The sequence below is a fragment of the Oncorhynchus kisutch genome, linkage group LG16, assembly GCF_002021735.2.
Source record: "Oncorhynchus kisutch isolate 150728-3 linkage group LG16, Okis_V2, whole genome shotgun sequence".
In the NCBI taxonomy this organism is placed as follows: domain Eukaryota; kingdom Metazoa; phylum Chordata; class Actinopteri; order Salmoniformes; family Salmonidae; genus Oncorhynchus; species Oncorhynchus kisutch.
Window position 1 is genome coordinate 48,471,515 of NC_034189.2, and position 72,089 is coordinate 48,543,603.

Here is a 72,089-nt window from a genome sequence, read left to right on the forward strand (position 1 = left end):
TAACCCCAGACTTCTACACAGTCAAAGTTGTGGAAACATGCTGTGGAATGTGGTTAAACTAACCCCAGACTTCTACACAGTCAAAGTTGTGGAAACATGCTGTGGAATGTGGTTAAACTAACCCCAGACTTCTACACAGTCAAAGTTGTGGAAACATGCTGTGGAATGTGGTTAAACTAACCCCAGACTTCTACACAGTCAAAGTTGTGGAAACATGCTGTGGAATGTGGTTAAACTAACCCCAGACTTCTACACAGTCAAAGTTGTGGAAACATGCTGTGGAATGTGGTTAAACTAACCCCAGACTTCTACACAGTCAAAGTTGTGGAAACATGCTGTGGAATGTGGTTAAACTAACCCCAGACTTCTACACAGTCAAAGTTGTGGAAACATGCTGTGGAATGTGGTTAAACTAACCCCAGACTTCTACACAGTCAAAGTTGTGGAAACATGCTGTGGAATGTGGTTAAACTAACCCCAGACTTCTAAACAGTCAAAGTTGTGGAAACATGCTGTGGAATGTGGTTAAACTAACCCCAGACTTCTACACAGTCAAAGTTGTGGAAACATGTCGTGGAATGTGGTTAAACTAACCCCAGACTTCTACACAGTCAAAGTTGTGGAAACATGCTGTGGAATGTGGTTAAACTAACCCCAGACTTCTACACAGTCAAAGTTGTGGAAACATGCTGTGGAATGTGGTTAAACTAACCCCAGACTTCTACACAGTCAAAGTTGTGGAAACATGCTGTGGAATGTGGTTAAACTAACCCCAGACTTCTACACAGTCAAAGTTGTGGAAACATGCTGTGGAATGTGGTTAAACTAACCCCAGACTTCTACACAGTCAAAGTTGTGGAAACATGCTGTGGAATGTGGTTAAACTAACCCCAGACTTCTACACAGTCAAAGTTGTGGAAACATGCTGTGGAATGTGGTTAAACTAACCCCAGACTTCTAAACAGTCAAAGTTGTGGAAACATGCTGTGGAATGTGGTTAAACTAACCCCAGACTTCTACACAGTCAAAGTTGTGGAAACATGCTGTGGAATGTGGTTAAACTAACCCCAGACTTCTAAACAGTCAAAGTTGTGGAAACATGCTGTGGAATGTGGTTAAACTAACCCCAGACTTCTAAACAGTCAAAGTTGTGGAAACATGCTGTGGAATGTGGTTAAACTAACCCCAGACTTCTACACAGTCAAAGTTGTGGAAACATGCTGTGGAATGTGGTTAAACTAACCCCAGACTTCTAAACAGTCAAAGTTGTGGAAACATGCTGTGGAATGTGGTTAAACTAACCCCAGACTTCTACACAGTCAAAGTTGTGGAAACATGCTGTGGAATGTGGTTAAACTAACCCCAGACTTCTAAACAGTCAAAGTTGTGGAAACATGCTGTGGAATGTGGTTAAACTAACCCCAGACTTCTACACAGTCAAAGTTGTGGAAACATGCTGTGGAATGTGGTTAAACTAACCCCAGACTTCTACACAGTCAAAGTTGTGGAAACATGCTGTGGAATGTGGTTAAACTAACCCCAGACTTCTACACAGTCAAAGTTGTGGAAACATGCTGTGGAATGTGGTTAAACTAACCCCAGACTTCTACACAGTCAAAGTTGTGGAAACATGCTGTGGAATGTGGTTAAACTAACCCCAGACTTCTACACAGTCAAAGTTGTGGAAACATGCTGTGGAATGTGGTTAAACTAACCCCAGACTTCTACACAGTCAAAGTTGTGGAAACATGCTGTGGAATGTGGTTAAACTAACCCCAGACTTCTACACAGTCAAAGTTGTGGAAACATGCTGTGGAATGTGGTTAAACTAACCCCAGACTTCTACACAGTCAAAGTTGTGGAAACATGCTGTGGAATGTGGTTAAACTAACCCCAGACTTCTACACAGTCAAAGTTGTGGAAACATGCTGTGGAATGTGGTTAAACTAACCCCAGACTTCTACACAGTCAAAGTTGTGGAAACATGCTGTGGAATGTGGTTAAACTAACCCCAGACTTCTACACAGTCAAAGTTGTGGAAACATGCTGTGGAATGTGGTTAAACTAACCCCAGACTTCTACACAGTCAAAGTTGTGGAAACATGCTGTGGAATGTGGTTAAACTAACCCCAGACTTCTACACAGTCAAAGTTGTGGAAACATGCTGTGGAATGTGGTTAAACTAACCCCAGACTTCTAAACAGTCAAAAGGGGAAGAGTCATGTTACTGATGTTTCTCCACTACCTGCCTGTTGGCCTGTTTTCTTGTTTGGTGGTTTCGGAGTCACTGTTAGTTAGCTGATTATAATCCTTGTTTTCTGGATGCTCTTCTTTCACTCATTTTACCTTCATGTTGCAAAAGATCAAGAACACGCCATAAACTGATGGCTGTGTTTACACAGGCAGCCCAATTCTGATCTCCCCCCCCCCCCCCAACACTAATCTGTCTTTTGACCAATCAGATCAGCTATGAAAAAGATCTGATGTGATTGGTCAAAAGACCAATTAGTGGGGGGGAAAAAGATCAGAATTGGGCTGCCTGTGTAAACAGCCTATATGGCATTGAACCCTATTTGAATTAAAACTATTTGAGAGTGGTGGGCTATTAGTGACAATGAGGACTAGGCCAGCAGCAAAGTAGTGCTTACTCCCACACCAATCCCATACTGCTGTTTAACCAGGTGCTCCTGTGCTGGTTTACACACACACGCTCCCTACAGACCAGACCATAGCGTCTATCTTGGGTCTTTTCAGGACACCGGTTACCCACTGGGCTATTTCTGACCTCAGGCACACCAGGACACTGTGGGCTGAGGGGGATGAATACACACAGGACTTATTTTCCTGCAATACCACCATTAACTCATTTTCTTGTATTATGCAAATAGTCTGACAACAGGAACATGCTTGGGCTAATACTGTAACATTCATTTGCACCTTTTTTGACTCTACCACAGAAAATAGTACCAATTCAGGCAGTACTATTCCATTTAGATAAGGGGGTTTCTATGTATTCTATATCTAGGTTAGGTAGAGTGTAGCGTAGGTGGCAGCCTGAAACCACAGGCAAAGATGGACAGTTTCTGTTAATGTATTTGAAATACTTATTTGAATTCAGAGTATTTTGTAATTTGACTTACACTGGGCTGAACTACAATCCAATGTATTTTGTCATTTGACTTACACTGGGCTGAACTACAATCCAATGTATTTTGTATTTTCAAAATACTGTAATTTGGATTGTCAAAATACAAAATACTTTTCTATACCATTTTTTGCTAGCGGTTCACATTTTGTGGCCCTTCCTTCACCCTGCATTGGTATCAGAAGTCTGATAGCACTATGGTGTGATAAAATTGCTAAATTAATGAATGTGTGTTTCTCATCGGCAAGGACTTGGGAGTTTTATTTGGGATTAAAAGAAAGAGAATAGAGCTAAGCACAGGCATAGTCCTAAAGGAAAACCCGGTTGTCTGCTTTTCAACAGACACAGACAAATCCACCTTTCAGCAGGACAATAGCCTAAAACGCAAGGCCAAATATACACTGGAGTTACTTATCAAGACGATATTGAATGTTTGAGTGGCCTAGTTACAGTTTTGACTTAAAAATCGACTTGAAAATGGCTTTTTAGCAATGATCAACAACCAACTTGACAGAGCTTGAAGAATTTTTGAAAGAATAAATGGGCAAATATTATACAATCCAGGTTTGCAAAGCTCTTCGAGACTTACCCAGAAAGCTATAATTGCTTCCAAAGGTAATTCTAACATGTATTGACTCAGGGGGTTGAATACTTATCTAATGAAGATATTAGTGTTTTATTTTCCATTTCATTTGTTGTAAATTTCTTTCCACTTTGAAATGAGTATGTAGTGTAAATCGTTGACAAAAAATGACAATTACATCTATTTTAAACCCAATTTGTAACAACAAAATCTTGAAAAAGTAAAGCGGTGTGAATACTTTAAGGCACTGTACCATAAGAAATTTAACATTACATACTAGATTTACGTTTCCTATGTTACGTCTACCCCTGAATCCATGGAGGACCACCAAGGTTGGACATTTTTGTTCTAGGCCAGCTCAAGCACACCTGATTCACTGGGCTTGAACTTTTGGGGTGGCGTAGGAAACACAAGTTAAGAAACACTTCTTTAGATGTCACATTAGATACATTTAGATATTACATATAAACTATATTGTGTATGTCACAGGTTGATATCCCCTCCTACAGAGAGAAGTAGATGAAGAGGAACACCCCCACAGAGCAGACCAGCACCAGGCCCATGTTGAGGATGAGTCTGGTTCTGGGGGTCTCCTGGAGCATCTCCTGCAAAAGTCTCTCTTCCTCCTCGGCTGATCTGGGCCGGGTCTTAGCCGGCTCCTCCTTAAACCCACAGAACCACTCTATAACCCTCACACACCTCCCCTTCTCCCCTCCTACTCCTCCACAGCAGACCACCCAAGGCTTTTCTTGGTTTACCGCCATTCTAGTGCTTGAAAAGGTCGGGTGGCCGCCATTTTGGAGATTAGATGGAGACTCCATATAGAATAAAGCCTCCACCCCATTATGGAGGTCTTTGGTCGTCTCCTTGTCTATGCAGCCATTCCCATTGACATGGGTCTTAGTTTGGGGGTTCAGCTTGCTCATCTCCTCCTCGTCTCTCTCTATGTTTAGGGTTGTGTTTCTTTGGCGTAGCCCCCAGAAGGTAGTGGTGCGGACCTGCTCTATGCTCGGTGGAGGGGTGCAGAGGCTAACCACCACAGCCACCAGGCCTGAGATCCAGAACAGCCCAGCTGCCACGTACATGAAATGAACGTCCTTGACAAAAGACGGCCGCTCATCCGGCTCGTCGCAGTGGGGCTCTCTGTAGATGAACGCAAGCACCAGTCTCGTGGCGCCCAACGCGAACCCCACTATGCCACCCCAGAACGCACCAGTCTCATTGCAGCGCCGCCATAGGACGCCCAGCAGGAATAGGGCAGCGATGGGTGGGGTCAGGTAGTCAGACACTTCCTGGATGTAGTAGAACATCTGGCCTCCCTGCATCTCGATGATGACAGGAACCCAGGCGATGCTGATAACCACCATGAACACCACGAACACACGTCCAACCACCATCAGCTCCCACGACGACGCCCGCTCCCGTGCCATTTTGTAAATGTCCAAGGTGAAGATGGTGCTGGCGGAGTTGAAGATTGAGTCCAGGTCGCTCATGAGCGCTGCGATCATCACCGCCATCATCAGGCCACGCAGACCCACCGGCATGACGGACATCACCAGGAAGGGGTAGGCGATGTTAGAGCACCCGGCCCTGGATCCACACACCTCCATGCAGTGTTCTGGGCTGATACATGCCAGCTCATCTGCAAACAGTATGCGGGAGATCATCCCGGGAATGACGATGATGAACATGGGCAGGATCTTGAGGAAGCCGGCCATCAGTGTGGAGCCTTTAGCGTGGGAGATGCTCCGTGCGGCTAGCACCCGCTGGACGATGACCTGGTCGGCACACCAGTACCAGATGGAGGCCGGGGTCTGGCCAAGGAGGAAGCCCGGCCAGGGGAGATCCTTGTCCAGCGGGCCCCTTAGGATGCGCAGGGAGTCGAGCTTGGGCTCCACATGGCAGGAGGGGATATAGGTGAAGTTGGAGGATGCTAATATCGCTGTGATGTTCGGTCTGGCTTCCATGTACTTGGTCCGCACCCCTTCCAGGCCACCCACTTTTACCAGGCTAATGGCGGTTAGGCATAGCGCGCCGCCAATCATCAGGAACGCCTGGAGGGTGTCGGTGTAGATGACCGCAACCAGGCCCCCTGTGACGGTCAGCAGCGCGGTCACGGTGATGAGAAGGATGATGGACAGATAGAGATTCCAGCCCAGTGACTCCTGGATGAAGAGCGCTCCGGAGTACAGGTCCACAGAGAGCTTGGTGAAAATGTAGAGCAGCAGAGAGAGAGCAGCGAAGTAGACCTTGAGCCGTCGGCCGCCGAAGCGCTTGGCCAGGTACTCTGGCATTGTGTAGACCCCAGAGTGGATGTAAACCGGGATAAACACCCAGCCCAGGAGCTGGAGGAGCAGGAGGGCATTGAACTCCCATGCGGCGACTCCGAACCCGCTGGCCGCCCCGGACCCTGCAAGGCCAATGAAATGCTCGCTGCCAATGTTGCTGACGAACAGAGAGGCACCAATCATAGCCCAGTTCATTGATCGGCCGGCCAGGAAGTAACCGCTCACAGTGCTCCGATTGGCTTTCATCATGGCGAAGAAGCCAATGGCAAGGACCAGGATGAAGTACAGCACCACAACAACGATGTCCGCCTCCTCCATGGTGGTGGGAGCCATCTTGGATAATACTTCTAAAGACAGTTATTGAGGAGTTAGGTGATATGGTTGCTTTAGTGATCAGTACCCTTTCAATGTAAGTACCAGTCTTTCAGTTGATTATGAGAGATTCTCAGACACAATGCTTGGATGCTGCAGGCGAGTCTGGTCCAGTTCAGGTCTTGGTGAGGTATTCCCACAGAAAGGCACCCTAAGGGTTGACGGGGAATACTGTAGGTTGGAGGTAGCAGCTCATCTGTATCGACACTCCTACAACAGAGCACAAAAACACACAACAGATCAGGGTTGGAAAAACCTTTTTTAAATAAATGGAGGTTGAATAAATAAGAAGATATACAGTACATCTAAAACTGTGTTTCCACAAAGAAATAGCGGGTCAAGATGAACTGGTTTTGAGTTGTGGCAAAAGTCTTTTAATTAAGTCGTGGCTGGGTCCTGGCCAGGAACATTGGTTTCGCTGACTTGGTTGGCCACTAAAAAACCTCAAAAGCTATAAAAGGGTCAGAGTGAAAAAGGCATTTGTGAACCACTGATCTATAACACATAGCTAACAGTATAGTAGTACTAGTCTTGTATGAGTATTGCACAGTTCAATGGGTGCATGCATACTTACCCCTACCAGTCCCACCCTCACGCTTTATTTCTCAGTTTAACTGACGACTACTCCCCTTATAGCTGTGTAAACAGTCATCCAATTTTAACATGCAGTAGCTGGATCTTCGTGTGTCAGATGGGTGTACATATTTGTGGTCGTCAGGTTTGACTCAGATTTATGACAAATAGTTCCATAGGGTGTCGTTTGTTCATCTGGGTTATTTTGTCATAAATGGATGGATGTGTCTGAGTTATTGTATGCCCAAATGTGTGCTCCTTCCAGAATCAATAGCTCTGGTGTGTGTGATTCTAACACAGTGTTTATGTGACAGTCAAAGCCTCACAGGGCTATGGACATAGGGATGTGTCTGTTACTGACATTCATTCTAAATGTGTCCAGGCAAAGCCTCGCAGGGCTACCACACCACATTAAAATTGGAGGATAACCCCAAGCGAAAGACTTGACAGACAGTAATGATGAATAAGTTAAGGACATTTTTGAACGATCACTAATTCTGATCCAAACTTTACAAAAGTGTCATTAAGGTTCTATCTTTCTCTCTGGCTTTATCTGGTGATTCCAGAATTATAGATAGACAGAATATATGATTGATTAGCAGTGTTGAGGAGTAGTAAACTACACGTAGTCCTACTAGGTAATTGAACTACATTTACTATATAGTAATTTAACTACATTTTGCAGGAGCGTAGTGGTAGTTGAACTTAATTCAAATGCTGGTAGGGTTTTCAGTAGTTAATGACTTTTGTGCCATGTAACGGTGTAGCTAACTACTGAAACTACACTACTTTTTAAAATGGGTGAAGTAGGCAAGAATTTCCTTTCTTTTTCTGCATCAGACCTGCCTAATTCTACCTTGAAACATAGTTTTAAGTGTTTAATAGTGATGGATTCTGGGTTCTGACTCCTAATCTTGGAATAGTGCTATAGTCTAGGTTCTACACCAGAAGTTAATTGTTATCTGAAGGAGAAATGTATATGGTGGAGGCAATTAAGCTTGGAATGTACTGAGTAAGGGAAGGGCAATCACATGTGGCAGGCACTGATAAGGGTGGTGAGATGTGGATTAGTGACGAAGGGGGCCGAGGTCAGCTCAGATCACATTAAGGGAGATGGAACAGTTTATTGCCCACATCACTTCATTTCCTGCCTAGCAATAAAGATGTAATGTTTAGAGAGAAGGAGGACGTCACCCAAATTGGGGTTTATATACTACCACTGGTGGAAGCATGTCTTTGTCTTATGCAGCTGTATTGACCCAGTGGGTGAATAAACTTGGTTTACTTTTTACTAATCGTCCGTGAGTTTTACTAGGTAGATTTAGAACCTAACAATAGGCTAAATTACACATTCCGTAAACATCGGACTCCAGAAAAAATACATTGCTTTCAAAAAAATAAGCAAACATGTTTGGTGTTCGCCAAAAGGCCTGTGAGAGACTCCGCAAACATATGGAAGAAGGTGCTCTGGCCATCAAGGAAAACACTATGTCTTGTGCAAACCCAACACCTCTCAACACCCCGAGAACACCATTCCCACAGTGAAGCATGGTGGTGGCAGCATCATGCTGTGGGGATGTTTTTCATAGACAGGGACTGGGAAACTGCGTATAGCTATGCACGCTCAAGTTCTCAATTGTTTTGTCTTATTTCTGGTTTATTTCACCACAAAAAATATTTTGCATGGTATGTGGTATGCATGTTATGTAAATCAAATGATACAAACCCCAAAAAATAATTCATTTTAATTCCAGGTTGTAAGGCAACAAAATAGGAAAACAATTGGAACCATTTTCCTGTTTGACCGCTAGGTTTTATGTGTTGTATGACACCTCCACTGTGGGGTTCTATAGTGAAACCAAATTGAGAATGTGCCGGAACTGAGAATTTGCTGAAACTGATTGAAAACCTTGCCTTACCATGTTTAATTGCAGGATAACCATAAGTGTCAGACAGTAAAGATGAATAAGTAAGGAAATGTTTGAACAATCAATTCTGATCCAAACTTTGCACAAGTGTCAATAAGGCTCATCTTTCTCTCTTGCTTTATCTGGTGACTCCAACATTATGATACAGTATTCATAATGTTTCTCTAAAAACTGGAGAGTAACCTAATGTATGATTGAAGCGCACCAAGGTCCCTAGACACTGGAACACTCCATTAGAACGGTGGAAATTCCATGCATCAAATGAGGTGCACTAGCGCACAATCGAGAAGTGGTCCCTAGACTAACAGGTTTAAGGTGAACTAACAGGTTTCAACTCATTTTTCAGGTGAATGTGTCACTTTCCACCTTGTGACATTTGGTGTAGCATCAGCTGGGTCCGGGCCACCGAGTGGGCAGTTGTGGAGCAGGGACCATTTTAGTTTCATGGTCTAGTGTTTCTTTGTGCCCTCCTAGGTTTTGCGGTCTCTCCCATGGGTGGTTCTGAGCGCAGGTGAGGAAGCCAGTCTCACCCCTTCTGGTCCGAGAGACACTAACTGGCCTGGGGCATGTCAAGGTGCCTTGTGGGTGAAGGCTAAATGGAACTGGTTGGAGGTGTGTGGCCTGGTGATCTGAGGGCAATGTGCCAGCAATAGGGCAGGTCAACACCGCTATGGGAGCCCTGGCTGCCTCAGGACACCATGTGGTAGAGTTGCTAGCAGGTATTGGAGGTCTATTTTTCCGTGGGGACTTTGTTGTATAGTTCGAGTTTCAGGGAGTTTATCTTTGAGTGCAATTTGTGTGTTCTAACCGGTTTTTAAAACCTATTATTGCACATGTACTTTTGCAGAGTTTCAATATTAAGTGCAAGGAAACGCTCATTTTAAGTGGGTGAGAATGTCACCTGTGACTTATTGGCATGTTTAATCTGAGTAGCATTTTCTTTTGGTTAATTGCCTGGTCATGAGCTAAATGATAGTATTTAAAACTCTTTTTTTCCAGGCAGCTGCCCACAGGAAGTGACGCTGTCCCGAGGCATGGTGGATCATTGTTCGCTGAAAGCTTATTATGACAGGCTGATATGTTTGGTGAGAGTACAAATGGAGACTGCTGCGAGGTTTGCTACACTGACTAAATCTAGATGATGGACACCTACCTGATGGGTTTGCTGTGCCCCTTTGTTTGCGTCTGATTTTAAAGTAACGGTAACGACATCGAAATTAACATAACAGAATTGTGAAAACAAATTGAGAATGCGCCGGTACTGAGAATGTGCTGAAACTGATAGAAAAGCATGCCTTACAAAATAATTGTTAGTCATTTTTGTCTGCCTCTTACTTCACGCTGCCTGCTCAACTAAGACCTAGAACCTGTCACTTTCCACGTGACAAACGCACCACTGTTTAGGATGTTACTTCAGCCTGACTCCATACATTTAATCATGACGTTTGTAACGCTTGTACTTACCATTTCCAGCAGCCCTTCTCTGACTAATCTCTCCAACACCGGACTCGCGGCATCAATCACGCTCCTTCCTAGGCAGGTAGATTAGGTGCAACTTTTTTCACAGGTTGCGTTCCAATTTTGGTTTGACAGCATAGTGCCATTTCTATGAACACGCCCCCCATCTTTGCCTATGGCGTAGATGCACGCTCTAGCCTCAAGTTTGAGCATAATTGGTGACGAAATTATTAGTCGGTTTCCATCCAATTGGTATTTCCCCCATCAAATGTTTCCATCAAAATTACATTGGTGCGGCTGGCTTCCAGGTTGGATGCGCGCTGTGTTAAGAAGCGGCTTGTGTTTCGGGTCTCTCCCGAGCCGGTACGGGAGTTGTAGCGATGATACAAGACGGGGGGGGGGGGATTTTAAAATAATTTAAAGAAATTAAAAAATTCCCATTTCATAAAAAAAAAACAATTTAATTAGGTTTCCATTGATTTTTCAACTCTACTGATGGTCTTGCAACCGATTGTGTATTGGGACGTGCGCGCTAGCCACCAGCTCATTCCGATATTTCTTGATTCCTTTTCAGGTATATGTAGATAATTTACTGCAAGGTCAGGATTTAACATAGCATTTTGCTGCACCCGCTATAACATATTCTAAACCGTTTACTTGACTTAACGTTGATTTGATGAAAAGTTCTGCAAGCACTTCCTTATACGTCTATATGACTTGGAAGTGTGTTTGTGTTCTGGAGGTCATGTGCACACTCCAGGGGTACCTTTGGAAAATGTAACGGATGTGAAATGGCTAGCTAGTTAGCGGTGTTCGCGCTAAATAGCGTTTCAATCGGTGACGTCACTTGCTCTGAGACCTTGAAGTAGTAGTTCCCCTTGCTCTGCAAGGGCCGCGGCTTTTGTGGAGCGATGGGTAACGATGCTTGGGTAACGATGTAACGGGTATGGGCGAGGGACGGTCTAAAGTCATACTGTTACACCAAGATGCATGAAATGAAAACACTTTCAGGGGTAGGCTACATCATTCTCCAGTTAGTCCTGTACATTACATCCTACTTGATGTTTCATAGCCAGCGATGACAAACCAGCCCATGTTGTTGCTCTATTAGTTAAAAGTTCCCGTGAAACACCCTCATTCCCCCAAAGGGCTTAATCCTTTTAATGACGTTTTAGTCATTTAGCCGGCACTCTTATCCCAGAACGACTTATAGGATCAATTAGGGTTAAGTGCCATGCTCAAAGGCACATCAACAGATTCTTCACCAAGTTGGCTCAGGATTTTGAACCATGACAGTTTCAGTTGCTGGCCCAAAGCTCTTATCCGCTAGGCTACCCGCAGCCCAAATTGTCTGAATAACACACTGAGGACTGGACACTTATAATGGCGTGGACTGTCACCGATGAAACCCCAGAAGCACTCACTCCCTGAGTGACAGGCATGTAAATATATTATTAGGCTGCCCATTACCCTGATGTGGACCAGGGATGTGGCAGTCGTCTTCTGCAAAGACACCATGAATGTGCATTTTTCATCCCTTAAATCACTGCTAGCAGAAGCTCTTATTCAGAGCAATTACAGTTAAGTGCCTTGCTCAAGGGCACATCAACATATTTGTCACCTGGTCATCTCAAATCAAATTTATTTATATAGCCCTTCGTACATCAGCTGATATCTCAAAGTGCTGTACAGAAACCCAGCCTAAAACCCCAAACAGCAAGCAATGCAGGTGTAGAAGCACGGTGGCTAGGAAAAACTCCCTAGAAAGACCAAAACCTAGGAAGAAACAGGCTATGTGGGGTGGCCAGTCCTTTTCTGGCTGTGCCGGGTGGAGATTATAACAGAACATGGCCAAGATGTTCATAAATGACCAGCATGGTCCAATAATATCTCAGGGATTTGAACCAGTAACCTTTCAGTTACTGGTCCACCACTCTTAACCACTAGGCTATCCCTACCTGCCAGATACTGGGTGACTTTCACGTGAGTCATTTTCCATTAAGGTATCTTTACTTTTACTCAAGTATGACAATTTGGTACTTTTCCTCCCTGCTATCTGGGATCCTTGAGACGCTAAACCCAAACCTTAACCTACCCTTACCGTAACCCTTAACCATTTCAAATGTAAACTCCAACAGGGTAGGGCCGTTCCATGGATCCCGATAGCACAGACCCCATTGCTGGCTTTGACCAAGACAGCCATTTTCCCATGGAGCTGTGTGTGTACATCACAGAGATCCATGCAATAAACTGAATTTGATCAAACTGTCATTCATGGAATTGATGTGTGTGAGTTTACCTCATCAAAATAATTCACTTTTGCTTCAATATTAATAGCAGCTACAAAGTACGAGCCAATTTTGTTGTGTGTCCTCTGCCAAGTGGTCTGGACCTTTATTGCGCTGGAAGCAGAGTCCCGTGGGCTACCTGCAGGGTCGCTGGTTCAATCAAATCCCACTTTGGCAGTTGTACTGTGTAAAGACAGGCTTTACATTGCACCCAAGGGCATTATAATCTGCAAATGCATTGACAAATAAAACCCGGATGATCTCTTTGGAAATCTTCTTTCTTTGAGCTTTCTGTCCGTCAAGCATTGTATTTGCTTTATCTTACAGTTTTCTCACCAGTCTTGTTGATTTTGCAACATTCTATTCTAAATTGCAGATAGATTAACTCATAACCAGGTTTAGGGTTGCTATGTAATGAAGGTCTGATGTAGTGTCTAGATAGACACTTGGTGGCAATGTTGCATTTCTAACAGTATAAAATACCAATGTCAAACCTTGAATGTCAAACCTTAAATCACTATGAAATGAGAACACTTTGAATGGGGCAGACAAGAAGCACAAACCACAAACAGGAAGATACTATTTTTAACTTAACAAGGTTATTCGGTTTAGGAAGCTAAATGTCTGTGGAATCGATAGAGATCTGTCTCTAAGGTGAAGAATAGGAGCCAGGTGTTAAAGGTTGCTCGAGTCCATAGAATTAGAATACTAGAATGTACATCAACCTTCTTATGATGGTCCAAAGGTCAGCCATGTTGGTGAGGGAGTTGGTCAACCATGGTTTGCCAGTGCTGTGATAAGATATTGTGTAAAATAATTAATTTGAATAAGTTATCTGCACTGTATGTTTATTAGCTAGCTAGTCAGCCAATTTTAGAGGAATGATTCCATAAATACTTCAAATCAACTGCCAATATGCCAACAGTCCATTCAAACAATACAGTCAATCCACAGACATACACTGTCTCAAATCAGTTGATGATAGAACTTAGAAAAGTTGTAAATGCAACAAGTACTAATATTGCATCATAAAATAGAACTCACAGCTTTCCAAAAAAACATACCTGTTTAGATATATTTTTTATTTATAGAGAAAATGTGTATAAAACCCCTATAAAATAAATGTCTAATTATATATTTTAGGTTGACAATTCTGTTACACAATTTCTGATATCACATGCCTTACTTTTATTTTCCTGCATAAGTCAAATCAGGATTATGCCTCTACTGCCATTCAATCCAATTGGACTGGTTTGTTTTTCTCCCTGACCAATATGGCTGCAATTTTAACCCCATTCTGTAACTTTTATGACATAGCCCGTCTAGTAATTTAATAGGATCTCTATGCTCCAGTCACTCTCCAGCCCGAACAACTGATTCCAGATCAGAGCTGTTCATTTCAAGGCTATTGTCAAGGTAACAGGTCACGTCTCCACTGCAGACAATAGAAATAGAATACCTATGATCTTCTAGAATGGTAGATGATTATAGCTAGAATAGTGATTCTAATTGCTACATATGTTTTCCAAACTCTGACAGGCAAAGAAAAAGATCAACCAAAAGGTCTGTCACAGAGCTCTAAAATGCCCTGTTGTAACCATGGAGATACGAATATTTACATTCTTCCCCAACCTTTGCCCTCAATGGCAGGAAGAGGAACGAGGAGGCCTATGGGAAAAGGGAAGTAAGAGAAGGAAAGAAAGAACAGAAAAGTTGATTCAACATGGGCTATATTGATTCTCAGTCTGGGAGAGGAAGAGAAAGGCTTTTGACCTGAATGAAGCCAGTCCAGAAGTCATTTCCTACACCGTTAGGAATCTTCTTTAGCCTCGTTTGTGTCACAGACTAGTTGATTCTGATAACTGATTGATTTTTAAAAGACACACAGCCTACAGTACAGTACTGTATTCTTAAGGACAAAGTTCTAAAATGTACAATTAGCTGGGCATTTTAGCTATTCATTTGACTTGTGTTAGCCAGAGGGACTTAACACAAGTTTATTTAAATAAGGAGCCTGAAACCCATACTCAATAGTAACATCCTAAATCCCTCTTCACAATGGCAGCGCTAGACTATAAGATTCTCCAGGATAAGCATTCCTAATGCATGCATGTGGTGAAACAGGAGACTGATGAGGTTGGAAAGAACTTTGTCCTCCCTCATTCTGTTCCTTAAGCCAGGCAGAGTAGTTCTACAAATGGTGGGGGGGATTGAGTCAGGCAGAGTAGCTGTGTGTGTGTAACAGAGGCGGGACTGAGGGCGTCTTATTGTCTGGAGACATCTGATCTGTTCACTGACCTAAGGAACATAAAGCTTAGACTCAGCTGTTTTAACAGAGAGAAAGAGACTGCCGTAACCAGAGAGAAATCGAGGGATAGAGAGAGAGAGAGAGAATGGGACAAAGAGGGAGGGAGAAGGAGATTACATGAGTTACATATATATCCTGATGGAAGTTCTTTACCCTTTAGGTCAACAAACAAAAACAGCCATTAGATTGCAGCACTGAATTATTGAAAGAACATTCCTGGTAGGCATCCATCCACCACATTGCTTTCAATCACCCTGTGTTTTCAGACCAGGACACGAGGGAGAGCAGAGGAAACGAGAGGAAGCCACTTTAGGCTATTGAGATGCAGCCTTTAGGCTCTCGTCGGTCACAGCATCAGATGAGTGGTTGTTGAGGAAAGGAGAAAAGCCAAGGTATCTATGACAGTGGAATGGAATATGACCACAGAGGCCCTGCTGTGTGTGTAGGATGTATGGGTATGGGGTTAATTCAATATTCGGCCATTCTTCACTGAGCCATCCTGAGCATCTAGGAGATGCAACACTACAATGCCAGCAGCTGTATGGCAATGCGAGGGGACCTGACCTAAATAGCCCCATGGGCCTAGCATGCATAACAATGGACTAGATCAGGGTTACCCAAACTCGGTTCTGCCCCCCCCTGGGTGCACGTTTAGTTTTTTGACGTAGCACTACACAGCTGAATCAAATAACCAACTCATCAAGCTGGGAGGCCCCAGGACCGAGTTTTGGATTCCCTAGATTAGATGACCGCAGGCAGGGCCTTAATGTAGGCTGATTGAAGGCTAATAAAGTCTGCTCCTCATTGGCAGAAGTCTCTGTGGCTCCGTCCTGTGTTTATTATAGTGTCTGTATGGCTGTGCTAAATCAACATGAGCAGAGCTAATAGGCATTACAATGTTAGTCACTCAGAAAGATGGCTGTGCCAGCATGGATGGACAAACAGGGTGATGCAGTCAGAGCTGATGGGATGTGTTCTTTATTAAGGGTTAGAGGTCAGGGGTCAGGGCTACTTAGTGATTAGAAGCATATTGGTGGTTAGAAAGGGTCAGGTTTCAGTCCCTTCTAGAATGATACAACAGACAGAATAACTAAAGGGCTTCAATGTATCTTCCCGCAGGCTGTGAGCATTCATAGAGCATACATAACAGCCGTATGAACGGATCTATAAACAGCCTTAGAAGCACACCAGCAGCCGTAGTGGCAGAGGTTAAATAACTGCAATCAGTGAAGATGTATATGGATTATGGGAGGGAGATATTGAACAAAATGGCCATTGTGACTGAAATCCAATAAAATTTCACATCCATGGGTGGTGTTTGTTTCATTGATTTCATTTCTATGAGCCAGGGCCTCCTGAGTGCTGCGACAGTGATGGGTGAGGACAGAGGAAGTTGGCACAGGGGGACGGTCGCCCTGAAGAACACACACATCCTTACAAGGAATGCTCCAACCAACTCCCAGAGTATGACACTACTGGAGGTGTGTGTATAGCATTCTGTGTGTATAGTATTGACAGAATATAACTGTGGATAGGGGGAAACTAAACATAGATGTAGGTTACGTGTGTGTGTGTGTGAAAGAGCGTTTGCAGGTGGTGGAGGCAGATCAGATATCACACCCCCAACTTGTTCTTTCCTCTCTCTCCTCCATCTCCCCCCCCAACCACACACCCTCCGACTGTAGACAGTTGCCATGGCGAGGTGTTGACGAGTCATCGCCACATTCTGGAGCATGGCTCTCCCCCCTGGACACTCCCCGCCTCTCAAGTTTCATATTTACTCTATGCGGTGTACTGTTGTGTGTACTCATGCAGTCCCCTCCCTACAGTTGCCTCCTGCTGCTGCGGAGCTAGAACAACCAACATACCGGAATCATTAACCTGCCTGTGTCACGGGTGTCAAACTCATTCCATGGAGGGCCTAGTGTCTGCAGGTTTAGTTTTTTTCCTTCTAATTAAGCCAGATAAGGTAAGGGTAGTTCCTTACTAATTAGTGACCTTATTTTCATCAATCAGGTACATTGGAGGAGAAAATAACCCGCAGACACTCAGTCCCTCCGTGGAATGAATGAGTTTGACAAAGGATGTACATGGTTTCAGAAGCAGGATTGGATTTGACTTAAGCATATCACACAACTGACCATATTGATTCATTCTAGACGATGCATTCAGACCTACAGGAGTGTTAACTAAGTTAGCCGAGGGGCTAAGAGTCCATTTGGAGGACAGATGTGAAACAAAAGGCCACCCAGGTCTAGAGTTGTTGTAAACTGTTGTTCTGAGCCGTCAGGCCCAACCAACAGATCCCAGAGATGATATGTCTAATACAGGAACCACCATTGAGGATCAAACAAGGCCTTAAACGATCTGTGTCCAGACGAAACACACATCACCAGAAGGGGTATGGAGGATACAGCACCAACATCTGGGTCAATTTTTTTGGAGGAGAGCGAGCGATTAAGAAAAAACAGGAGTGAAAAAGATAGAGGGGAAGAACAGAGAGAACGTGAGAGAGAAGGTGAGGAAAATAACTCACTGGAGGCTGACAGTTCTAAACATAACACTCATCTGCATTTGTAATTGAAGAGGAGAGAGCGAGAGAGCGAGAACACAGAAGCTGTTCCCTGAAGGACGACAAGAGATGGAGGGAAGGAAGGAGGGATACAAACCAGCTTCAGTCGTGGTACTGTTATAAAACATTTATTCTGGCAGAAATATTTGAAGTTTTTCAGAGGCCTGGAAGCAGAGGCGAATCATAAAAAACCCTGATTGATCGTTACCCAGAAAATGTTGGCACAGAATAAGATATTCATGTCAGATAAAAATCCATATTGGGCTTTACAATCATTTACAAAGACTTAGAAATCTATTTCAAATTACAAAAAATAAAATGACAGTAAGGATTTTTAAAAAGAACTTGCAGTGTTTTGTGTTGGCGGTTGTCCTATCGGTCTGTGGTTCTAGACTTTAGGGAGGTTCTTCGAATAGATCTCAGATCAGCTTCCCCAAGTCCAAACCTGAACTAAATACTTACAAGGTTGCACACAGAACAGACCTTGGGTCAGTGCTTAGGGACACCTTTCACCCACACAGTGGGACAGCTCGAGGCCTGATACCAATACTATAAATTGCATCTCTTTCCTTCAATTACATGTCTGATCTCATACAGATGTATGGCAGCTGATAGCCAGGGTTCCACTACACATCTTTCACCAATCCAGTCATGTCAGATAAGGAAGGATGCAATTTCTAAGTATTTTAACAGGGCCCTGGTTTATTGATTGGCACACAGCAGCTCTTCTCCCATTGGGGGCACTAGTGAGTTAAACCAGGTCAGATCCCAGAGCCAAAGCCCCAGTTGGTACCTGGCCAGAACCTAGATACACCTGGTGCCTCTCACAAGATGTGCATTCACTCAGGGTTACATTGGCAGTGTGTATACAGGACAGTGTGTATACAGGGTTGTGTGTGCGTGTGCACGAGGAGTGTGATTTTATTTGTAGATGTTGGGGTACATGGCAATGGATAAGAGGAGTGTGTGTTTAACTGTTGGTGTGGATGTCAGTATGTTGAGTGTTGACAGCATATAGAGTGTGTGTGTGTGTACAGACAGGGTAGCATTTCAGTATGTTGAGTGTTGACAGCATATAGAGTGTGTGTGTGTGTGTGTGTGTGTGTGTGTGTGTACAGACAGGGTAGCATTTCAGTATGTTGAGTGTTGACAGCATATAGAGTGTGTGTGTGTGTACAGACAGGGTAGCATTTCAGTATGTTGAGTGTTGACAGCATATAGAGTGTGTGTGTGTGTACAGACAGGGTAGCATTTCAGTATGTTGAGTGTTGACAGCATATAGAGTGTGTGTGTGTGTGTGTGTACAGACAGGGTAGCATTTCAGTATGTTGAGTGTTGACAGCATATAGAGTGTGTGTGTGTGTACAGACAGGGTAGCATTTCAGGGGTGGTAGTTGACATCAGGTACAGGACCATTCTAAAAGGGCCTTCTGGGTCTAAGTTGGGGTAATTAGTAGAGGGTAAGGCTGGTCTTTGTCGCTGGGCAGAATACTGCTGGGCCAACCACTAACCCCAGGAACACACACAACAGCCCTGAGAGCCCCAGCCCCATACAAACACAGCATAGTCCTTTCTATGGACACAGCTATTGTACTGTACCAGAGACCGGGGAAGAAGACTCCCTAAGGGACTGGGCCCTACTAAACTGGGAGGTGACATGGAGGTTGCTTTCAGGAATGGGTTTATTGACAGTTCTATCTCAAATCCTTCTCCATTGCATTCCACGGGTGTATCTCCATGCTCTGGCTTCCTCATCCCGTCTTCTTCGCTTCATCTGCACTGATGTGAATGAAACGGGTAGGCTTCAACCATTATATTGCTTAGATCCATCCTGTGTTTATTGATCAGTGCAGATGAAGCAGAGGAGACGAGGAAGCCACGTTGGGACTTCTTCAGCTAGAGCCAGGCATTGGCTGGGAGAGTGTGTGGAGGACTGCAGGTTCCACGCATTAATCCAGTATGCTACCTATATAAACAATGTCTCCCTCTGACTGTGTCAGTCCATATCATACCACCCCTCTCAGTCACCACCACTAGTCCACTCTCTTATTGGCCAGCTTGCTCCTCAACCTGCCCCATATAAACCCTAGGTCCAACATATAACATCAATGTCCTTCACAGTGGGGGTAGCACCAGTGTCAGTGTAAGGGGTAACAGCAGGTGAGCTCTGGGTCCTTAAGTGTCTTTCACTCGCTCTAGAGGAGAGCCTCTGAGGTCATCAACATGCACCAAGGAACCTGGCTAGTTGCTGTCGAGTCACTGAATTGTCATCACACCAGGATGACATCACACCAGGAACAGGGCTGGACAAAACGGGTAAAGTGGCTCTCTTTCCCAGCCTCAGGTGTGGCAAACAGCACAAATATGGTACACACACATCTCCATTTAAAAGCACTCTCATTTCAAAAACGAGTGATGAGGACAAACGTAGACAAAGTCCACTAAGGTAGGAATACTCCAGGGCTGTTTTGTGCAATACCTAACATCAATACGTTCACATAGGCAGACTAGATATCCTGCACTCTTCTTTAGCAGTTGATTCAGTTCAGTGTTTTTTCCCCCTCTACAGCTCCACAGTAAATGTCCTATTGTCTCTCCTCCTCCTCCTCTCCCGTTGGTGCGCTTAAAAGCTCCACGGAGTGCACCCGAAGGGCTGTGATTGGTCAAATGTCTGCCGTTGCCGTGGTAATGTGCCAGCGCGGTAACGTGCTCGTAGTTCATCAGCTGGAGAAGCGGTGGTCGCTCCAGCGGGCCTGTGCTAGTCAATCCATCTCCAGGTCCATGAGTTTGTTGCGTGAGCGGGGGGTGTGTGTGGTGTTGCGGCAGCAGCAGTGGGCACAGATGAAACCCAGGAGGAGAGAGAAGAGCCCCACGGACACAGAGGCTACAGAACCGTACAGCAGAGGCAGCTTCAGAGAGTCCCACACTGGAGGGAGACAGAGAGACAGACCGAGAGAGAGAGAAAGTGTTAGTTACTGTACACACACACACACACACACACACAACACACAGTGCCCCCCATCCTTACTCACTGGGGAATCGTACAGTGAGGAACACCCTGGTAGAGGTGAGTTCTGCCCCGTGTGTCCAGGCCCCTGTGGAGGCAGACAGGTACCAGGGCGTGGCCTGGCAGTGATACTCTCCGCTGTCGCTGTCCTGGGTGGCGTGGATGTTCAGGGCGTAGGTGTGTGTGTCTGTTCGCTCCAGGGACACGTCACTGCTGGCGTTGCGCGCCTCCTTCTTGACCAGACCGAAGCGGTCCACGCTTGCCAGTAGGGTGCCTTTGTTCCCCCCTCTCAGCCGCGTGAGGTACCAACGTACCTCGTAGGACAGGTCATCTGAGGGAGGAAGAGGAGAGAATTCTATTAAAACCACTTCATTGGGTTTATTTAATATAGCTAACATCAGCAGATTGAAACTGGATGTAGGGACAGGAAGAGGGGAGACAGAGCGACAGGGAGAGGGGGGGGGGGGGGGGCTGGCCAGAGCGACAGGGAGAGACATGGAGGGGTGACTGGCCAGAGCGACAGGGAGAGACATGGAGGGGTGACTGGCCAGAGCGACAGGGAGAGACATGGAGGGGTGACTGGCCAGAGCGACAGGGAGAGACATGGAGGGGTGACTGGCCAGAGCGACAGGGAGAGACATGGAGGGGTGACTGGCCAGAGCGACAGGGAGAGACATGGAGGGGTGACTGGCCAGAGCGACAGGGAGAGACATGGAGGGGAGACTGGCTAGAGAGAGAAGAGAGGGGGAGGGGACTGGATGGAGACACAGAAGTGGAAGGGGGAGGAGAAAATGTAAAGTATTTTATAGAAATTCTTCCCATGTGGTTGAGGCCAAAGGTTTTATCAGTCTATCGCTGAACCTACAGTTAGTTTCGAGTGTTGCCACCGTCTCAATGTTGATCTGTGATGGGAATTCATGGATCTGAAGAAATCTCTACATGTAGACATGCTATCACTGAGAGAACATAGAACACAGTACACATCTTCCATATGGATACATCTGTTTCTCTGTCCATGTATTCATACATCTGTGTTTCTGTGCTAGGGGCTCTTAGCAAAGGTCTAAAGAGGAGCAGCTTTAACCGGTCATTAATGTGTCTAAAAGGCACTATCATTACTGTCCCACCCACACACAGATTACACATCAATACTATGTGTGTGTCTCTACAGCCACCTTTAGAGAACATCTCACAGAAAGAGGAACAAGAGGAAAATAAAGAATAAGATGTTCTAGAGAAGAGGAAGAAAAAAAGAGAACAAGAAAAGGAGGGGTAGAGAGAGAGAGAGGGAGCCATGAGAGGGCTAGAGAGAGAGAGGGAGCCATGAGAGGGCTAGAGAGAGAGAGGGAGCCATGAGAGGGCTAGAGAGAGAGAGGGAGCCATGAGAGGGCTAGAGAGAGAGAGGGAGCCATGAGAGGGCTAGAGAGAGAGAGGGAGCCATGAGAGGGCTAGAGAGAGAGAGGGAGCCATGAGAGGGCTAGAGAGAGAGAGGGAGCCATGAGAGGGCTAGAGAGAGAGAGGGAGCCATGAGAGGGCTAGAGAGAGAGGGAGCCATGAGAGGGCTAGAGAGAGAGGGAGCCATGAGAGGGCTAGAGAGAGAGGGAGCCATGAGAGGGCTAGAGAGAGAGGGAGCCATGAGAGGGCTAGAGAGAGAGGGAGCCATGAGAGGGGTAGAGAGAGAGGGAGCCATGAGAGGGGTAGAGAGAGAGGGAGCCATGAGAGGGGTAGAGAGAGAGGGAGCCATGAGAGGGCTAGAGAGAGGGAGCCATGAGAGGGCTAGAGAGAGAGGGAGCCATGAGAGGGCTAGAGAGAGAGGGAGCCATGAGAGGGCTAGAGAGAGAGGGAGCCATGAGAGGGCTAGAGAGAGAGGGAGCCATGAGAGGGGTAGAGAGAGGGAGCAATGAGAGGGAGCAATGAGAGGGGTAGAGAGAGAGGGAGCAATGAGAGGGGTAGAGAGAGAGGGAGCCATGAGAGGGGTAGAGAGAGAGGGAGCAATGAGAGGGGTAGAGAGAGAGGGAGCAATGAGAGGGGTAGAGAGAGGGAGCAATGAGAGGGGTAGAGAGAGAGGGAGCCATGAGAGGGGTAGAGAGAGAGGGAGCCATGAGAGGGGTAGAGAGAGAGGGAGCCATGAGAGGGGGAGAGAGAGGGAGCCATGAGAGGGGGAGAGAGAGGGAGCCATGAGAGGGGGAGAGAGAGGGAGCAACGAGAGCAACGAGGGAGCGAGACGCAACAAGAGCAACGAGAGAGCGAGAAAACGAGAGCGAGGGCAGTGCCAGTGACCCAGAATGTGGTATGACTTCTTCAGTCAGATTTGATATCCTGTCCAGCAGCCTCTAATTACTGGACATCTTAACCACCAATACAGAGTAAAAAGTAAAAATAAATAATTAGGTACTATGGGGTGAATCCTAACTTAGGGTAACATTTTCACTTCATATTCAATTGACAATGTGTGACTAACTGAAGATTTGTCCATTAAAAATGCTAATACAAGGCCTACTTTGTGAAAAATATAAAGATGCTGATGGTAATGATGATGATGAATAAGATGGGGAAAGGCAGGAAGGGACACAACTATATTTATAGAGATGGAATGGAGGGCACAGCGACCCCTCGTTTCCACAACCTCGGTGTCCGGAGTCAAGAGGTGACTGGATGTGACACGAGCCTAAACGTAGAGGACCGCTGGACTAACGGACCAATCAGGCCGATTCCTGCAGACTTAATTGAGGACTGGTCAGTGGACGTTAGTCTTAAAAGGATAGTTTGGTAGCTGGGCTGTTGTCAGTCGTAACCCTTTTCACTCCTAGAATTTGGACTAGATGGATAGGGCCAAATTGAATTTTTTTTGACAGAACAAATATGAAAAATTTAAAAAGGTTTTGAGAATGACAAATATTAATTTCCACAAGGTTTGTTGCTTCAGTGTCTTTATATATTTTTGTCAGATGTTACTATGGAATACTGAAGTATAATTACAAGCATTTCATTATTGTCAAAGGCTTTTATTGACAATTACATGAAGTTGATGCAAAGAGACAATATTTGCAGCGTTGACCCTTCTTTTTCAAGACCTCTGCAATCCGCCCTGGCATGCTGTCAATTAACTTCTGGGCCACATCCTGACTGGCAGCCCATTCTTGCATAATCAAGGCTTGGAGTTTGTCAGAATATGTGGGTTTTTGTTTGTCCACCAGCCTCTTGAGGATTGACCACAAGTTCTCAATGGGATTAACGTCTGGGGAGTTCTGGCCATGGACCTAAATTATCAATGTTTTGTTCCCGAACCACGTAGTTTTTTTTGCCTTATGGCAAGGTGCTCCATCATGCTGGAAAAGGCCACAGTGTTCCTGGATGGTTGGGAGAAGTTGCTCTCGGAGGATGTGTTGGTACCATTCTTTATTCAAGGCTGTGTTCTTAGGCAAAATTGTGAGTGAGCCCACTCCCTTGGCTGAGAAGCAACCCCACACATGAATGGTCTCAGGATGCTTTACTGTTGGCATGACACAGGACTGATGGTAGCGCTCACCTTGTCTTCTCCGGACAAGCTTTTTTCCAGATGCCCCAAACAATCGGAAAGGGATTCATCAGAGAAAATTACTTTACCCCAGTCCTCAGCAGTCCAATCCCTGTACCTTTTGCAGAATATCAGTCTGTCCCTGATGTTTTTCCTGGAGAGAAGTGGATCTTTGCTGCCCTTCTTGACACCAGGCCATCCTCCAAAAGTCTTCGCCTCACTGTACGTGCAGATGCACTCACACCTGCCTGCTGCCATTCCTGAGCAAGCTCTGTACTGGTGGTGCCCCGATCCCGCAGCTGAATCAACTTTAGGAGACGTCCTGGCGCTTGCTGGACATTCTTGGGCGCCCTGAAGCCTTCTTCACAGTAATTGAACCGCTCTCCTTGAAGTTCTTGATGATCCTATAAAATGGTTGATTTAGGTGCAATCTTACCGGCAGCAATATTCTTGCCTGTGAAGCCCTTTTTGTGCAAAGCAATGATAACGGCACGTGTTTGACAGAGGAAGAACAGTGATTCCAAGCACCACCCTCCTTTTGAAGCTTCCAGTCTGTTATTCGAACTCAATCAGCATGACAGACTGATCTCCAGCCGTGTCCTCGTCAACACTCACACCCGTCTTAACGAGAGAATCACTGACATGATGTCAGCTGGTCCTTTTGTGGCAGGGCTGAAATGCAATGGAAATGTTTTTTGGGGATTCAGTTCATTTGCATGGCAAAGAGGGACTTTGCAATTCATCTGATCACTCTTCATAACATTCTGGAGTATATGCAAATTGCCATCATACAAACTGAGGCAGCAGACTATGTGAAAACTAATATTTGTGTCATTCTCAAAACTTTTGGCCTCGACTGTACACTTCATTTTTATGTGCATTTTACATTTACAGTACTTTTTGCAGCATTTCTCATAACGAAAATCTAAAAATACTCTGGATACATTCAGTGACATAGAAAATGGTTGCTTAAATGGGAAGAGGTCCATGATAAGGCGTTGCTCTGCCTTCTTGACATCTCAGTCGAGGGAAAGTGTCAGTAACATGCATGTCAATCAAAAAAACGGCCCATTATAAATCAACGTGGTTCAGGTGTGCATCGTTTGACAGCCCGTTCTACTGTCAACATTACTAGTTATAAAATACAGTCCTACATTAAATACATTTAAAAATGTGAAGTACACATTATGACATCAAACAGGTATTATAATCCTTCAACGTCTCGTCTTTCAGAACACACGGACTCCTCTAGATTTACAGCATTCCCCTCGCTCAGATTACAAACTAAATTACTAAAGTAGCCAATATCATCCGCAACGAGTTACAGGTGCTGAGACTAGTAAAAGTAGTAGTGGTAGTACGTTGCTAGGTAACAATGTAAACAATGCCACTTTATATGAACGGGACCATGTGTATGTTGTCTCATATCATGCAGGAGAGGCTCTAACAATGGGAACTCTAACCCACCCGTTGTAGAAACCTGTTTGGAACGTCTGCCAGTTGAAACTCATACAACGCTGTAAAGCAGACAGCTTGAGCTCTGACGTCATATACAACATGTTACTGTACAGCCCCTGCATTCCAATTGAGGTGCTCATTAATGACCAAATCTGCCATTTTCAACCAGTATATGGGATGACAGGGGCTGTGAGTGTAAAGGGTTAATAGTTTGGTAGCTGGGCCTTTTATATTGAATAGTAAGCAGTGTTTCTATGAAGCCACTCAGTTCCTATCTGAAAGGATCTCCTAAGTTATAAAGCCTCATAAAGCCACAGTTTGCCTCCTTTGACATTAAATACAATTATAACAAAGGACAGGAAGAGAGAACATGAAGATATTAAAATAACATCCCTGGAGTTGTATGAACACCCATTACACTATCCAAATAGAAGATATCTAAAGAGGAATTAAGGTGACCCACCACACCTTAGAGAAACAAAAAGAAGAGGAACCTGCCAAGACCCCCTGTACCAGGCACTGCAGATAACATTTTCTCACGCACATGCACACATGCCTGCGAGCACACACACATCGTCACATTGCCTCAGATTGGTCCCAGCTGTTTCAGTGGACTGTAATTCCTTGAATATACTGCTCTTTGAACCGCACGCGTAGCAACAATAACCAAGACGGCAAAACAATTACATTATCATCACCAGTGTTCCCATTAACAAGCTTGATCCCCACCACAACACAACAGTATGCTGTAAGATTCCTTCCACTGGCCCTTTTATCCTCCCCTCCACCTCCTCTATCCTCCCCTCCACCTCCTCTATCCTCCCCTCCACCTCTCCTATCCTCCCCTCCACCTCTCCTATCCTCCCCTCCACCTCCTCCCTCCTATCCTCCTCCACCCTCCCCTCCTCCACCTCCTCTATCCTCCCTCCACCTCCTCTATCCTCCCCCCACCTCCTCTATCCTATCCTCCCCTCCACCTCCTCTATCCTATCCTCCCCCCACCTCCTCCCTCCTATCCTCCCCTCCACCTCCTCTATCCCCCCCCCACCTCCTCTATCCCCCCCCCACCTCCTCTATCCTCCCCTCCACCTCCTCTATCCTCCCCTCCACCTCTCCTATCCTCCCCTCCACCTCCTCCCTCCTATCCTCCTCCACCTCCTCTATCCTCCCTCCACCTCCTCTATCCTCCCTCCACCTCCTCTATCCTCCCCCCACCTCCTCTATCCTATCCTCCCCTCCACCTCCTCTCTCCTCCCCCACCTCCTCTCTCCTATCCTCCCCCTCCTCTCTCCTATCCACCTCCTCCTCCTCCCTATCCTCCCCTCCTATCCTATCCTCCCCCTCCTCTCCACCTCCTCTATCCTCCCCTCCACCATCCTCCCCTCCACCATCCTCCCCTCCACCATCCTCCCCTCCATCTCATCAACACCAGGAACCGCTAAGGAGAAATAAAAGTAGATTGTCTTCACATTGAAATGAACTGAACAAAATACATTTGATTGGTTCATTCCATGTATTGATCCCCAGAGGGGGGAGTTAGTTAGTTTTGCCAGCAGCAGCAGAAGGTAAAGACCAATAGTGGTAGAGACACTACAGGCATCCAGAACACAGAAAGAAACAGGGATACTGCCACTGATGTCTGATAGAACAAAGTATATTACACGTGGGCCATAAAACGCTGCTACAACACAGCACACAGGAATACTAAACACTGCATGGACCTCGTAGAATCACAATGAGCAGAACGGCCATTCCAATTATGAGCAACGGGCCATGACCGACTGGCGGCGGCCATTTTGGGTGTCTCATTTGGAATTGACGCTAACAAGTCATGACGTCGCGTAAATTCTATTGTGTCGCCAATATTTTGGGTGGAATGTGGAAAATGTAGTATTTCTTAGAGTTATGGGCTGATCCAAAGAGACATATTGTGCAGTAGGGTGCCATTTGACACACAACTCATGTCTGTTCTGTTGTGTTACCCCTTCTATTTCTATGCTCAAGCCGTCCTCCCCTTTATTACCAGAAGGACTTAATGGCCTGAGTGAGAGCCTCTCTTTCCCCGCACCAGTAAGTTAGACCGTTCTCTCTTCACCACTCCTTTAGGAGATCTCTCCGGTCTCCTCTTCTCCCTGTAAGGGGGTAATGGACCATGGAATAGAACTATTAATTACTGGCTGTAGAGGAGAAGAGAACAGGGTTGGCAGGCTAGTTTGAATCTGTGGGGCAGGCTAGGAGAGGAGACAGACTCAGTGAACTACTCTAGACGTAAAAGGATGGTTCCATCCTAGTCAGACGTTTACATGCTTCTTTAGTGGGTTGACATTTTTTTTTTTGATATTTAACTAGGCAAGTCAGTTAGGAACAAATTCTTATTTACAATGACGGCCTACCCCGGCCAAACCCGGACGACGCTGGGGCAATTGTGCGCTTCTCAATGGGACTACCAATCACGGCCGGATGTGATGCGGTACTGGGCCGAGTCCATATTCCACTCCATTCAAAGACAATTATAACCAATAAACAATGTTATGTTCCATCTTTCTCTTGATCTTAATTTAACCTCCTGTTGTCCTTTTTATGTTATGTCCTCATGGCAGCAACTGGCACAAGCAGGGACAACGTCTTCAGTGTCTCCCCTAAGGAAACAGACTCCATACTCTGGGTACAGAGACACGACAGCATCTGAGAAAAACAGCTGTTGCTTGTCAGCTTCAACTGATGCCAAACAAACAAACCCATAACTCTGCTCTTTGATGACAACATCCTCGTGTCCCAACCACTCACACACTTCTATACATTTCCTGGGCATTCTATACATTTGCTGTGCATTCCTTACGTTGTGAACATCTCACGTCTCCCGTTAGTCTTGGTCAGCAGGCATCAACACGCCAGGCCAACAGCTAGCTAGCTTTCTCAACAGCATCAGTTCACAAGTGCAACATTCCCACCAACAGACGTGCAGTCTGTCGGTCTCACACAATCACCACACCGGCTGCGTCCTAATGATCTAATATACATGTATTTCCTTGATGTCCACTAATCTGAAAGGACATGATGATAGACCAATATATATATGTTTTAATCCATCTGTCCATTTATATCAGCTAGGAAAGGAAACAAGGAAAGGTGGCTGTTTGTCATCTTGCGGTCTCTCTGTGACGCTAGGTCTTGTGGGTAGGTCCATTCCAGTGCTGCATAGGAATGTGATTCTCCTGCTCAGGCTTGTTCCTGCACTGTAAATGTTGTATATAGAGTATCACTGTGGATTACTCAACACTTACACCAAACCATCAGTCCTGTCAGGTACTATCCAGTCCCTCTCCTTTCTATATAGCAGTGGTTCCCAAACGTTTTATAGTCCCGCACCCCTTCAAACATTCAACCTCCAGCTGCGTACCCCCTCTAGCACCAGGGTCAGCTGTACCCCCTCTAGCACCAGGGTCAGCTGTACCCCCTCTAGCACCAGGGTCAGCTGTACCCCCTCTAGCACCAGGGTCAGCTGTACCCCCTCTAGCACCAGGGTCAGCTGTACCCCCTCTAGCACCAGGGTCAGCTGTACCCCCTCTAGCACCAGGGTCAGCTGTACCCCCTCTAGCACCAGGGTCAGCTGTACCCCCTCTAGCACCAGGGTCAGCTGTACCCCCTCTAGCACCAGGGTCAGCTGTACCCCCTCTAGCACCAGGGTCAGCTGTACCCCCTCTAGCACCAGGGTCAGCTGTACCCCCTCTAGCACCAGGGTCAGCTGTACCCCCTCTAGCACCAGGGTCAGCACACTGTTTTTTGCCATCATTGGAAGCCTGCCACACACACACACACACACACACACTATACGATACATTTATTAAACATAAGACTGAGTGTGAGTATTTGTCACAACCCGGCTCATGGGACGTGACAAAGAGCTCTTTTAGAACCAGGGCACAAATAAAAATATTCAATCATTTTGCTCATTTTTTACAATGTAGAAAATAGTACAAATAAAGAAAAATCCTTGAACAAGTAAAGGTTCTGAAACTTTTGACCGGTAGTAAGTAAATATATATATCTCGTTCAAGGGTTTTTCTTTATTTGTACTATTCTGATCAATTTGATGTTATTTAAAACTGACAATTTTTTTTTGCTTTTCTTTCAAAAACAAGGACATTTCTAAGTGACCCCAAACTTTTGAACGATAGTGCTAACATAATTGCAAAGGGGTTTTCTAATGATCAATTAGCCTTTTAAAATGATAAACTTGGATTAGCTAACACAACGTGCCATTGGAACACAGGGGTGATGGTTGCTGATAATGGGCCTCTGTACGCCTTTGTAGATACTCCATAAAAAAGCTGCCGTTTCCAGCTACAATAGTCATTTACAACATTAACAATGTCTACACTGTATTTCTAATCAATTTTATGTTATTTTAAAACGGACAAAAAAAAGAGCTTTTCTTTCAAAAACAAGGACATTTCTAAGTGACCCCAAACTTTTGAACAGTAGTGTATATATTTGTTTTAAATGTGAATCACGCTTTTATTATACATACACCTGACGACATTTGGGAATTTTGTTTGGGAATACCTGCTATATAGGCTATCACTGTGGATTACTCAACATTTACACCAAACCATCAGTCACACCAGCTACTATCCAGTTCCTCTCCTAGACATCTGTTCCCCAAGTCTCTCTGCCATTTGGTTTCATGTGGTATTGTTGACAGTTTTACAGCACCTCACATATCCGACATCAACAGCATTAATATGGGGATTAAATATGCCCCACCTCTGTAAGAGAAGGAATAAATAGTGTGTGTGTATGTGCGTGTGTGTGTACGCACGCTAAGACAATAATGGTTGGGTAACACCATCCGGTGCATGACTAAACGACAGCACACACACACCTACTCACGTGAGTTTAAGACACCGCAGACGTCAGGGTTGGGCAATACCGTATCAGTCGGCACATGACTAAACTAAACAAACCACTGCCACACCTGAAGGAAACGAGATGTATCCGTTTCAGTATCAGTTAGAACAATTTGGCTTGAATAGTGCGTCACAATACCGATTGTGAGGCATCATGACCAAGTTAATACGAAGGTAAGTCTGGCTCACAGATGAGACATGGAATTCTTAAAGCTACAGGTCAGCTCTAATTAATTAACACCTGATTCAACTAAACCAGAGGTCTTGATAATCAGCTGATTGGTTGAATTGGGTATGTCAGTGCTGGGATGGAACAAAAGCCTAGGCTACACCTGAAAGCTCTCACCACTGTCTGAGAAAATTCTGCAGTCGATTGAGAAGACAAAATGCCATTCTAACCAAAAAAAGCCATGAGCTAATTAACATACTAACAGTGTAGTTCAGTAATACCATTCCCCTGCAGCCTTCCAGCTGTCTCCCTGTAGGTAACTAACATACTAACAGTGAGGTTCAGTAATACCATTCCCCTGCAGCCTTCCAGCTGTCTCCCTGTAGGTAACTAACTGACAGTGTAGTTCAGTAATACCATTCCCCTGCAGCCTTCCAGCTGTCTCCCTGTAGGTAACTAACATACTAACAGTGTAGTTCAGTAATACCATTCCCCTGCAGCCTTCCAGCTGTCTCCCTGTAGGTAACTAACATACTAACAGTGTAGTTCAGTAATACCATTCCCCTGCAGCCTTCCAGCTGTCTCCCTGTAGGTAACTAACATACTAACAGTGTAGTTCAGTAATACCATTCCCCTGCAGACTTCCAGCTGTCTCCCTGTAGGTAACTAACATACTAACAGTGTAGTTCAGTAATACCATTCCCCTGCAGCCTTCCAGCTGTCTCCCTGTAGGTAACTGAGAGACTAACAGTGTAGTTCAGTAATACCATTCCCCTGCAGCCTTCCAGCTGTCTCCCTGTAGGTAACTAACTGACAGTGTAGTTCAGTAATACCATTCCCCTGCAGCCTTCCAGCTGTCTCCCTGTAGGTAACTAACTGACAGTGTAGTTCAGTAATACCATTCCCCTGCAGCCTTCCAGCTGTCTCCCTGTAGGTAACTAACATACTAACAGTGTAGTTCAGTAATACCATTCCCCTGCAGCCTTCCAGCTGTCTCCCTGTAGGTAACTAACATACTAACAGTGTAGTTCAGTAATACCATTCCCCTGCAGACTTCCAGCTGTCTCCCTGTAGGTAACTAACATACTAACAGTGTAGTTCAGTAATACCATTCCCCTGCAGCCTTCCAGCTGTCTCCCTGTAGGTAACTAACATACTAACAGTGTAGTTCAGTAATACCATTCCCCTGCAGACTTCCAGCTGTCTCCCTGTAGGTAACTAACATACTAACAGTGTAGTTCAGTAATACCATTCCCCTGCAGCCTTCCAGCTGTCTCCCTGTAGGTAACTGAGAGACTAACAGTGTAGTTCAGTAATACCATTCCCCTGCAGCCTTCCAGCTGTCTCCCTGTAGGTAACTGAGAGACTAACAGTGTAGTTCAGTAATACCATTCCCCTGCAGCCTTCCAGCTGTCTCCCTGTAGGTAACTAACAAACTAACAGTGTAGTTCAGTAATACCATTCCCCTGCAGACTTCCAGCTGTCTCCCTGTAGGTAACTAACATACTAACAGTGTAGTTCAGTAATACCATTCCCCTGCAGCCTTCCAGCTGTCTCCCTGTAGGTAACTGAGAGACTAACAGTGTAGTTCAGTAATACCATTCCCCTGCAGCCTTCCAGCTGTCTCCCTGTAGGTAACTAACTGACAGTGTAGTTCAGTAATACCATTCCCCTGCAGCCTTCCAGCTGTCTCCCTGTAGGTAACTAACTGACAGTGTAGTTCAGTAATACCATTCCCCTGCAGCCTTCCAGCTGTCTCCCTGTAGGTAACTAACTGACAGTGTAGTTCAGTAATACCATTCCCCTGCAGCCTTTCAGCTGTCTCCCTGTAGGTAACTGACAGTGTAGTTCAGTAATACCATTCCCCTGCAGCCTTCCAGCTGTCTCCCTGAAGGTAACTGCTATGTTCCACCATCAGGAAAAGAAGCTGCAACTGCCCAGAAGATTACCATGACATTCCATTACGTTCTCTGATATGCACGTGAATAACAGGAAGGCGTATGTGTGTGTATGCATGTGAATCCATACACACACCGACAGCTGGGGTTCTGAAAAATGATGACCCCCCCCTTGCATAATCACACAATCACATTCAGACAAACACACACAGGTGCTATGAGCAGAACACTGTTCTGATCTCTGACCGGTCTCCTGTTAGACTGGACTGAAGAATATAGAACGATAACAATATGAAAGAGACAGAGAGGAGGAGGAGAAAGGAGACAGAGACCGATACACAGAGTTATGTAATCTAATAGCTGAGGGAGAGGAAGACAAAGTGATAGAGAGAGTTGATAAGAGAGAATGAGACAGAATGACTTCCAATAAGAGATCACACTGCACTCCTCCCTGAGCTGGGAGAACAGTGATAGGAGAGGCAGGAGGAGGACAGGAGGAAGGGAGGAAGGGAGGAAGGGAGGAGAGGATGGAGAGATGTGAACAGGACAGCTGATAAGAAACTAATTAACTCAGTCTGTCTCAACACTGGAAGGCTGTGTCTTATGGATACAGTCATCACCTGATGAGAGTGTGTGTGTGTCGTCCCCTACCTGACTTGGGGGATGCTCCAGAGACGCTGAGGGCACACACCATCTTGGCGGTCTCCCAGGGATAAAGAGTGGTGGTGTCAGAGCGGATGGCCACAGCGAACAAGGGGCCTACAGGAAGGAACACACACAGGTTAGAGGTCAGGGGTTACATTCACTGTGTTTACACCCCTAACACTGGTCCTTCGCCAGGTCTTTCAAAGGTGCTAGTCCAAACAGCTCCTCTCAGCTCACTGAGCCAGTCAGAGTGTGTGTGTGTGTGTGTGTTAGAGGTCGACCGATTAATCGGAATGGCCGATTAATTAGGGCCGATTTCAAGTTTTCATAACAATCGGAAATCGGTATTTTATACCTTTATTTAACTAGGCAAGTCAGTTAAGAACACATTCTTATTTTCAATGACGGCCTAGGAACGGTGTGTTAACTGCCTTGTTCAGGGGCAGAACGACAGATTTTCACCTTGTCAGCTCAGGGGATCCAATCTTGCAACCGTACAGTTAACTTGTCCAATGCTCTAACCATTGCACTCCACGAGGAGCCTGCCTGTTACGCGAATGCAGTAAAAGCCAAGGTAAATTGCTAGCTAGCATTAAACTTATCTTATAAAAAAACAATCAATCATAATCACTAGTTATAACTACTAATCCAGTTTAGCAGGCAATATTAACCAGGCGAAATTGTGTCATTTCTCTTGCGTTCAATGCACGCAGAGTCAGAGTATATGCAACAGTTTGGGCAGCCTGGCTCATTGCGAACTAATTTGCCAGAATTTTACGTAATTATGTCATAACGTTGAAGGTTGTGCAATGGAACGGGAATATTTAGACTTAACGATGCCACCCGTTCGGTATTTTATCTAACGGTTCCGTATTTCATTGAAATAATAAACGTTTTGTTTTCGAAATGATAGTTTCCGTATTCGACCATATTAATGACCAAAGGCTCATATTTCTGTGTGTTATTATGTTATAATTAAGTCTGATTTGATAGAGCAGTCTGACTGAGCAGCAGCAGGCCCGTAATCATTCATTCAAACAGCACTTTCGTGCGTTTTGCCAGCAGCTCTTCACAAGCACAGCGCTGTTTATGACTTCAAGCCCATCAGCCTAATGGCTGGTGTAACCAATGTGAAATGGCTTGCTAGTTAGCTGCTTGTGCGCTAATACCGTTTCAAATGTCACGTGCTTTTAGATTTGGAGTAGTTATTCCCCTTGCGCTGCAAGGGCCGTGGCTTATGTGGAGCGATGGGTAATGATGCTTCGAGTGTGGCTGTTGTCGATGTGTTCCTGGTTCGAGCCCAGGTAGGGGCGAGGAGGGGGACGGAAGCTATACTGTTACACTGGCAATACTATAGTGCCTATAAGAACATCCAATAGTCAAAGGTATATGAAATAGAAAATGGTAGAGAGAAATAGTCCTATAAAATACTGTATTAACTACAACCTAAAATCTCTTACCTTGGAATATTGAAGTCTCATGTTAAAAGGAACCACCAACTTTCATATGTTCTCATGTTCTGAGCAAGGAACTTAAACGTTAGCTTTTTTACATGGCACATATTGCATATTGGCACATATTACTTTCTTCTCCAACACTTTGTTTTTGCATTATTTAAACCAAATTGAACATGTTTCATTATTTATTTGAGGCTATTTTATTGTGGTATTATATTAAGTTAAAATAAGTGTTCATTCAGTATTGTTGTAATTGTCATTATTACAAATGTAAAAGTAAAATAAAAAAAATTGGCCGATTAATCGGCATCGGCTTTTTTGGTCCTCCAATAATCGGTATCGGCGTTGAAAAATCATGATCGGTCGACCTCTAGTGCGTGTGTGTGGATAAGCACCTACAGAGGGACTTAGTATGGTGTCTCCTCTAACACAGGTTCAACACACACGAGAAAGAGAGCCAGTGATACGGATCATTGCAGCTTCTAACTGATTTGTCCAGGAGAGGTTGGTTATGGGGTGCCGCTTTGAAGCTTCCACCCCACAGAGAGGAAGAAGGGCTGCAGGTAGCCTAGCGGTTAGGAGCGTTGGACCTGTAACCGAATGGTTGCTAGTCCGAATCCCCGAGCCGACTAGGTGAAACATCTGCTGATGTGCCATTGAGCAAGGCACTTTACTATATTTGCTCCTCTAAGACAGCTAAATGACTCAAATGTAAGAGAGTGTGTCTTTCCACAGTGAGAGAGATGTAGAGAGAGGGCGTGCTCAAGAGGTCTACCTCCCCAGAGACAGTAATAGAGGTTTCAGTAATTAGTTACATCTCTCTCCCACGAACATCAAACACAGCCAACTAGGCCGATGCAGGGAATGTGAGAGAGTATATATAGAGTTCATATGAGAGAGTATATTTAGAGTTCATGTGAGAGAGTATATTTAGAGTTCATATGAGAGAGTATATTTAGAGTTCATATGAGAGAGTATATTTAGAGTTCATATGAGAGAGTATATTTAGAGTTCATGTGAGAGAGTATATTTAGAGTTCATGTGAGAGAGTATATTTAGAGTTCATATGAGAGAGTATATTTAGAGTTCATATGAGAGAGTATATTTAGAGTTCATGTGAGAGAGTATATTTAGAGTTCATATGAGAGAGTATATTTAGAGTTCATGTGTGAGCTTCAGTAAAAGTCTAGTGGGTATAGACTCAGTAGGACACAGAAGATATTGTATGTAGCTCAGTGGTGGTCAGAGTGTGTGTTCTATCCTCGTACCAGTCTCCTGGAAGTTGATCTGGACCTTGTTAGACTTGGCGCTGACAGCTTTGGTCCAGGCCTGGCCTGGTTGTTTGGTCCAGGCAGTGATGTCACACCAGTAGAAGCCCCTGTCAGCCTGCTGCACTCCGGCCAGACGGAAGCGGAACTCAGCCGGACCAGTCTTGGTCAGAACCAGGCTGTCCCTGGGAGCCAGAACCCAGTTTACTTTCAACATAGGTCACTAGTAATAACACAACAACTTCATTCATCTTATGATACATACTGCTCAGTACTGTGTGTGTACCTGCGGTTAGGGTCTGTAGCCCCTCCATGTTGTAGTACAGAGTCAGGACTGAGAGAGAGGACGGTTCTAGTGGCAGAGTCCACACTGTCCTGAGTCTGCACCAGCACAGAGTAGCCCGGGTCCTGCAAGTGCACATGGGATACGGTACAGCTCATCTCAAAGGTGGCTCCGCCTGCCACCGCCTCACGCACACGCTGTGCCACGGCGGTTAGAGACGGACCTGGAGGGAGACAGATCAATCAATCAATTAATAATCAGTGAGTCAGTCAATCTGACTGACTTCATGACTTAGAAAGCTGCCTGGAGCGCAACCTAAATCAAGGACCATGAGAGCAACTGGGATGTGTGTGATAGTGTGGGCCGGGTACCGAGGTAATGGCAAGGGAAGCAGTGCAATCAATCAAGATAGAGCCTGAGGCTAGTAGAGTGGTAAGGAGTAACTGGGACTACAGACAGACAGTAAACAGTCAGACGCTCTGCAACCACAGCTACTCTAACCTAACAACCAGCTGTCAGTAGTAGCCACAGGGACTGAGTGGACAGACCATCAGTAGGAATGTCCAGACTTCATGAATGGACAAAGACACTGACAGAGCTCTGCAGAGAAAGATGGACAGAGAGAGTGAGAGATTGAGAGATGAACAGAGAGAGAAGGCGATTCCCAGAGTTACTGGGAGGAAACAGAGGAAGAAAGTCAGAACTAGTAGGGCGAGAAAAATACAAACTCCATACTGTATATCCTCATCGCTATTCAATAGCTTTTTACACTAGATCGCCATCATCTAACCAGTTTTACGGGGTTCACAGAGTTCAGTTTGGGTGAGTGTGTGTAAAAAGGTTATTTTGTGAGAATCTGGAAGCCGAAGGGTGACTGTTGAGAACTATTTAGACTCAAATCAACAGTGGAAACTAGGACTCATAGCTGTCACTCAGGGCAGCTGTCTAGGTCCCTTACTTAATTCAATCTTTACCAATGTCATGCCACCTGCTTTGAAAAAAATGACTCAACACTATACACGTCAGCAGCTACTACAGCGACTGAAATGACTGTAATGCTCAACAAAAAGCTGCAGTTAGTTTCAAAGTGGGTGGCAAGGAATATGTTAGTCCTAAATATTTCTAAAACTAAAAGCAATGTATTTGGGACAAAATCATTCACTAACCCCTAAAACATCAACTAAATCTTGTAAGAAATAATGTCGAAATTGAGCAAGTTGAGGTGACTAAACTGCTTGGAGTAACCCTGGATTGTAAACTGTCATTGTCAAAACAGTTTACAACAGTAGCTAAAATGGGGAGAATTCTGTCCGTAATAAAGCACTGCTCTGCCTTCTTAACAACAGTATCAACAAGGCTGGTCCTACAGGCTCTAGTTACGTCGCACCTAGACTACTGTTTAGTCGTGTGGTCAGGAGCCACAAAAAGGGACTTCTGCAATTGGCTCAGAACAGGGCAGCACAGATGGCCTTTGGACGTACACAGAGAGCAGCTAACATTAACAATATGCAAGTCAATCTCTCCCGGCTGAAAGTGGAGGAGATTGACTTTATCACTACTTGTTTTTGTAAGAGGTGTTGACAAGCTGAATGCACTGAGCTTGTCTGTTTAAACTACTAGTTCACAGCTCAGACACCCATCATACCCCACAAGACATGTCACCAGAGGTCTCTTCACAATCCCCAAGTCCAGAACAGACAACGGGAGGCGCACAGTACTACATAGAGCCATGACTACATGGAACTCTATCCCACATTAAGTAGACCACCCTCCCTATTGTATATAGTCCTGTCCATGAGCTACTCTTGTCCTGTATTATGTCATGTTTCATGTGGACCCCAGGAAGAGTAGCAGCTGCTTTTGCAACAGCTAATGTGGATCCTAATAAAATACCAAACCCATGCAAGCAGTAAAATTAGATTTGAAAAAAACAGAAAAAAATTCACATTATGGAACAGGGGGGGGGACTGTGAAGCAACACAAACATAGGCACAGACACACGCACTATACACACACGTACACATGGATTTTGTAATGTAGATGTGGTAGTGGTGGAGTAGGGGCCTGAGGGCACACCCGTGTGTTGTGAAATCTGTGAATGTATTGTAATGTTTTTAAAATTGTATAAATCCCTTAATTTTGACAGACCCCAGGAAGAGTAGCTGCTGCCTTGGCAGGAACTAATGGGGCTCCATAATAAATACAAATACTCACACGCCAAACTGACTAACACCATCTCTGGTATGTTAGAGACTGATGCATCCGTCTGTGTGTGTGTGTGTGTGTGTGTGTGCCCTAGACTTGTGGTGTGCCATGGTACAGGCTTTCCTGTTGTCAGACATACATTGGCGCCTCAACTTCCTCTGCCATGTTTGTTGAGCAGCCAACATGAAACAAGCCATGGTTACATGGTAATGTTTTACATCCTCTAGCTTGGACTCCCATCCAGAACACACGTCCCTTATTACCTCCAACACATCACATAGAAAACAAATGAACATAGCAGAATGACAAATGTATTAAATAGCAACATTGCTATATTCAGGTGGTTTCATCAAAAGAGAAATAAAAAAGGAAGGAGGGAGAAGAAATGAGAGCGTCATCACTACTTACGTTTGGGTTCCCATCGGACGGTCAGAGGGGGGGTGAGGAACTCTGCTGCCTCCTCCATTCCACCCTGCCTAGAGGGAGTCCACGCTGTCACACTGCACGCATATGCCCCCATGTCCACGTCCTGACGGTACACACACATTTTTAGCGGCACTTGATTTAACACAAGCTTGTGTGTCTAACAAATGATTGTGCTTGAGGTACACACACACACACACCTACCTGTGTGCGTAGGAAGCGGAGCTTGAATGTATCCGGTTCTACTCGGGTCAGAACGATGGCACCAGACTCCAACCTATCACGGTACAGCGTCCCAGACTTCAGGTTGCCGTGGGCATCCAGGGAACCAATAGGGAGGGTGGTCTGTGCGGTTGTCAGGCGGTCGCCAGGTGGACCAGGAAGTGGCGTGTACTCCCAGGTCACGCCCAGTCGGCCCCCTGCAAGGAAGTGGGTGATGTTGGTCACATGACACGCCAGCTCTGTGGGGTCACCTGTGACCTGCGGGGTCGATGAGGGGGTAAGGGTCACTGCGAAATTAGGCTCTGGAGGGAGGGACAGAAAGATGGGGGGGGGGGGGGGGGGGGAGAGTGCGAGAAACATTAATAAACATCAGTAAAGGGACATGGTGAAATAACATCCACCTTAGTGCATTCAGGGTAGTGTAACATGTTGACTCCTGCTGTACACAGAACCAGACCAGTTAGTTAAAAAGGAATAATCTGGAAGCCACTTCACAGCCACTAAGGTAGTGGTGAGCAGAGCTCTTCCCTGTCTGTAGCCATGAATCCAATGGGTGGTGTGTGTGTGCGTTAGGGATGTGCACGGTTATCTGAATATCCGAACGGGCGTTAGTATTCAAATAATTGGGAGTACTCATTTTTTGGGAGAGAGAAAAGGTGTTTTTAAAGTATTTTTCTAAGGTAAAATATCCATGTGACATTGTTATACCATGACCTTTCAAATTATGAATTTAATAAAAACGAACTTGTAATTCATGACAAGTTCGTTTTAACACACGTGTTAACCTTCACGTGTGTAGCTTGTTGGTTATGTTGGCCAATCAAAACGGCAAAGAGGCACAATGTGTAGCAAGTGGAATGAGAGTTCACTAATGCAGTGCAAGATAGAACAAAAATAACCAACAGGTAGGCTGTCTTATCTGAATGGGGTTGGGGAGAAAGCACAGCATATGGCCTCAATTAGCCTAACTAGCAATAGCTGGCTAGCTAGCTTCTAGGCTCCTGCAATCCAGACAGGTATTGATAAATGGGATGAAAAATTGCTTCTACAAGTTAGCCCGTCTTGGCTGTAGTTGGGTTGCCTTGGGTGCTCGTCTCGCTAGCTCCCATCTCACTGGTCCCTCAGCAGAGCATCAGCCTCCCTCCTTCCCACAGCAGTGCTCAGGTTAAAAACTTAAGCAAAAAAATTAATGAAATACAAAAATTATTACGAATATCTAGATATCTGACAAAAATTCATGATACTATTCAAATAGTGACATTTTTTCTAAACCCCATTCCTAGTGTGTGTGCGCAAATGGGGCAGTCAGGCTTCTCAAACACAGTGTATCAGTGTGAAACGACCGAGGCTTTTACACACCACACACACACACAGTGTATCAATGTTAAGTGTCAGTAGCGGAGTGTGTGTGGGGTCTCAGTAGGTGATTGGGCTGGTATCTCAGTCAGACCTCTAGTCTACAGATTGTCTCTTTATGCTCCAATGAACAGGGAACACACATATTCCTTGCTCTCGATTAGTGCGCGTGTGTGTGTGTGTGTGTGTGTGGTCATGGGTTTTCCACGTTGTGTCATTTGGACGTCACAGGGGCTGAATCATGCACTGTCACCATCTGTTACACTGCTGTGAGGATCATCACAAGATCATCTGCGAAAATCCTCCTTCCTTTGTGAGGAGAGAATCCCCGCCAATTAGCCATGTGCCCATTCCACCGCTTTCACACCCCTCATCCATCTTTCTCACACACACACACACACACACACACACACACACACACACACACACACACACACACACACACACACACACACAGTAGCTCCATTAATAGACCAAAGGAAGACTCACACTGCAGAACGACTCAAACACATTTCCTGCTAATGGCCTACAAATGGAACGAAACATACATTATAACAAACTCACGTGCCCACACAAGTACACAGGTGCACCCCCACCCTCCCCTACTTACCCAAGACCGGATAAACTGAGGCATTATGCACAGGACAAGAGCTGTTCCAGGGCCATTTGTTAAGGGAATAAAAAGCTGAAATCTAGTCCACCCAGTAGAGAGCTGATACCAGGCAGTGAAGAACACTACTCTGATGAAGAAGGTAATGGCCCTCAACAAAAACAAGACTAATGCACATTTTGAAACCGAACACCACAACTAGGTTTCCATTAGCCTGGCTGTGGTTCCCAACTGGTTGGTATGGACCATAGAGATGTAGAATACATTAAATGTTCTTCATACAGCTACTTCTAGGTTGTGGTTGTGGCTAAAGACTGGGGTGCTATCTCGGGTGCACTCTAACTAGAACCACAGTTCTGTTTACTTGAAAGGTCGTATTGAAAAACAGACATGGTTTGGGTATAGCCTAGCACAGCATAGGGGTTGACAACCACTGTTCTACAAACTAACCACATTCAGGATTACGCGCTTGCTTGTCTTAACTTCTTTGGGACTGGGGGGGCAGTATTGAGTAGCTTGGATGAATAAGGTGCCCAGAGTAAACTGCCTGCTACTCAGGCCCAGTTGCTAATATATGCATATTATTTGTAGATTTGGATAGAAAACACTCGGAAGTTACTAAAACTGTTTGAATGATGCGAGAATAAAAATCACTCATATGGCAGGCAAAAACCAGAGAAAAAAATCCAACCGGGAAGTGGGAAATCTGAGGTTTGTAGTTTTTCAACTAATGCCCTATCGAAGATACAGTGGAATATTGGTCATATTGCACTTCCTAAGGCTTCAACTAGATGTCAACAGTCTTTAGAACCTTGTTTGATGCTTCTACTGTGAGGTGGGGGCTCATAAGGGCTGTTTGAGCCAGGTGTCTGGCAGAGTGTCATGAGCTCGTGACACGTGTTCATGTGAAAGTTAGCTCGCGTTCCATTGCTTTTCTACAGACAAAGGAATTCTCCGGTTGGAAAATTATTGAAGATTTATGATAAAAACATCCTAAAGATTGATTCTATACTTCGTTTGACATGTTTCTACGAACTGTAATATAACTTTCAACTGAACTTTCGCATGGACTTGCCGGCGCGTCGTGACTTTGGATTGTGTACTAAACGCGTGAAAAACAAAGAGGTATTTGGACATAAATGAGGGACTTTATCGAACAAATCAAACATTTATTGTGGAACTGGGATTCCTGGGAGGGCATTCTGATGAAGATCAAAAGGTAAGTGAATGTTTCTAATGCTATTTCTGACTTCTGTTGACTGCACAACATGGCAGATATACTTTTGGCTGTTTTATTGTCTGAGCACTGTACTCAGATTATTGCATGGTGTGCTTTTTTGGAAAAGTGTTTTTGAAATCTGACACAGCGGTTGCATTAAGGAGAAGTTTATCTAAAGTTCCATGCATAACACTTGTATTTTCATCAATATTTATGATGAGCATGTCTGTAAATTGATGTGGCTCTCTGCAAAAATCACTGGATGTTTTTGGAACTACTGAACATAACCCCAATGTAAACTGAGATTTTTTGATATAAATATGAACTTTATCAAACAAAATATACATGTATTGTGTAACATGAAGTCCTATGAGTGTCATCTGATGAAGATCAAAGGTTAGTGATTAATTTTGTCTGTATTTCTGCTTTGTGTGACTCCTCTCTTTGGCTGGAAAAATGGCTGTGTTTTTCTTTGACTTGGCTCTGACCTAACATAATCCTTGTGGTGCTTTCGCCGTAAAGCCTATTTGAAAATCGGACACTGTGGCTGGATTTACAAGAAGTGAATCTTTAAAATTGTGTCAAATACTTGTATGCTTGAGGAATTTTAATTATGAGATTTCTGTTGTTTTGAATTTGGCGTCCTGCACTTTCACTGGCTGTTGAGGTGGGATGCTACCTTCCCGAATATCCCAGAGAGGTTTTAAAAGTGTGACCTATAAAAAAAAAACTACAAGCACACACACACACAAAACCACACCCACACACATTCGCTAAACAGACAGACACTTCGGAGGACATTTCAGTTGATTAAAAGCCATGATAAAACCAGTTTGTGTTTCAATTGATTTGGATCAGACCTGTCTTAGGGTTGTCAGCAGGGGCAAGCTGACACAGTGTTAACTGCCAAATATCTCCGGAGGGGGGGGTGAGTGACTCACTGTTAATACAGGTCTGGAGTGTCAACGGTAAACACAGCGCCTGGTCTGTGTTTGAAATAAGTCATCCAATCTTACGTCAGTATGAAGTTCAGGAAAAAACATGAGTTGTACTTTGACCTCGTTCAGTAAGGGAACAATATACTTCAGCCACCATGTTTCCCTGGGAGCTAAGAGTGCGACACTGTGTGACGTTTGAGTGTGGAGTTCTGCGCCGTTTAAGTTTTTGGGTGTGTTACCATAGAGATACCATCCGTTTATAACAGACGGGAACTATCTGACCATCTCAACTCTAGAGACGTTTACTAACGTACTAGAGTTCACCTATTCATACAGACTACCACACAAACCAGACGTAACTAATGAAATTCTGTATATTTCATGAAAATAGTTAAACATTGGTTCCAATAAATAATAAACACACTCAAGAGTATGTGTCTGCACACACACACACCTAATATAGTTAGTGTGTCTCACACACATGCTGTGCAACAAACCAAAACGCCAAGGGGAGATGTAATTATTAGGACAGAGCAAGCAGGTGTTCTATCTGGAGTGAAGACAGAGACAGATGGGTGAGCGAGGCGAGAGAAAAGGAGAGGGAGAGAGAAAGAAAAGGGACTAAGCATGTTCCAAGGAATGTTCTCAAGAGGACTCTCTCCACTGCCAAGAAGCTCCGGCCTTCATCGGAGGGTCTCTGGTTTCACTGGTGTGTTTGAGCATGTGGTGTGTGTCTGTGTTGAACCAGATATGACCCAGAGTGCATTCCTCCACTCAGTCGCCACCCTGTCAACACCCTCCATCACTTTTCCTTCACTCCCTCAGTATACAGCAGCCACTGAGCATCCTGAAGCCTGACTCAAGACATGAAGGTGATTTGGAGAGAGAACCAGAGGTGGTCGGTGCTGTTTATGATGAGGGAGAATGATAATTTATTTTATGATTAGTCTTATTTTCTGTTCCAGTATGTTGGATTCACCCAGCTCAATGTAACATTGATAGGTTTAGGCTACTACATGATAAGCAAATCTATCCCCATCATGAGTTTGCTACAACCTAGCCTATGAATGAAAGTCACCATAGGTGCACAGGTCAAGGTCATTTTTTGTAATCAAGGTGAGAGAGTGACACATTCAATACCACCTTCCACACTCTTGCCTGCATCTAGCTGATCTAGGGTGTGAATCATTCGTACACCATGGTGCTACCCTACAGAGTGCTGCTGAGGCTACTGTAGACCATTGCAAAACATTGCGTTTTAATCAATGATTTGGTGAATATATTTTGTATTGTTTTATCTAAAAAGTATAACATTCAAGTTTAACGGTTTATTTTGATGAAACTCACTGAGGATGGTCCTCCCCCTCCTCTCTGGAGCCTCCACTGGAGAGAACCCATTGAACTCTATGGTGACTCTGGGTGATTGTATGGGAGAGGTGACACAGCACTAACACCACAGGGGGGTTTGTAGGATGGAGGAAGAATAACAGCAACTTAAAGTTGTAATAGGTCACTTTTTGGGCGACTCAACCAAATTCACATAGAAATGTGAGTTACAGATCTGTCATCCTCATTGAATGTGTTGGCATATTTTACTTTCGGTTTTGTGCAACAGCCTCAAACAACAAGATTTTGGGCTATTGAAAAGGTATTTCACAGCAGTTTAGGTGGTACAGTGTGATTATCTATAGAATGACTGCTTGTTTTGTCACAAACTGAAATTAGGCAAACTATTAGAATATTAGCAAACAGGATTTCTGCAAATTGCACCTTTAAGAATGGCTCATTAAGTGTGTGCGTGTGTAACCACAGGAGGCTGCTGAGGGGAGGACGGCTCATAATAATGGCTGGATTGGAGTAAATGGAATGATAAACACTTGGAAACCATGTTTATGTTACCAATCCTTTGATTCCGTTCCAGTGATTACTATGAGCCCGTCCTCCACAACTAAGGTACCACCTCTGGTGTGTGTCATGCTTCCGTCATCATTGTGACATACAGTACCTATTGTTGTGATGGACTGCAGATGTAGAGTCAAACAATAGTACCAATCAGTCAAGGAAAGACGCACCAGGGTAGCTAGCCCCCTCTGCAGCTCCATAGGGGATTAGAAGGACACAGTGACTTCCAACTATTTATACTACACCTCTACTGTTGGACAGAGAGGTTTATGGTGGTTGGAGGTATCCTGTAGAGAGTGTGTGTGCATGCACATTACTACATACAGTGCATTCAGAAAGTACTCAGATCTCTCTGTACTTTGCTCTGTTCATCTTTGCTCTATCCTGACTAGTCTCCCAGTCCCTGCCGCTGAAAAACAGCATGATTCTGCCACCACCATGCTTCACTGTAGGGATGGTGCCAGGTTTCCTCCAGACGTGACAGTTGGCATTCAGGCCATAGAGTTTAATCTTGGTTTCAACAGACCAGAGAATCTTTTTCCCTCATGGTCTGAGTGTCTTTAGATGCCTTTTGGCAAACTCCAAGCGGGCTGTCATGTTCCTTTTACTGAGGAGTGGCTTCCGTCTGGCCACTGAACCATCATGGCCTGATGGGTGGAGTGCTGCAGAGATGGTTGTCCTTCTGGAAGGTTCTCCCATCTCTACAAAGGAACTCTGTCAGAGTGACCATTGGATTCTTGGTCAATCAAGTTATAGAAACATCTCAAGGTTGATCAATGGAAACAAGATGCACCGGAGCTCAATTTGTCTCACAGCAAAGGGTCTGAATACTAATGTAAATAAGGTATTTTTAATGTTTAATAAATGTGCAAACATTTCTAAAAACCAGTTTTTTGCTTTGTATGTAGATTGCTGAGGATTTCTTTTTATTTAATCAATTTTAGAATAAGGCTGTTGCGTAACAAAATGTGGAAAAAGTCAAGGGGTCTGAATACTTTCCAAAGGCACTGTATACTACCATTTCCTCAGCGTAGTAGGTCTGAATTTCATGGGATTTGGGTGCGAGTGTGAATGTGTGTCTTCCAGACGTAGGCAGAGTTCCTCTTCCATTGATGTCTGGCCTTGCCTACGACCCTCTCCCACTAGGCTTAACCCAGGGCACTTCTCTCAACATGCACAATGGCAGACAGAAAACAAACATCTAGTAACCACCAACACATATGTATGGTTTGTGAGTCTATTGGTGTAGGGCTCTATGGTACTAGAGGGAACTCCTACACTCTGGCAACACATAACTTTCCTCCATGACCATTTTCACTGCACAGTGTTTGGTGTGTGTGTGTGTGTGTGTCAGAGGAGCGTCATGTTTGGGACTCTCGAGAACCAGCACCAGGCAGACCTAGTTCCAGAGCAGATTTAACCCCACAGCTACTGCAGCACAAACAGCTACCGTGTGGCGCATTCAAGATCTGAATTCTAAGAGTTTCATACACTAGGAGCAGTAGGGTTGCTTATTATCAAGCTAATGCTAACCCAATGGACTTTATGGCATTTCCTCACACAGAAATACAACACGTAGCCTAAAGCAGCGATTCTCAACTGCTGGATCACGACGCAAATGTGCGTCACAGGAGGTTTCTTCAGAGTGTTTTCAATATAAAACGCCATTAGCAATGCTATTTTGGAAGTCTCAAAACAGTGAATTTATTACTGTTAGATTCTAATTTTCAGTGTATAAACTCTAGATACTATGAAAGTGCAAACCAAGTTTATTCTTCCCAGAGGGCCAATACAGCCGCATTAGACAAAGTCATTCACACAAGCACTGATATTTAACCCTTTCTCCTATGCCGAGTCTCCTCCTACACATCTGAACAAACATTGTATCTTTATTGCTAGGCAGGAAACTAAGTGAAACGGACCATACATTTTTCTCCCTTAAAACATGACCTGGACCCCTTTCATCACTAATCCATGGCTCTCTCCCCTTATCAATGCCTGCCACGTGATCATTTCCCCTACACTCAGTATGAGTACGTTCCAAGCTTAACCACCAACTTCTGGTGTAGCCCCTCAGCTATGACACCCCTCAGGTACCTTTTAAAACTAATGATTAATAACATTTAAAGTTCAGAAACCCAAAACCATCATTAACATTCTTCATCAAGAATATGGGGAGAATTGAATGAATGACAATGAAAGAGGTCGGAATGTGGTTCCCTTGTTATATATTTGCTAGCTATATAACATTGAAAAATCCAGATTGTATTTTGTCGATTCTTTTCGCGATGAGAATATTGGGCCGGGACTGAGACAACCTGATTCAATTTGGGTCCTGAGGAAAAACCAGTTAAGAACCACTGGCCTAAAAGGTCATGAAAATCTATACCAAACTGGGAGGGACGACATGAACTTATCCATTGCAAAATGTTTTGCTACGGTGGTCCCTAATGAATCCCTACACGACCACCCACACACACAGGATGGCATGAGTGACACCACGGCACCTTGAACCTGTCAGGTCATATACACCCTACACCACCGCTTAGGTCCCAGAGCAACCATGCTGTCATTGTAAATAAGAATTTGTACTTAACTGACTTGCCTGGTTAAATAGAGAGCGGGAGCGAAACAGGGTGTAAAACCAGAGAAAGGAGTTAGCTAGGTCTTAACAGGCATGAATAATCAATATTTTTCACTGTGGGGGCAGGTATGTCAGAAAAAAGGCTTGACTAAAGCATAGGCTCACTCTGCGGGTGCCTGTGTGTGATGTGTGTGTTCATTCCTGTGTGTCTCTGTAGTACAAGGCATCACTGATGTACTGCCATGGTGAAGCATGCGTGTTCAAAGTAAGCCTAGTGAGAGGCCAATGCTATTAATAGTATGTTAGATATGGTAATCTTGGTTGGACTGCATTTCAAGACCTGAAAAACATACAGTAGATATTTTAACAGCACTTTCACTCACTGATCTGTGTGACTAGAACTTGTACTGGGTTGGAGGTCTTCTCTGCAGCCTGGTACCATCTTCCTCCTCCTCCGACCCAGGCCCGGACCCTACAGGAGTACATCCCCTTATCAGACCCCCTTACCCCCCTCACCACCAGCCTAAACTCCCCTGGCCCCGTCCGCTCCAGCCCCACCGAGGGGGACCCATTTGAGACCACCCCGTCACGGCCCAGGCTGACCGCTGTGCGTCCGTCCACAAGCCAGGTGACCTCCAGGGCCAGGGAGACCAAGTTACCCGCGGAGACCAGGCAGGTGAGGGTCAGGGTGTCGTCCATGTTGAGCGTGGTGTTGGACATGGCCACGACAGACAAGGAACGAGCTGGAAAGCGGAGGGAGAAGACAAAATGGCTGCCGTTAGAACCAATAAACAAGGAAACAACCCCTAGGTCCTAACTGCTAGACACCTGTAGAACTGGACCGGTTGGAGAAGTAGAAGCAATATGGTGAAAATAAAAGAACACTCCAGCACAGTTGGATATGGAGATACAAGTACTCTACACATCAAGAGAAGACGGAGTAGAAGGGATTCAACATGTAAAACTTGATTAAAACCATCCAGATCAAAAGAACCAACAGTGAGAAGTTGAAAGACCCACATATAGAAGATCAAGGATGACTATTTATTAAAAAAGCCAATTTCAAAAGCTCTAGAACCCACAAAATGTCAAGTATAAATGGGTAACTATTAAAAGTGAATATATGCCGAGAACGATTTAGGCTAAATTGTAAGAGTTTCAAAGCTATAGAAAGAAAAGTCAAGGAAAATCACATTAAAACATGACTCATGACTCCAGAGACTGAACTGAAGCTAAACGCTTTTTTGGGGGGGGGAGGGTATATTTCTCAAATTAAATCCTGGATACTGCTACTATGGGAGACTGTGATATCTGGTAGGTGAGATGACTTCACTATAGCTCCTCTATGTATGTTTAGACAAGAGAGCCAGGACAAAGGCCCCTGTTAGACTTCTCCAATCCTCTTTACCTTAGCATCTCAGTAGACAGTCAATAGTGGCTGCATGGCTACACTAGTCTTAGATACAGCATGTAAAGGAAGGCCCACAGTCCCTCCATGTTGTCTTCCTGCTAAGCTAGTCCCTCACCCCATTTTAAATCACTCACCATGCAGGAGAGGGTTCAGGGGATATGGTGTCCCAGGCAACCACTGTGTGTGTGTGTGTGTGTGTGTCGGGGGTTCCTCACACACCCAGGGATAAAGGCCTGACAGGGGGAGGGGCTGAGATAGATCTCTGGGTCAAGAGCCTCTCCAACACAAAGAAATGCTGCTAGGCTAAAATAAAGTAGAGGCCATAGAAACGACAACCATCCCCCAGATCCCGCTCTCTCAGCTGGTCCTAACCCTTCGATATTTTTTACATCTGTAAGGTGGAAGCCATATTGTGGAAGCTCCATTGCACTGCTTATACCAATCCAGACCGTACAGATCTGCAAATATCTCAGGGTTAGGGTCAAAGGGGAGTGATTTAGGATCGGCTGAATGTTTCACACGCTAAAGTACATACAAAACACACCCCATCCCCTTTACCTGTAGGTGTGACTGCCACAGCTCCCATCTCCACAGTCTTCCCCACGATGTTCTTCCACTGACCCCCTTCCTCGTGAATCCATTCCCTCCCCGTGCACACGTACATCCCTGCATCAGCCTGCGTCACCCCGGCAACAACCAATCCAAATGCCCCATCTCTGCGAATAGCCAATCGGAGCCCCCCGTCAGCATAGCGCTGGGCGGAGCCACTTCCTGTGACCACATCCCCATCTGGGCCAACGGTCAGGATATCCACCAATGGGATGCCTGGTCTCCGTAGCGACCAGGTGACGGACAGGTAGGTGGGATCAGTGAAGTGGCGGGTGACGTTGCAGGAGAGGGTGATGTCGCCACCTTCGGGGACCACGGGCTCTGGGGCCTCCGGGGCCACCTTCAGGGTGTTAGCAATGACTGTAGGGAAAGGACAGAGTTACACACACACGGCTAGCGTCGTTAATTTGCTGCTTCACTACAGCGACATGGTTCTTTACTGCATGTTAAATGTCATAGTGACAGAACGCTAACAGATGTTGCCGTAAGCCAACACATCTCAAAATGTCATCATGTTCGTTCTTCTTCATCGCCAAGAGTCATTACTGCTTTTATAATCCATGAAAAATCTATTAATACCAAATGTCAAGCTTACACATGCGCATCTTCCTTATCTGCCCCTTTCCCCCCCCCACCACCCCAAACACACACACGGTTTAGGCTGTCAGTGAGGGGTGTAATGGGGGGTGCTGCTGTCAACAGTATGTGTAAGGAGGGTTTAGATTTGATAATCACATCAGAGGAGAGAGAAGCCCTGTTTACTCTGACCGTCACAGCTGAATAAACAGAAGAGAAACGAAAGGGGGGGGGGGGGGCGAGAAAGAGAGCGAGAGACTGTATGCCTGTGGCTCTCTCGCAATGTCTGTTCATCGCACTCCCTCTCTTACGCTCTTCCTCACTCCCGCTCCCTCAGCCTCTAAACAAGAATGATACTGTGCTTTGATGTGTTCATATTCTGATGAACCTTCTTACTCTAAGCTCAGTAAGCTGCCATTCAACCAAGTCTTTGATATTGGACTTAGTGTCCTGGAGCTGCCAAATCACTGTCACACTCAGTTAAAAATCTCCCTTTCCCCCCCAACTAGCTAAACATATTCCTGTCTATGTGTTCGGGTACGGAGAAAGTGAACGTCGCACAACGGAAAGCCATTATTAATGTTGCATGTGCTGAAAGCCATTCAGTGGATCATGAACAGTTGTCATAGCAGAAGCAGCATTCAGTCTGTTCAGGGCGGGAGCAAAAACAAATTGTCAGAAAATAAAATAGTTGGGTCTCCCAAATGGACAATGACCCCAAGCCTGACCTCAATCCTATAGAAAATTTGTGGGCAGAACTGAAAAAGCATGTGCAAGCAAGGAGGCCGGCAAACCGGATTCAGTTACACCAGCTCTGTCAGGAGGAATGGGCCAAAATTCACCCAACTTATTGTGGGAAGCTTGTGGAAGGCTACCCGAAACATTTGACACAAGTTAAACAATTTAAAGGCAATGCTACCAAATACACTCAATTAGTATGTAAACTTCTGACCCACTGGGAATGTGATGAAAGAAATAAATCACACTATTATTCTTACAATTCACATCCTTAAAATAAAGTGGTGATCCTAAATGACCTAAGACAGGGAATCTTTACCTTCTAGTAAATGTCAGGAATTGTGAAAAACAGAGTTTAAATGTATTTGGCTAAGGTGTTTGTAAACTTCCGACTTCAACTGTATACACACACACGTAAAAAAAAATGTAAAAACCTGTTTTTGCTTTGTCATTATGGTGTAGTGTGTAGATTGAGGAAAAAAATATATTGAATCCATTTTAGAATAAGGCTGTAATGTAACAAAATGTAGAAGTCAAGGGGTCTGAATACTTTTCAAATGCAATGTACATTATATGCAATGTACATTATACATGTCAATGCCACTTTAGCCGAAAGAAAATAATGTATTAGATAGACAAGTGAGCCAAGCAAACACAAAACTGAAAGTTTTGGTGGAGAATGCCGTTTGCATAGACACCAATAGGAGAGGTCAGTAGACTGCCTCACCTACACATGTGACTCTTCATACCAGAGTAAACTAATTTACACTACATGGTGTTACATCAATGGATCTTACTGTACTGTGTATACAAACCGTCTACTAGTTCAACTACACCACCATGAAACATTGTTTTACAGCATGGCTACAAGCAGCACAAAAAAATCACCTACTAGTTCAAGAGCACTTAGATTTTACAATATAATCTCACGCCTCTACCTGTTCCAGCTCTCCTCGTCAGCACAATTCACCACTAAGCCTCTTTCTTTTCCTCTCCCTCAGCTCATTGAGACAGACTGTTCAGAATAGGGCAACAGTCAGCTCAACAGAAATAACAACCCCCATTTGACATGAGATAAATACACCCATCTGGAATCTGCTCTCCAAGTGTGTGTGTGTTGGAAGACTGAACGTTGTGAACATGAGTGAAATCACCACTTGATCACCCCTCACTAGTGTTTCCCCAAAGCAGCAGATCTAGGAACCGGTTCCCTCCCCAAAGCAGATTAGCATAATTGGGGTTAAAGTTACATAGCTGATCCTGAACCAGTCGATCTAAGGAAAGTGCAGCTGTGTCCATGTGTATACAGTATATAAGCGCACACGTGTGTGTGTGTGGTCTGACAAACACACAAGCTTAAGAGAGCGTGTCATGTGTAAGCAAGGGATATGAGCCGTGTTCAATAGACCACACGAACCACAACAAGAGAACATGCACACACACACACGCTGTATGGGTCTTCACAACCAGCCAACATCAGTATGTAAACTAGAAGTCATAATGGAAGTCTGACTAATCTAGTTTAAAGTTAATATAGTTCTCCTAAATGGATATACGGTGATTCCACACTGATGGTTAAGACAGTCTATAAGTCGCTCTCATACTCGTGTCTGACCCACCTTTGAGCGTGACCCCTGCGTCGTAGTTCCCGCTGAAGACAGAGTCCGTACTGGGTGTACTGCAGAGGTACGTGGCGCTGTCTGAAGACCTCACTTCCTGTATCCTCAGCTCCACCACGCTGTCCCCCAGCCGCACCACGCTCAGGTCCCCACTGGCCACCCGGTCGCTTAGCGACAAGTCCGAATACTTTGGGTCGAAGGTGGAGATTACTTGGATAGACCCCGCCTCCGCCTGCTGCATGGTCCAGTCAAAATCCTGCTCCCTGGGCCCCTCGTAGTCAGTGACATCACAGCGCAGTGAGACAGGTTGGCCCGCCACACGGAGCAGAGGGCCAGGGGACACAGACACCACCCTGGCATGGGATACACCTAGAGAGAAGACACACACATACACGTCATTGACAGATCCGCATACATAAAATCCGCAGAATCCCCCACACAATGACAGCGTTCCTACCACATCAGACTTCCTTCGCTAATCTCTTGAAAGCCTCTCTGCTTAACAATACGCATACAGTTGAGATACATGGATATATTTAGCACAGGTCAGGCTAAATATACACTTAGATACTACCTTTGGTTTGATTCCTCTGTGATTCCAAACCCACAGTGTGTGTGTGGGTGGGTGTGTGTTCTATAAAAAGGCCCACATATTGACACCTGAACCTTAGCGTCGCTGCACTCAATGGGTGAATCAATAATCTGAAGCGGTTCCTCTCCTCATCTCCTTTCCTTTATTCCCACTGACATAGAGTAACAGGTGAAAGCAAAGCCTATGGTAACCTTCTTAGACTGGAGTAGAAGGAAAGGAGTTGAGGAAAGGAAGCCACTAGAGACTATTTAGATGCACCCAGAGAGAGACAGTCTTGCTAGTGAAGGGAACAGCCTAGACCACTTACTCTAGCTAGAGAGAGAAGACCAATATAAAGTACAGGCTTGTTTGGATGGGCATAGGGGAAAGAGCAGCAAACATGCACACACACCAGGCTTGTCTGAACAGGCTGAGGGGAAGAGCGTGCACATGCCATGGCCAGCATGGAGCAACACAAGCTCCCCCACCCACACACACACCACAAACCACAGAACAGTATCAGGAAAAATGATAAGAGGTCAGCTCATTTGGCAAGAACAAAGGGACGACGCACCAGCAGCTTTCAAAAGAACGACCCCACAGCCCAGAAATAGTCCCTGTTACATCCCAACTGGAACAACCAAAGAGCAAAGCCTTCTGGGAACATTTCCATCACGCTCTACTTCTAATAGTAACGTTGGCCGCATTCCAATATGATCCTACACCACTGCCTTAGTTGGACCCTTAGTGATTAACATATCACTTCAAAGCACCTTGTTGACATACAGTACACTTAACCCTTTTTCCTGTCCTAGCGTGTTGGGACACTCAAGGAACTGGAGAAATAGACGTTTGAGGGAAGGTTGTCCATAAAACATTGCTGGAACAGTCTGGTTCTGCGGATGTCGTCGCTTTGACTTACCCTACGTCATAAGAGAAGGGATATTATACTGGTCGGACACCACTTAGGAGTGTGACTAATATTACCACGCAACTCTTAAGCCACTAAATAAATGTGTGCACCAAATTTGAGAGAAAAGCTGTGCTGTGAAAAATCTGTGATCTTTTATTTCTGCTCATGAAACATGGGTCCAACACTTTACGTCGCGTTTACATTTTTGTTCCGTGCACAACTAATCTAACTAAGCTGTTTGGTGCAGTAGTTCAATTAAAATAAAGTGTATGAATACGAGTCATCTCGTTAAATGACAGACTTTCCTGTAGAATCCCTACTGTTGACCAGTCACAAGTCGGGAGACTCCGGCTTGTGACTAACGTGTGCCGTAACAACCGAAGAAAAAAAATCGTTATAATATATGCACCAACACTTCCTAACGGTTTCGGCTGGGAAGCATGCGGACGCCTTTAAAACCATCGGGAATGGCTCAAGGGCACACACATCCCCTGTTCCAGGAAGGCTGGAGACATGTTAACTGTTGACATTTGATCATCTCACAGTACCACACCAATTTAAAAACTCAGCCGCTCACACAAACACAGGGAAGCCCTGAGCGACGCAAAGTACACGTTGACACGCACTCCCGTTGTGAAACAAAATGGGTCCGATCAACTAAACGAAAATTATATTTCTTCCTATATCACCGAGATAAGATAACCAATGACTATAATAACAGAGAGGTCCATCAGTGGTGGACAGTGCGCCATTCCAAGTTCAACTACATTAGTTCAATTTATCAAGGGGATCTATGGGTAGCCGTCTATGCGAATTGGACGGCTACCCATCGCGTGCTATGGTGCCTCCATGTAACTGGACCATTGTCAAGGCATGTCAACTTAATTGATGTCATTAAAATTAATTAAAAGTTCTCGCTCGTATTCCTTTGATTGAACGATTAAAAGTTTCGACCAGGATTTGAGGAGCTGAAATGGAAAATTGCCACACACCCTCACCTGTGACCAACCACCGTAGCCTACATGTAACGATGAAGTTGGGCGTGGGAAAATCTATTCACATATTTAAAAAAGGTTCGTTTTAGTAAAACTCAGTCATGTGTAATTAATTTTAGGAGGAACAGCATGATCAGTAAAAATCCGTTGATAACATTGCCTTTAAATTAATTTGACTAATTGCTTTGTCAATAGAGATTCTTATCAGGTTTTAAGTGAAAACGTGCCCGCGTGTGCATGTCAATCTAATAGTTCCCACTAAACGACAGCACACGCGTTATGACGATATTATCAGACCATTAGACAACCCTTTTTCAAATATAACTTACCCATCGATAAAAACAAGAGTAGAAGAGATAGATGTTCCATCCTGCAAATTCGCGTCATTTTAAATCCCAGTTCGTTCCTTTGTCATTAAAATCCGCCACGGGTGAAAGGAGTCCTCTCGGACCTTCAGTTCAAAAACCCAACCACCGGCGACCTCTCAGAAATCCCCAAAATGCTGTCCACGAGAAACGACACTGGCGAGTAGACGTTCAGATATCCGTTAAATGGACGTGCGTGCAGTGAAAGTCCACTGGTAGCGACCGTGTACGCTCGCATAATTCATACTGAGTGTCGTTAATCAGTGTTTGGTTTTGGAACGGGAGAGGGAGGGAACAACGTTGCGGTGTCCGGAAGTCAGTTTTTGGAGGAGGGGAGTAGCGGCGGGATTTTCACAGGTAGCTCTGTCCCAAGTCTCATGTAGTCTCACTAGTGGCTATTTAGAGCTGAATAATAGGCCTACAGAATATCATCATCGATACAGTGTGTAACGTTAGCCTATTGAAATGTTGCTTTCAGATCATTGCACATCTACAAGGGGGCCACTAAGGTGTGTAGTTTCAAGTTTTAAAGGGGAATTTAACTCAAAAACGATATTTCATTAGTCCACTGTTGATAGTCCTAAAATGCCTGGCATGTCAGCAGTCAAATTGTCAAGATATTATACAAGGTTGGATCTAATCCTGAATGCTGATTGGTTAAAACTGCATTCCAGCCCGTGTCTATTCTACAAGTTCCCACAAGCTGCATATGATGTTAAAACGGCCTATTTACCCTGTTCCATTTGACTGCGCAACCCACTGTCTCATCAGCCCAGCCAGGCAATTTATAAACATGATCTCCACTATAAAAAGCATCTAGATATCTCACATTTCTTTTAGATTAACATTTAGTTAAACAGCTGAGATTTGTATTAACCTTACTGTCTGTCTCTGACATTTGCAAAATTGTTCCAATATTGAAATCCGATCTCCAGCTGTCGCATAGTAATGAACATGTCGGGATGAGACAGACAGGCAGGCACCTTCTCTCAGCTAGTTGAAATCAAGAATCAGCATAATTCTTGGTTTATTTCTATCGACTGGGTCACGTCCAAAGATACAGAACAAAAAGACTTAACTACTGGGTCACGTCTCTGGCAACCAAACCAATAAAAAGAACAACCAGGCGGCTTCAGTAGCAACCCTTGATTTATGTCGGGACTATATCTTGTGGATGAATATGAATAAATTCATCAAAATATATGTTTGTATTAAAATATGTAAATCATTATTTTAATATGTTGGTAACCCATTTAGGTGATAATAATGCCCTCGAAGCTGGTGTTTGGAAGATATGCCTCATGATTTTTTTATGACCTTTATTTATTTAGGCAAGTCAGTTTAAGAACAAATTCTTATTTACAATGACAGCCTACCAGGGAACTGTGGGTTCAGGGGCAGAACAACAGATTTTTACCTTGTCAGCTCGGGGATTTGATCCAGCAACCTTTCGGTTACTGGCCCAACACTCTAACCACTAGGCTACCTGCTGCCCCAAAACATGTATCAGAAGTTGAATGATGATGTGGCTGGAGAAACCTTTCTTCTTAAGTCCAATATCTTGAAAACTTGACTGCTGACATGCAAAACATTTTGGGACTGTATTAACAGTGGTCTAATGAAAAAAAAGCCCAAAAGATCATTTTTGAGTGAAATTCCCCTTTAATGTCATATGCACAAGTACAGTGAAATGCCTTTCTTGCAAGCTCTAAACCACAAAATGCAGTAATCAATATCAATTTAGTATTAAAAATAACATAAGGTATACCAAAAACACATGTAGAAATAAGAACACAAGAAGTAAGCTATATACAGGGTCAGTTCCAATACCATATTTACAATGTGCAGGGATACTGGAATGATAGAGATAGATATGTATTGGGTGTGGCAAACCTCCTCAAGGTTAGGAGCGTTTGTCACAAATTAAGTGGTAAACTGTCACCAAATCACCCAAGAATGGGAGTTCTTTCAAACAGGACAGTACCTGTGTGTTTGTTTCTCCGTCCTGGTCCACCCAGGCCGTAGGCGAGGTCAAGGATAGCAGGGTTCGGTACACGAATCGGGTTCTCAGTAGGTCCAGGTCCAAACACCAACAGGTAAGTCCAAAACAGTCCAGCTCATACACGGTAAATCCAGCCAATCTCTATTGTCTCTTTCTCTATTGTTCATAGATCCTTCCAGCTCTCCCTCTTCCTGAATTTTCTTGACCCTTTATCTGTGGGTCGGCTCCACCTTCTGAGGGTTCCCCTTGCTTCTGGGACTTGTAGTTTTGGCAGTCGGCCATTTTGTGATCTGTAGTTCTGATGGGGGGGGGGGGCATTTTAGTGATCGGGCAGAGCCCGTTTATTAGATCTGCTCTCACATATCTGCCATTTTTCACTCAATCCCCTTCTTTGCCACAAGGGGTAAGGTGACTAGGCATCAGGATATATGATAAACAGAGTAGCAGCAACGTATATGATGATTATATGTCAGTGTGTGTGTGTGTAGAGTCAGTATAAATGTGTGTGCATGTTTTGGGCTCCAGAGTGGTGAAGCGGTCTAAGGCACTGCATCTCAGTGCTAGAGGTGTCACTAGAGACCCTGGTTTGATTCCAGGCTGCATCACAACCAGCTGTGATTTGGAGTCCGACAATTGTCCCAGTGTTGTTTTGACCAGGGAAGGCCATCATTGTAAATAAGAATTAGTTCTTTAACTCACTTTCCTAGTTAAATACATTTGTTGTGTGTGAGTGAGTGAGTGAATGAATAGGGATTGGTGCTGGGGTTGATTTGGGACTGGGTGGCAGAAGAACCTGACACCTCTGAAGACTGGCCACTGTATTTGCTGTAGGTATAGTTTACAAAGTCATGCTGTGTGAGGGAGGGCAGGGGTTAAAGTTCACGGCTGTCACACACACACACGCACACACACACACACACACACACACACACACACACACACACACACACACACACACACACACACACACACACACACACACACACACACACACACACACACACACACACAATGAGTATCAGGAAAGCCAGTGGATGGACAGAAGGGCAGGTGAAAGGTCAGGGTTCATGACCCATGGGGACTGGGGTTAAAGGGGGTGTCAGTGGTTCAATGGGACATGGGTGCAAGATGCTGCATTATGATGCATTTATTTTTACCTGTGTGAGTGCTTGTGCGTGTGTGTGTGTGTGTGTGGACGTGTTTAACTAACAAGAATAGTAAACAACAACAAAAAATGGACCAACTGGGGACATTTTGTTGGTCCCCACAAGGTCAAATGCTATTTCTAGGGGGTTTAGGGTTAGAATTAGAATTAGTGGGTAAGGGTACAGGTTAGGTTTAGGGATGGATAGGATTTTGAATGGGACTGAATTGTTGGTTAGCTGTACATATCCCTCTCTCTCTCAAATCCCTGAGCTGACAAGGTAAAAATCTGTTGTTCTTCAATTAACCCACTGTTCCTAGGCTGTCATTGAAAATAAGAATTTGTTCTTAACTGACTTGCCTGGTTTACAGTTTTTCTGAATTGCTAAAACCCCATTTCTGAAACCTTGCTCCATTTCCTGAAAACATTAAACACAAAACCTCATCTTCAAGCACTATTTACATAACCTCTGACTCCTCTCGCAAAATGAAACATTCGCCTCAAAACAGTTTTACCTGTGTTCAAAATCAAACACTGCTCTCAAATCATAAACAAAGTGATCAAAATGATATACACTCTTAAGCAGTCAGTAAACAATACACTGAAAAATAGAAAACACATTGTTCAAAACATACAATTCTCAGGGAGAAGTACATTTTAAATCTAAAGAAATATTCATATTTTTCCGTCATTGTCTTTTGATGAACGAAAAAATGTTCTATCATAGTAGCTCAAAATTGATCAGAAATTACTACTCTGCTTTGCTCTTTCCAATTTAGTTTTTTGTTCTTCCTCATCCTTGTACCCCTATTTTTACAGTACTGTACCCTGCATCTCACAAACTTGTCCTTTGTCTCTGTGATACTGTAATTATTGTTCTTTATTGATATGAACCTGCAACCAGTCAAAATCTATTGAGCAGTCAGTACTGTTAATAAATGGAAAGCACAATGTTCAGGGCCATACAATTTGTCCATTGTACAGTATACAGCCTACAATGCACTGTACTACAGTATACAATACTAAAAGGGACAAAAACCAAAGGAGTAAACATGTGATCAATGTGCTTCTTCTTGTCTTTGGGCTGGGTCAGGCCAGAGCACTTCGTCGACATCACAAGCAATATTGTCCCTCCTGAGGCAACGGGGGAAGAAGCCTCTTGTGTGCCGTATCCAGCCCTGACATGATTCCTCACCTATATCACCACAGGCTAAATCCATGGCTTGCAGCAGATTTACTCTGGTGTAGGGTTGTCTATCATACACTTACCATCTCCAAGAGGAGAAAAACTCCTCAATCGGATTCAGGAAAGGCGAGTATGGAGGGAGGTACAAGTTCATAAACTGCCCATTGATGTTAAACCATTCCCTTACCTGAGCAGCTCGGTGGAAACTGACATTGTCCCACACTATCACATAGGTGGGAATGGGATTCTCATTTAGCTCTTGACCCTGCTGCTCTTGAACCTGCTGCTCAAATAAAATATCTCTTAGATTGGCAATAAATCTTAGAAGGTGCTGGGTGTTATATGGTGATGTAGAACACCATGGTTGCTGATAGCAGTACAGATTGTGACATTGCCACCTCATTGACCAGGGACTTCAACAATGGCCCGCTGTCCAATCATGTTTCAGCCTCTCCTTCTCCTCTTTGTTAGATTGAAGCCTGCTTCATCGACAAAGATGAACTCAAGTCTGTCCAAGGATTCCAAATCAAATATTGTCTGTGTAGAAATACAATATACTGTATGTAGGATTTTGTAAGTCGTACAGAGACAGTGCTATACTATAGAGTACAATAAGGCTTCTGATTCACATACATTGTATGTACTGAAGAGTAATGTCATTCACATAGTATGTGTTAGTACTGTAGACAATCTGGATTACAGTAAATGTTTCTGAATGTACACTTACTTGCACATACTGAGCTCGCAGTTCTTTCAACCTTGGTGAGTTGCGCTCAAAAGGTACTCTGTATACTTGTTTCATTCGCATCCTGTTACGATGAGGGACACGGTCAATTGTGGAAATGCTCACACTGTCGATTCCCTGGAAGTGTGTGTTGTCTTGTATCACTCGTTCCTGGATTTCTCTGAGTCGTATTGCATTATCTTGAAGGACCATGCCAACTATAACGGCCTCTTGCTCCCGAGTGAATATAGCTGTCCTTCCACCTGCATGTGGCAGCCTTGCAATTCTACAAAATGTAGTTGTGCAGTTGCAAAACATATTCATGCAGTACAATACATACAGTGATTCACTTTACACATGTCTATTGAAACAGCTGCATATAGTGTAGTACAGTAAATCTGCAATTACAAAAATACAGTAGTATACTGTACCTGTTCTCTTCTCTGAATGTCCTTACTATGGTGGACACAAACAATCGGCTCAAATTGGGTTGCACCCTAAGTCCTGCTTCCCTCATTGTCAGTCCATGGACAAGAACATGGTCTATAACTGTTGCTCGAATTTCATCAGATATTTCCACTCTTTGTCTTCCTCTTCCTTTTCGTACTCCTCTTCCTCCTCGTCTCCCACCTCGCATACACACTCGTCCTCGTCCTCTCACATTGTTTCTACTATCCATTCTCAGACTTTCTCCTTCCCACCTTCAACAACCTGTTTGCTCTCTGAACTGGCTTATATTGGTTGTGTCGCATCATTTGAAACAGGTTAAATCAATTTTGAGTGGTTGTGTTCAATCAATGACACGTGTTCTTTAAATGTATTTGATTGTTGCCACTTGTGTTTACCAGTATGGATGACATGTGCATTAGAGTGCAGAATGTGTTTACCAGTATGGATGACATGTGCATTAGAGTGCAGAATGTGCTTTGAGAATGAGAATGTGTTTAGAGTTTTGCTGAAAAGTCTAAGTGAGATCTGCAAATGGTCTTTTACCATGTGAAATGGTTTAAGGTATTGACACAGACTGCATAATTAGCTAAATGTCCAGGCAACTGAGAACTTTGTTCAGCCAATGGGTTTTAGTGTTTTAGCAATTGAGAAAAACTGTTTAAAAAAAATGAAAGTCTACACCTGTTGTTTATGAAGCATTTTATTTGAGCGTTGGGGTGTGTTTGTGGGTTTAAGTGTGTGTGTTGGGGACAGGTGCCCAAAGCCAAACAGTGGATGGATCACCGTCACCCAGACCTCTATTTATACTGGGCCATACAACAGAGTGACTGTTGCTCTTGTCTTTCTGACCCTTTTTCTCCTTACCTATCTTTAACATGGAATGCATGTGAATAACGTCTCTGTCTGAAGGCTGAAGCCTTAGTACCTCAGTGTGAATAACTGAAAGTGACTGACTGTACAATATTAACAACCCAGACCGGAAACTGAAGGTCAAACCACAAGCCTTCTCACTTTGTTTTAGACCGTAGGTGCAAGTTGCCTCTCAAACCTGATCTTAGTTCAGTTTTGTGTTTTCTCCCTAACGATTATGGCTATAGGATTTGGGGAGGGTAGGTTGATCTTAGATCTGTGCCTAAGGGCACATTGATTTAACTCAGAGACGGGAAGTGATTCGTTTAGGGGTCAGAGTTCAGAATGTCGAACATGGCTCTGAGTGATAAACCTGAGTTTACTATAGCCCCAACGTGTATCGGGGATACAGCTATTTTCCACCTAGCTTCCTTTTCCGCTGAAAACCTGGATGTGGGAACTCCGTTCAAGCATTTCTCTTACACCTGCTATGTTTGGTTAACTTTATTGTGACTCCTGCCGGTCTGTCATCAAACTGGTTCCCAAACGTTTACTCGCTGTCCGTGACCCAGCCAAAGTCTTTCAGGAACATATTCAGATTTCGGTCAACTAACTAGTTTAAATGTGACCCAAAGGAAAACGTTAATGGCCCACAAGTAGGTCCCTGGCCCACCCACTTCCACTATTCCTGTTGAATAGTCATGCAAGCAGATTAAATGAACATGGGAAGCAAAGCACTATCTAGGGTTTATATAGTGAACAGGCGTGTGATGGAGAGGTTATTTTCAAATCAAACAGTTGTGCAGTTCAGCATACACAAATGCACACACACACACACACACACACACACACACACACACACACACACACACACACACACACACACACACACACACACACACACACACACACACAGGAAAAGGATGTAAGAGGTGTGGAAGCGAAGGCTTCAGATAAGTGTTGCTTTCAGCATCTTTGCTCCCTGCATGCTATTGGTTGGTGCTGTGCTAAAACCACAGCCAAGAGGCCTCAGCGATGTAACAGGAAAACAAAAGATTACATGAGCGCTTTACTCAGAAGTGTGAATACAGAGAATGACTCAAGTGCACAATGATGCGAATGGAAACATTTTCACAACTATTCTTATCCTCTTGCAATTGTTAGCTATCAGACCTGGGTTCAAATACATTTGCATTTTAATTATTTGTATTTGAAATACTTATTTCCTGTGTATTTGAGTATTTTCAAATAATGCTGCCCGAATCAACTAGATAATTTGAAAGTACTATTTTCAACTATTTTCAAATACAAGCTGTCGTACACGTCGACCCAGAGCATCCCAAACATGTTCAGTGGGTGACATGTCTGGTGAGTATGCAGGTCATGGAAGAACTGGAACATTTTCAGCTTCCAGGAGTTGTGTACAGATCCTTGCGACATGGGGCTGTGCATTATTATGCTGAAAGATGAGGTGGAGGTGGATGAATGGCACGACAACGGGCCTCAGGATCTCATCTCGGTATCTCTGTGCATTCAAATTGCCATTGGTAAAATGCAGTTGTGTTCGTTGTCTGTAGCTTATGCCTGCCCATACCATAACCCCACCATGGGGCACTCTGTTCACAACGTTTGCGGTTGTGAGGCCGGTTGGACGTACTGCCAAATTCAACTACGTTGGAGGTGGCTTATGGTAGAGAAATTAACATGACATTCTCTGGTAACAGCTCTGGTGGACATTCCCGCAGTCAGCATGCCAATTGCACAGCTCCTCAAAACATGACACATCTGTGGCATTGTGTTGTGTGACAAAACTGCACATTTTAGAGTGGCCTTTTATTGTCCCCAGCACAAGGTGCACCTGTGTAAAGATCATGCTGTTTAATCATCTTGTTGATATGCCACATCTGTCAGGTGGATGGATTATCTTGGCATAGGGGAAATTATCATTAACAGGGATTTAAACAGATTTGTGCACAACATTTGAGAGAGAAAAGCTTTTTTTGAAAAAAGACCATTTCTGGAATCTTTTATTTCAGCTCATGAAATATGGGACCAACACTTTACATTTTGTTAGGTGTACTTGTACTTTCATAGAAAAATATCCATATACTAAATTCAAAATGTATTTGAAAGTAATTGCAACACTCTAAATAGTATTTGAAGTGAACCCAGGTGTTTCAGCTATTAATCATTGAAAGATGCCATACATTGCCTCAAAGCACAGCTTCCTTATTAGCTTTGTGGTTGGCAATCACATAATTCAGTCAATGACTACAGTATGTGCCTGTAATTCTTTACTTTTTATTGACAACCACACACACATCAAGTTAAGGTCACTACTTCAAGAGGAGGTGGATAGATAGGTAGGCTACAACCTATGGATGATTTTGATAAACACTCAACTCAACATAAAAACAATGAAACAGAATTTTGAAAAGGCGTTGGAAGAAAAACATTTAATTTATATTAAAACTAGTGTAAAAATAATCGACATTAATTTGTACAATAGAACACTGTCTGGGTGTTTTTTCCTTCCTTTTCTATTCTTTGGATAACAAAATGTTCAACATGTAGACTGCTGGAACTCCTTTCCTTGGATCGGAAAGTATATAGGCTAAACCTGTTTCCAGACTCAGTGTCTGGGAGGGTTAGGGCCTTTCTTCCTGGGCTGGGGTAGTGGTGGGGGATGCTCTTCATCGTCATCCATTGGTGTCTGTGGAGGCCTCCCTCGAGCCTGGGCTCTGTGTTGGGGCTCTGCCTGGTTGGAGGCTCTGGCCGTGGGCCTGGGGCCGGTGGAACCAGGTGCGGCCCCACCGGGGGGTCTCTGCCTTTGCTTCTGGCCCTCTGGTTCAGAAGGATGCTTTGTCTGGCCCTCTGAGTGGTAAGGATGCTGGGTCTTGGTCAGGGGGGCTAGTCTCAACTCTCTTTCCTCTGTGAAGGAGAATGAACAGATGAAATGAGGGAGGGAACAAAAGAAAGATACTGTAGACACCATAAATGTTTCTGTGCACAGAACACCAACACAATAGCCATAGACATTTGAGCTTTGGTCTGAAGCGATTACCTTCAAAGCGCATCTGGCTCTTGCGTCGGCTGAGGCAACAGCATACCAAGGTGATGATGATGAGGAGGAGTACCAAGCCCCCTCCCCCGGCCAGGATGCACACCATGGTCAAGAAATCAAAACCAAACAGTGAACGCCGATCAATCGATTTTGAGACAGCTGAGATGAGGGTGGGGAATGAGGGGTGGAGCAGAAGGAGAGACAAATGAGATGTTTTACTGCCTTTTTGTCTTTTTTATGTGGTGCTCCACCAATCTTAAATATCGGTCACTTTTTTTCCCTGAAAACAGAAGAAGAAAAACAGAGAGAGAGAAAAAAACCAGAGAGAAAGAGACAGAGAGATACACAAAGAGAATTGCAATTGAGCCCTTCAAAACATACTGTACCCTTGCATGTTGGTTTGATGATGTCACTTGTCTCCTCGCTGACCTCATTGACTGCAGAGCAGGTGATGGTGTCCGGCTCTATCTGTTCTTTCAGACCGATGATCAAGGTTTTTTTTATTTCCCCATTTAAAGGCTCTCTGTTCTTTCTCCACTTGAAAGTCACTCCCTCAGTGTTGGTCAAGATACAGGTAAAGGTGACGTACTTATCAGAACAGGTGAATTTCACTGAGGGCTTGGAGACCTTTTCTGGAGGGAAACAAAATGTCAGTGTCTCTAAAGGAGAGGATACGGTACTTGTATGGTTGGAAAGAAAGAGAGAAAGAGACTTACCCTTCATACACAGTCTGAAGGACTCTTCTTTGATGCTTTTCCCGTCACTGTTGAACACCTCTGCTTTATAAGTACCTTCGTTTGCCGACACCAGGCCTTTGAGTTGGAGAGACCCATCATCTTTGATGTTAAATCCAAGCGGGGTTGAGGATATTCCATTCTTTCTTTTAAATATAACGTTGTCATTGTGTTTCCAGGTTATTTCTTTCGAACTCAATTCATTGTAATTAAGAGGGATGGTGAAGTTAGCTTCAGGTGGGAAATAATAATTGCATGAATCTGTGATAGAAGAGAAGAAAAGAGATCAGAATAATTCTCTGTTGTTGCTGACGGTAGCACACTTTTATTACATTTTGGGGTCAATAAAGAGTTAGAAAATGTGATCTAATTCAAATCTTATTATTGACATTTCTGGTCAAGCATTTATCTACAGTATAAATGACCAATTATGTATGCTACATTTCAAAGTAAAATAAGTTAATTTCAAGTACAACTGTTCCTCATAGTTTGTCAGTTAGGCCAACTACCAGGCAAATATGCTCTAAAACAGGCCCATAAAATAAAGTGTCACAACTTATACCAAGTGTTTCTAACTTGGATCAAATTCAAATAATGCTACTGTATGAAAAGACATGTTCAACTGGTTGGGTTAGCCACAGTAACCCAGATCATTCTAATAAGTCTTCCTGTTTTTGTGTACTGGGTGTTTGAAACAGAACATGTCTAAAACCACAACTGTCTGAAAAGCCACAGATACTAAAATAACAGGACCTCTTTAAAACAAATGGCCGATCTGGGGACAATCTCATAGACACAGATGGTCAGATTAAGCCTTCTCCTTGAGTAAATAGGATGTTAATCTTGGTCAAATGACCGATATTTTATACATTTATATATCAAATGGTAATTGAAGTCAAATAAATTACATTGGCATGGAAAAAAAACAATTAAGTAAAGAAATAAGTATTGTCCCACATAATGATCTTAAAATATCTAAATAGCATTTACAATATCCATACAAATCATTCTAATAATGAGATAAAATTGCGATATCAAAGATCGAAACCCCGAACTGACGAGGTAAAAATCTGTCATTCTGCCCCTGAACAAGACAGTTAACCCACTGTTCCTAGGCCGTCATTGAAAATAAGAATTTGTTCTAAACTGACTTGCCTAGTTAAATAAAGGTAAAATGTTTAAAATGACAGTTACATTTACAAGATAACACGTAATAGAGGCACCACAGAAGAGACATTTTATGTCATTTTTCATGCCCATGTCGTTGTTCATTTTCTCCCTAACATTGCTCAAATCAATGATCAAATGTAAAGGTTCAATAGCAATCCATGAATGTGACCATCAATAGGTAAGACCTTTTTATTTACCAGATTGACCCTATTTGATGATCATTTAAATGAAAAGCGTGCTATTTAAAATCAATAGAAACCCTCTTCTCAAATAACTGATCCAATAATTACTCATCTTTTTTACTGTAAAAAAAAAAAAGCCCGGACTAAACAAAAATCTTCAAAAACCAATCCAAAGGCTTGGGGGGGGGGGGGGGGGTGTTAGAGGGAGAGTCTTACCTGCTGAAAGAGAGATAAATCCATGAAGGACAAGGAATGCCAGTGGTAATGTACAGGCCATTGTGTTGTTACTACATGTACTGTGAGAAAAATGTACAGGTTTCAGTTTAGTAGTCAGGCTCTTTCCTGGATCTCACTGTGTGTGTGTGTGTGTGTGTGTGTGTGTGTGTGTGTGTGTGTGTGTGTGTGTGTGTCAGAAGAGGAAATGATCCAAACAGCAGGCCCTGTATGTATTTACTCCCTCAGCATTGCAGAGATGGCATATGTTAAAATAAGCTTCAAACAAACTCTTCATCTTCTCATCAGTATCAACACAGGCATTTTCTCAGGCACGTCCTAAACACAACCATTTTTTACTTAAAAAAAAAAAATATTCATTCATTAAATGCCACAAAACTCCATATTAGGACATTCTCATAAATGATGACGATGTCAACAAATTGACTTCTTTTCCTTCTTTTTTAAAATTTACATTAGTCATATAACGTTGACTTATGATGCTGGTTTCAGATCAGCTTTTTCTTTCTCAACCTAACGCTAGGTCATTTTTCAAAACTGACCCTGGGTCTGTACTTAGGAGTGGCAAGCTCATACACTGTTATCACTTACCAATTCCAAACTGAGCCCTATATACCTACTGGAGAGAACATCTGAAAAGATTAGACAAATGAAAGCAATATCGCAGAATGTGTTGATAACTTTCCTTTCCTCTGTCTACCAGAAGTACCCAGGTGTCGGTGACTGGGCTTGAATTGGAATAGGCCAAGCCAGTGAACTACAGTTTTCATGGATTGTAGAACTATGCTGACATCTAGTGTTACTTGCATCACCTGCACTTTTGAAATTCAAATAGCCTTTTGTCAACTTGGAACAGTCAGTATACCGGTGGTTTTAGTTAGCCTAAGCTACGAGAGAATGTACACCTTGAACTCGCAACCGGAAGTTTGCGAGTTCAAACCCCCGAGCTGACAAGGTTCTGCCCCTGAACAGGCAGTTGACCCACTGTTCCTCAGGCATGTTGGACTGGGACGCATTTGATTTTTTTTTAATTCTCTCATTTTACAGTGGGTCCGCCATGGTTCTGTGTCGCTAATATATTTGAGACCAGTATATTGCAGTTCATTTCGTTTTTGACTTAAGTAAAATATCTTTGAGTAGTAAACAGGGAAACAACGATCAAGTCCCAGACAGTTCGCAATAGAACATGGCATCGTTTATTACCTTAATTATTGGGGTCATCTAGTTACCTGGTTATATGATGAGCTCGTTGACAAAATAGACCATGGGGGGATTTTTACACGGAGATGTATTTGTCAAAGGCCTGCGGTGGGTCTGTGTAAACTATGCGGATATATTGGAGAAAGGTTAATAGCGTTGAATGTCACCTATTATTTACTGTTATATTATTTCAAACTATCAGCCACATAACCAGGGAAACTATACTACTCTGATAGAACATTCAGATGTATCTGCCTCACTGCCTCTACCTGAATTATTAGAATTCCCTGGTGATCACAACAAAACTACTTATTTTGCTCAAATAGATATAGAATGAAATGCTGTTTTCTTTGAAAAGATGGGTCTGGCCAGAACAGAACGTCCAGTTTTCTGCCTGAGCATGGCGCTGTTTACTGCAATTTTCTGTTGTCTTTTAACCAGAACAACATTTTTTTTAACTCAACTAGAGATTTAAATAAATTGTGTTTATTTAAAAAGATGCGCTAGGCTGACATGGACTGTTTCCTCACCTTACATGGACTGTTTCCTCACCTTACATGGACGGTTTCCTCACCTTACATGGACGGTTTCCTCTGTAGAGAAATGCTATTTCTTATGTAGGTGACCAAACTATTGTTAATGGGGGGCTACAACTCAGAGTAGAGCCTGTGGGGTCCCCTACAGGATAGCTCCCGCATTACACTAATGGCCAAAACCAGCGCACACACACATGATCTCCGTTGTAGCTGAACGTTGAATGCCCGAAGAGGATTCTACGATGACGGACAGACAACTGAGCCAATGGCGGAAGACTACAGACTACACCCCAGCTGAACCAATCCAAAGATCCGATCTTCCAGAATCAACCTACTTTCTGTTCTATATATAAGTGGTGTACTGATTGTATCGGCCTCTTCTTCGTCTGCGTTTCCGTACGAACCAGCGGGAGAGCCGTAATTACGCTGTTCTAGATATCTTCACTGAATAAACTGTAGCTTGTCATACAATTTACCACCTTGTCTGAATCGATCCTTGACCGACTCGCCCGTCTACATATCCAATTTCTAACACCTCACGATGGTTGTTGATTATTTACCAGGTAACAAGTAAAAACGAAACAAGGAATGAAGCAATAGACTCCTTATTTTACTCAACTAGATATTGTTACTTTGAAAAGATTGGCCTGGCTGACATGACAAATACATTAAGGGGAAAGGATCTACAGACAGCGGATGATTATATTTATGCACATCTCTTTATTTGCAATGCTGGTTGCCATGGTTTAACAAAACTGCATGCAGGATATTGAATGCTACCTGAATTGACTCAGAAAAGTAACATAAGTAGGCCTACAGTATCACAGCAAAGTCAAACAGGTGTGTGTGTTAGTCAGAGTATCCAGTGTCCACAGCAACACTATTGAGTATTCTGTTCCATTCTGTTTTCCCCAAAAATATTTGATGTACATTTCTATGGCTGATTATCCGTGTAGTCACAGCTAAGGGACTGTCTTAAAAGCAGTAGTAGTGCGAGGATAAACCCCCCTCCCTGCAAAAAAAGGTACAACCTGTGTTGTGATAATTGCTTGTTTGCTCTATAACCGGTTACTTAATCGGCCTTGCGACCGTGATATATAGGCCTAAAGGCCGAGACAATAAGACAGTGACAGAATAAATTCAACCACACTTTTTTTTAAATCACAAAACCAGATAGCAACCTCTGTCCAGTGAAGTCCACAAAGCATATTGCATAAGTAAAAAAAATTAAAAAAACGTTGGTCACATACACATATTTAGCGGATGTTATTGCCATTGTCCATTTTTTAAATTAATGTTTGGTCAATTTTGGGGGGGGAAGCCTGGCTTCCCTTGGCATCCATGAATACACGCCACTGCTTAAAGTGCAATTAAAATGTAGTGTTAACTGAAAAACTTAAATAGCTTTGTAACCAAATGAAAGAGAACGCAACCCAACTGAAATAAATTCAGGGACCTCTACTCTCCCATCCAATTCATTTAATATCATATGTAAAAAATAAAATACATTAAAAAAAAAGTTAATTTCTAAGTGTAGTCACAGCTAAGGGACCGTCTTAAAAGGGCAATTGAAACCTAGTGTTAACAGAAAGACTTCAATAGATTTCTTACCACATGACTTAGAAATATTACAAATATTTATCTTTTTTTTTTTTTACTTTGGCTGTTTCCAATTAATAAAATGTTTTAATATGTAAAAAAAAATACTTCCTTAAAACATATATAGCTTCAACCCCATATAGCTTGGATGAATACTACAACCAACTGTTATTGATTCAGGGACCTCGTCTGTACTATCTATGGAAATGACAGTTGTATTTTTGAACTTTGGCTATTTTCAATTAATTTAATATCAGAATATGCCAAATACACTTCCTTAATACAGCAATAGCTTCTGCCGTATATCACTTGCATGAAAACAACCAATTGTTATTGGTTTAGGGACCTCTTCCCTCCCATCTACGGCAATTACTTTTTACAAATGTTTTTACATTGGCTATTTTAAATTAATTTTAGTATATGTAAAAAAATATTTTAAAAACTTGCTAAAAACTTAAATACCGTCCACCCCATATGACTGTTATTGATTGGGAGGCCATGACTGTACGATCTACGGCAATTCCTTAAATTTTTTGACCCCGGCTATTATTTCTATAAATTTAAATGTACTTTACATTAAAAAAATACTTCCTTAAAACTTCAGTAGCTTCCACCCAATATGACATTAATGAATACAACCAACTGTTATTGCTTCAGGGACCTCTTCCCTCCAATCCACGATCCTTACTCACGTCCAGTCTTTCAGGTCTGCAGCAGCCCATGCAGCCAGCCAGGCCCATTCCCAGGGGGCAACCAGACTTCTTTCCCAGGTTACCCTACGTACCCTATCCTTGGAAAGCTAGTGGTCCTCCAGAACCTTCCGCGATGGCCAGTGAGCTAGTACATACAGAGGTGAGTAGACCTCCCCCAGAATCTTCAGCAGCCAGTGGGCCAGAACCCCTGACGCTAGCAGACCTCAGCCAGAACCTTTTCCAGTGTCCAGAGAGCCTGTTCCATATCCTGTTTCTGTGGCCATTGTTGTTAACGGAAAATAACATTACATGTGTGTTACATTCATATATTCACTGTCAAAACTATTTGGGGGGGTGGGAGGTACATGAAAACCAGGGACAGAATGTAGCCTGGGACCAGGGGTGTCGTGGGCTACATGCAGCTTTTAGCTCCTTGTGTGCTGTGGAATGGCCCTGGGGCTCCAGTAGGGCTGGGCAGTCTCTGGCCTTGTAGTTATTGGAGGTGGTTCTCTCTAAGGCAGTGTCTTTCAGGGCTTTTGCAAATATCATGATGATTCCATTCTTGCTGGGGTGCACATGGACAATAAAGTGATGGGGATGGATGTCATGATGGCAGAGTGGAACAGACTCCTCTCCTATCTTCATGTATAGAGTCCAGGCCCCAACGAATTGAGCCTGTTCTGAGGGCAAAAGGGGTGCAACTCAATATTAGGAAGGTGTTCCTATTGTTTTGTACACTCAGTGTATATATATATATATAGTGAGGGACTCATCACACTTTTTCTCCTCCAACACAAGGTCTGACAAGGATTGGCAGTCAGCTTTATGAAATAATTAACAGTCTGACCCTAAGGGCTCTATTGTAATAAAACTTAACGCAATGATACATCTAAGAACAGGCGGTAGAGCTATAGGTTCAGGGGTGTGTCAGAAATATTTG

General features: G+C 44.0%; 3 protein-coding genes across 4 annotated transcripts; all 3 read right to left on the bottom strand.

Moving 5' to 3' along the window:
- Positions 1–2,397: 2,397 nt before the first annotated feature.
- Positions 2,398–10,701, bottom strand: LOC109887600 (sodium/myo-inositol cotransporter). Its single transcript, XM_020478937.2, has 2 exons — positions 10,354–10,701; positions 2,398–6,598 (listed from the first exon to the last, which is right to left on the bottom strand). The coding sequence occupies exon 2, from the start codon at positions 6,347–6,349 to the stop codon at positions 4,232–4,234; it is 2,118 nt and encodes a 705-aa protein (XP_020334526.2). The 5' UTR covers positions 6,350–6,598; positions 10,354–10,701; the 3' UTR covers positions 2,398–4,231.
- A 6,926-nt stretch (positions 10,702–17,627) lies between these two features.
- On the bottom strand, positions 17,628–55,710 carry LOC109879653 (prostaglandin F2 receptor negative regulator-like). Its single transcript, XM_020471817.2, has 11 exons — positions 55,348–55,710; positions 52,540–52,908; positions 49,556–49,966; positions 47,970–48,329; positions 38,960–39,279; positions 38,741–38,861; positions 36,131–36,350; positions 35,845–36,029; positions 33,126–33,233; positions 20,548–20,853; positions 17,628–20,441 (listed from the first exon to the last, which is right to left on the bottom strand). Exons 1-11 carry the CDS (start codon positions 55,403–55,405, stop codon positions 20,278–20,280), a joined length of 2,622 nt encoding a protein of 873 aa, XP_020327406.2. The 5' UTR covers positions 55,406–55,710; the 3' UTR covers positions 17,628–20,277.
- Positions 55,711–63,751: 8,041 nt separating this feature from the next.
- On the bottom strand, positions 63,752–67,293 carry LOC109879669 (T-cell surface antigen CD2). Of its 2 annotated transcripts, XM_020471836.2 has the most exons (5): positions 67,105–67,293; positions 65,519–65,797; positions 65,189–65,434; positions 64,803–64,961; positions 63,752–64,669 (listed from the first exon to the last, which is right to left on the bottom strand). In XM_020471836.2, exons 1-5 carry the CDS (start codon positions 67,163–67,165, stop codon positions 64,371–64,373), a joined length of 1,044 nt encoding a protein of 347 aa, XP_020327425.2. In that variant the 5' UTR covers positions 67,166–67,293; the 3' UTR covers positions 63,752–64,370. The 2 variants fall into 2 exon arrangements, with proteins under 2 accessions (XP_020327425.2, XP_031648602.1); XM_031792742.1 differs by having other exon boundaries at positions 65,189–65,797; positions 67,105–67,234.
- Positions 67,294–72,089: the final 4,796 nt, after the last annotated feature.

Excerpts from the sequence above, each read along its gene's own strand:
- LOC109879653 (XM_020471817.2), bottom strand. The coding sequence starts at position 55,405 with ATGACGCGAATTTGCAGGATGGAACATCTATCTCTTCTACTCTTGTTT. Across the intron at positions 38,862-38,959 it reads TCCGCTTCCTACGCACACAG|GACGTGGACATGGGGGCATA; the intron begins GTAGGTGTGTGT and ends GTGTACCGTCAG. Across the intron at positions 20,854-33,125 it reads TGGAGCATCCCCCAAGTCAG|ATGACCTGTCCTACGAGGTA; the intron begins GTAGGGGACGAC and ends TTCCTCCCTCAG.
- LOC109887600 (XM_020478937.2), bottom strand. The coding sequence starts at position 6,349 with ATGGCTCCCACCACCATGGAGGAGGCGGACATCGTTGTTGTGGTGCTG.
- LOC109879669 (XM_031792742.1), bottom strand. The coding sequence starts at position 67,165 with ATGGCCTGTACATTACCACTGGCATTCCTTGTCCTTCATGGATTTATC. Across the intron at positions 65,798-67,104 it reads ATTTATCTCTCTTTCAGCAG|ATTCATGCAATTATTATTTC; the intron begins GTAAGACTCTCC and ends CTTCTATCACAG. Across the intron at positions 64,670-64,802 it reads GAGCCAGATGCGCTTTGAAG|AGGAAAGAGAGTTGAGACTA; the intron begins GTAATCGCTTCA and ends TCTCCTTCACAG.